General features: G+C 37.0%; 3 protein-coding genes across 3 annotated transcripts; 2 read left to right on the forward strand and 1 right to left on the reverse strand.

Annotated features, from left to right (window-relative positions):
• Positions 1–17352: 17352 nt before the first annotated feature.
• On the forward strand, positions 17353–22304 carry LOC140804396 (uncharacterized). The gene is made up of 12 exons (XM_073160399.1): positions 17353–17469; positions 18123–18213; positions 18409–18498; positions 18614–18672; positions 19166–19252; positions 19393–19494; positions 19665–20119; positions 20287–20368; positions 20715–20768; positions 21138–21203; positions 21727–21773; positions 21980–22304. The coding sequence occupies exons 1-12, from the start codon at positions 17353–17355 to the stop codon at positions 22302–22304; spliced, it is 1575 nt and encodes a 524-aa protein (XP_073016500.1).
• A 5868-nt stretch (positions 22305–28172) lies between these two features.
• On the reverse strand, positions 28173–30409 carry LOC140804403 (uncharacterized). Its single transcript, XM_073160412.1, has 3 exons — positions 29637–30409; positions 29468–29577; positions 28173–29365 (listed from the first exon to the last, which is right to left on the reverse strand). The coding sequence occupies exons 1-3, from the start codon at positions 30407–30409 to the stop codon at positions 28173–28175; spliced, it is 2076 nt and encodes a 691-aa protein (XP_073016513.1).
• A 6799-nt stretch (positions 30410–37208) lies between these two features.
• Positions 37209–56194, forward strand: LOC140804411 (uncharacterized). The gene is made up of 16 exons (XM_073160424.1): positions 37209–37325; positions 37979–38069; positions 38272–38380; positions 38478–38562; positions 39259–39360; positions 39531–39731; positions 43180–43191; positions 43365–43541; positions 43609–43662; positions 43797–43952; positions 44032–44097; positions 44621–44667; positions 44875–44983; positions 45046–45135; positions 45227–45576; positions 56062–56194. The coding sequence occupies exons 1-16, from the start codon at positions 37209–37211 to the stop codon at positions 56192–56194; spliced, it is 1899 nt and encodes a 632-aa protein (XP_073016525.1).
• The last annotated feature ends 15895 nt before the right edge of the window (positions 56195–72089 follow it).

Consider the following 72089-nt stretch of genomic DNA (forward strand, 5'->3'; position numbering starts at 1 on the left):
TTATTTAAGCTACTTGAGGTGAGTAGGAAATAAATTCATTTAAGTTCCAATAATTAAGGGATTAATTCACTAAATAAATTAAAAGATTAGTGAGGCTTTTAAGGGTTATAAATTTACTAGTTAGAAAATAATTCCCCTCCATTTATTAGTGAATTTTTCGGCCACTCCTTAGTAGAATAAGCAATTATATGCCAACTCACCTTTGACCCATTCTTTGTCATTTTTTTAGCATGATAACCTTTTTAATTATTGATCAACCTTAATTAGTTTATTAATAAGCAATATCCTAGTCTAATTATCATGGATAATATCGGCCATGCTCCCCCCAAAAATACTTGATCAAACCAATTCAAAATTTGAATGAGAAGTAGACTTGGTCTTGATTTTTCCTATATTTTGCACCCATTCTCCTCACCCTCTTAACCACCATTCCCCCTTCCTTAGTCTCGAAATTCAGAGTGATTTTGGAGAGAAAAATCGTGGCTAGCACTAGAGGAAACTAGAGAGAAAAATCGAGAGCTAGTAAGGTAGGAAAGGAAGCGCTCCACCTCCTCCGCGCCGGATCGTCTCGTTCTTTCGTTTTATTTCAAAACGAAACCAGGCATGCATATATTTTTCCTTGACTCTTCAATCAAGTCATACTATCATTATTTTTATGTTTCATGATCATCCTTTCATGTAAAAAACGAAATTTTCAACGAGAACAAGAAATAATTTCTGCACCGATTTCGTTTCTATTATGCTTAACGTTGGGTATGCTTCTTTTCGATTTCAGGGATGGCTCGTTCTAGGGGCTCGAGGCTGCATGTAGACAGGTACTATGACATGTTAGGATCATGAAAGAATGTTGGTTCCAGCCCCATACTCACTGGAATTCAGAAATGACATCACTTTCCCAGCGAGTGTCATATTGAGTTCGAAAAATTCAGTTTGTTGTCAAAGGGAGAAGTTCGGATCATGGCTGCCCAAAAAGCCTATAGCCATGGTTAGATCACTTCTCTATCATGTCTAAGATGTGAATAAGTCGCCCTTTTTGGTGGCTTGGTCCATGGTGAATCGGTTTTCAAATAAAACAACAAGAACAAGCCTAGCACACTTTCGGCCCTCCTCTTTTTCAACGTATGGTTCGGTTTTGGTGGAATGGTGTGGATCTTGGTTGGCCTATGGCCCTTAGCCAAATTTCATACCATACCCAAGATGTCTAGATCGTGCCATGGTAAATAAAATGGCCACTGGAATGACACGAGATAGCAAACAAAGCAAAACACCCAACACGCATGCAAAGGTGCTCTCGGGTGAACTCTTTTCGATTGTTGCTGGAATATTTCGGATTGTGGCTGGCCTAGGGCCATTAGCCATGGTCCAAATCATTCCCTAGGATGTTGTTATGAGGTTCTGGTCGGTGGTTCGAGCCCCAATGGCCATTAGCCTCAAAAACGACACAAGCAAACCAAGCGCAGCTGCTGGAAATTTCTGGACAGCAACTTGCTGCGGCGGTTCAGTGGCTCGTTCGAGTGCTTGGTCGGCTTTAAGCCTATGGCTTTGTACTGGACAGTGCCTCATTGAGTTAGGAAGGTCATGTTTTTGACCGTTCGTTATTCGGTTCATTTTTGAGGTCGTACGAGAATTTACGGTGCGATGTGCCAAATTGACTCTCGAAAGAGCGTTTCTTGTTTTGGCCTCCATTTCACCTAGATTTCGACCCTCATCATTTTAGGAGCATAAATTCATAATTTTAAGCGTATTTTAATCATGACTATATGTTGGTTCAGTGTTGGTTCGGGTTGGTTCGGAGTCATGATTAAATACGAAGTCGTTAGACGTAATTGTCGCATTTTCAAACTTAATTGCATAGTTTGGTCAAGTAAAAGCTATTGCATATTTTTCATGACATATTTAGGTTGCAGCAAGCCTGGGAACGATCCAATCCAGTTGGTAAAATAGTACTGATATTTCATTATGTCATTTAATTATATTACGTGCATAAAAATAGAAAATACTTATTTTTGAGATTTATGCGATATTGCTTGTGGTCAATTCACTATCATGGGAGCATTATTTTACCCGGTCGCCAGTGACCGATCAGTTCAGTTTGGTACCACCCGGTCGCCAGTGACCGATCAGTTCAGTTTGGTACCCCCGGTAGCCAGTTACCGGTCAGTTCAGTTCAGTGCAGAGGCCACTTGCGTAGACCATAATCTCAACAGAAAATTATTACAAATTATTTTAGTACAGGGCTCCAAGGAGCAAACATTTTTCACTATGATTTTTCAGTTCAAGTTATGCACGTATTATAATTGCTCATGATAAGTTATTTTCACAGTATGCCTCATGACATGATATTTTATCCCATACAAATTTTACTAGTATTTACTCGTTACCTACGATATATGCATGTTGAGTCTTTAGACTCACTAGACTTGATTGTTGTAGGTACTGATGAGGTCAGGGCCGAGGGCGGGGACCAGTGAGCCAGCTTGGGTCGGCAGTAGTGGCACCCGAGGACCTGATTTACATCATTTGCCATTTTATGCAAACATTTTTATCAGTTTTTGAATACTTTAACTTGTTATTTTGGCAAACAATATTTTCTTCCGCTGCTATATTTTTAAACATTAAACTTTATTTATCGGTCTATTTTATGAATGAGGCAACTAAAGTTCTTTAAAAAGAAAAATTTTAATTTTTTGCAAATTTTCAAGCAAGGATTTTCTAGGCCTTCACTGTTGGTATCAGAGCATATGTTCTTGTAAAGGGTTACACTACTACTGACCACGAGAAGCTCACGAAGCCTCGTCTTCGGTCTGTAAGTTTTACATTTCAGCATTTTATTTATAGCATGAATTATTTCAACAGCATGTTTCCATGAAATGTTTTACGTTCAGATCCTTTCATTATTTCAGTATTTATTTAAAATAAGTTATGGAATTATGCATGTTAGTTACGTATGGGTTATATATGGAACAGTATGCCCCCTAGACGCCAGGTTGGACGCCCGAGAGGTGGTGGCGAGCACCGTCGTGAGGACGGTGATGATCAAAGACAAGAGAGGCAGGGACCTCCACCCCCTCCTCCACCTCCACCTCCACCTCCACCTGACATGAACGCCCAGATGCTAGCTGGGATGACACAGTTCTTCGCACAGTTTGCGGGGACAATGCCGTTGCCGCTGCCGCAGCCAGGCCGACAGGGCCCGAGGCTGTCTATGAGAGATTTATGAAGATGCATCCAAAGGAATTTTCTGGGACGTCTGACCCCATGATGGCCGAGGGATGGATCAAATCCCTCGAGATTATCTTTGAGTTTATGGAACTTGGAGATGCAGAAAGAGTCCGATGTGCCACCTATCTGTTCAATGGAGATGCTCGCTTATGGTGGGAGGGAGCATCGGTAGCCCTGAACATGGCTACGCTAAGTTGGGAGCACTTCACGGAGGTTTTCTATTCCAAATATTTTGCTGAGGAAGTTCGCACCAGGTTGACCACTAAGTTCATGAGTCTGAGACAGGGGGATCTAACTGTTACGGAGTTCATTCGTAGGTTCGAGAGGGGTTGTCACTTTGTGCCCCTGATCGCGAATGATGCTATAACCAAGTTGATGCATTTCCTGGTGGGTCTACGGCCGATCTTGCGCCGGGATGTTAGGGTGTCTGACCCTGCTACTTATGAGATCGCTGTCTCCAAAGCCCTAGCCGCAGAGCAGGATCAGCGTGATATCAAAAGGGATCGCCAGGGCAAGCGCCCAGCCCAGGTACCCCACCGCCCTCCTCCTCATCAGCATCAGCAGCAGAACAAGAGGCCTTTTCACGGGCCGCCTAGAAACAGAGGCCAGCAGCAGTGGGGACGCCCAGCCCCGAGGAATTTTGAGCACCCAGTCTATCCCAGGTGCTCACGCCGCCATCCTGGAGCATGTATGTCTGGCTCAGGAAAGTGTTTTAAGTGTGGCAGTCCAGACCACATGTTGCTGCAGTGCCCTCAGAAGAATCTGCCTACTCAAGGCAGAGTTTTTTCTCTCCATGCCATGGAAACAAACCCGGAGACTATGTTGTTGACATGTACTTTTAAGCTTTAAGTTATTATTTTAATTTCCGTGTTTTGGGAATCGGGATTAAGATTTTTGAACTTAGAACAGCGATAGGATTGCATGCTCTACTCAGTATTATTTTGGGGATTTAAGTTAGAAGAACTCTGGCCTTTGCGTGTCTATAAGTTTAGTTCTTGTAGCTATTGGGTTCATCTTAGAGTTCTGATCTTTCAGGGAGAATTTTTATATCTGGTTCCGCTACCAAGGCTTTGATAGATTCAGGGGCCACTCACTCGTTTATTTCGGAGGTCTTTGCGAAGTTTCTCAAGATCAAGACCATTGGGCTAGACATAGCCTTTTCAGTAGTGTTGCCGTCAGGCGAGGAGTTGGCAGCTACCAATGTTATCCGAGATATAGATCTTGAGCTGCACGGTAATCTTGTTTATGCGGATCTGATCGTGCTACCGCTGCCAGAATTTGACATCATCCTAGGGATGAACTGGCTATTGAGGGACAGAGTGTTGATAGACTTCCAGCGGAGATCTGTTCTAGTCCGACCGCCTGGGATGGAGCAGTTCTTATTTGAGCCGGACAGGTACTTTCCTTTACCGCCCATTATTCCTTATGTTCAGGCTAGGAAGCTCATGCATAGAGGGTGTCGGGCGTTTCTAGCAAGCTTTTTATCTGTCCCTGAGGCACCCAGCCAGTCAGCCTCAGATGTTCCGATTGTCAGAGATTTCTTAGACATTTTTCCCGAAGACGTCTACGGTATGCCACCCGAGAGAGAGGTGGAGTTTTCCATTGAGCTTATGCCGGGTACGACTCCGATATCCAAAGCGTCGTACCGACTAGCACCGACAGAGATGGCAGAGCTTAAGAAGCAGATTCAGGAACTACTCGACAAGGAGTTCATTCGCCCGAGTTTTTCACCTTGGGGCGCGCCAGTCTTATTTGTTAAGAAGAAGAATGAATCTATGAGGCTTTGCATTGACTACCGGGAGTTGAACAGGGTTACAGTGAAGAACAAATACCCACTTCCGAGGATTGAGGATCTGTTTGACCAGTTGCAGGGAGCTTCGATTTTCTCCAAGATAGATCTGCGTTCCGGTTATCACCAGTTGAGGGTGAGAGATGCTGATGTTTCCAAGACTGCTTTCAGGACTCGTTATGGTCACTACGAGTTCCTTGTGATGCCATTCGATCTGACGAATACGCCAGCGATCTTCATGGATCTCATGAATCGCGTATTTTAGCCGTATCTCGATCAGTTTGTGATAGTGTTCATAGACGACATTCTCGTCTACTCCAAGAATCAGGAGGATCACAGCAGGCATCTGACCACGGTGTTGCAGACCTTGCAGAAGCATAAGTTGTTCGCGAAGTTCAGCAAATGCGAATTCTGGTTAGAGAAGGTGGCATTCTTAGGCCACATTGTTTCTAGCAGTGGTATTGAGGTCGACCCAGCAAAAGTTGCAGCAGTCATAGATTGGGTTGTGCCGCAAAATGCATTAGAGATCCGCAGTTTTCTTGGGCTAGCAGGATACTATCTGAAATTTATTAAGGGATTCTCCTCCATTGCCGTTCCACTCACATCATTGACCAAGAAGAATGTGAAATTTGTATGGAGCGAGGAGTGTCAGAAGAGCTTCGATACTTTGAAGCAAGCTCTTACCTCAGCACCAGTTTTGGCCATGCCGTCAGGGCCCGGCGAGTTTGTCCTTTATACCGATGCTTCGAAGCTCGGTTTAGGTGCAGTTTTGATGCAGCATGGGAAAGTGATAGTTAACGGTTCTCGACAGTTTAAAATCCACGAGAAGAATTACCCTACCCATGATCTAGAGTTGGCTGCCGTAGTTTTTGCCTTGAAGATTTGGAGACATTATTTATATGGAGAGAAGTGACAGATCTTTACCGACCACAAGAGCCTCAAGTATTTCTTTACGCAGAAGGAGCTGAACATGCGTCAGAGGCGTTGGTTGGAGCTTCTGAAAGACCATGACTGTGACATTAGCTACCACCCGGGTAAAGCTAATGTAGTTGCAGATGCATTGAGCAGAAAAGTCGCAGTGATGGCTCATTTGACGATTCAGAGACCTCTTCAGCTTGAGATGCAGAGGTTTGATCTTGAGACATATCCTCAAGGTAGAGTTCTTCGTCTATTTACCTTGACCATTCAGTCTTCCCTTCTGGACCGTATTCGCAGTGGTCAGTCAGCAGATGAGCAATTGGCACAGTGGAAGAAGAGAGATGAAGCCAAGGGCAGTGTCTTGTATTCAGTCAGCGACGGTATAGTGCGATACAGAGACAGGATGTGGGTTCCTAGCAGTGATACTATCCGAGAAGATATTCTATCAGAGGTCCACATGTCCCCGTACTCCATTCACCCTGGGAGTATGAAGATGTACAAAGATCTGCAGTTGTTGTATTGGTGGCCAGGGATGAAGAAGGATATCAGACGATTTGTATCTGAGTGTTTGACTTGCCAGTTAGTGAAGGTGGAGCATCAGAGACCAGCAGGTTTGCTTAAGCCTCTTCCTATTCTCGAGTGGAAGTGGGAGAATGTTACCATGGACTTTGTGACCGGATTGCCGAAGACAGTCAGAGGATCAAATGCCATCTGGGTGATTGTAGATCATCTTACCAAATCAGCGCACTTCTTGCCTATTAAGACTAATTTCACCATGGTTCAGTATGCAGAGTTATATATCCGGGAGATAGTCCGACTTCATGGTATTCAAGTTTCTATCGTATCGGACAGAGATCCCAAATTCACTTCCTTTTTTTGGAAGAGTTTGCATTCGACTATGGGTACGAAGTCACTGTTTAGCACAGCTTTCCACCCACAGACAGATGGTCAGTCAGAGCGAGTCATTCAGATCTTAGAGGATCTTCTCCGTGCTTGCGTCATTGATTTCTCAGGGAGTCGGGAGACGAACTTGCCATTAGTAGAGTTCACATATAACAACAGCTTCCAGTCGTCTATTGGTATGGCACCGTATGAAGCACTGTATAGCCGTAAGTGTAGATCGCTTGTTCATTGGGATGAAGTAGGAGAGAGAGCAGAATTGGGTCCAGAGATTATTCAGCAGGCTACCGATGTGGTAGTCAAGATCCGCGATAGGATAATGACTGCTCAGAGTCGACAGAAAAGCTATGCAAATCAGAGAAGGAGAGACCTAGAGTTTGCTGTTGGCGACCATGTCTTTGTGAAGATAGCACCTATGAAAGGTGTTATGCGATTTAGGATGAAAGGGAAGCTCAGTCCGAGATTCATTGGACCCTTTGAAATCCTTGACAGAGTTGGGACGCTAGCTTATCGTGTTGCTCGTTCGCCGAATCTGGCCGGAGTACACAATGTGTTCCATGTCTCCATGCTGAGAAAGTACATGGCGAATCCTTCGCATGTGCTGAACTTTGAGCCATTGCAGCTTACTCCGAACCTGTCTTATGAGGAGAGACCAGTGCAGATCTTAGACAGACAGGAGAAGAAACTTTGGAACGAGTTGGTTAAGCGAGTCAAAGTCAAATGGCTCAACCATTCAGAGGAGGAAGCTACGTGGGAGTCTGAGCCAGAGACGAGGAGTCGGTACCCCGAGTTATTCGGTGAGTTCTAATTTCGAGGACGAAATTTCTTTTAAGGGGGGAGACTTGTAGAACCCGTAATTAGACAACGTATAAGCCATGCATAATTCTAGTATTTTAAATTAAATTGACTTCATTGCATGAGTATTTAAATGCTTTCTTCGAAGTTAATTATTTTATTTCAGTAGTTTAAATTTTATTCTTTCAGTTATTTCAGTAAGGCCGGACTGGAGTTGGAGTTTAGAGATAAAATTTAAGATTCAGAAAATATTTCCAGGATTTATTTTAGCTAGAAAGTAAGTTAATTTAAGTTATTTAGGAGGTTTGAGGATTTATTTAAGCTACTTGAGGTGAGTAGGAAATAAATTCATTTAAGTTCCAATAATTAAGGGATTAATTCACTAAATCAATTAAAAGATTAGTGAGCCTTTTAAGGGTTATAAATTTACTAGATAGAAAATAATTCCCCTCCATTTATTAGTGATTTTTCAGCCACTCCTTAGTAGAATAAGCAATTATATGCCAACTGACCTTTGACCCATTCTTTGTCATTTTTTTTAGCATGATAACCTTTTTAATTATTGATAAACCTTAATTATTTTATTAATAAGCAATATCCTAGTCTAATTATCATGGATAATATCGGCCATGGTCCCCCCAAAAAGACTTGATCAAACCAATTCAAAATTTGAATGAGAGGTAGACTTGGTCTTGATTTTTCCTATATTTTGCACCCATTCTCCTCACCCTCTTAACCACCATTCCCCCTCCCTTAGTCTCAAAAATCAGAGTGATTTTGGAGAGAAAAATCGTGGCTAGCACTAGAGGAAACTAGAGAGAAAAATCGAGAGCTAGTAAGGTAGGAAAGGAAGCGCTCCACTTCCTCCGCGCCAGATCGTCTCGTTCTTTCGTTTTATTTCAAAACGAAACCAGGCATGCATATATTTTTCCTTGACTCTTCAATCAAGTCGTACTATCATTATTTTTATGTTTCATGATCATCCTTTCATGTAAAAACCAAAATTTTCAACGAGAACAAGAAATAATTTCTACACCGATTTCGTTTCTATTATGCTTCACGTTGGGTATGCTTCTTTTCGATTTCAGGGATGGCTCGTTCCAGGGGCTCGAGGCTGCATGTAGACAGGTACTAGGACATGTTAGGATAATGAAATAACGTTGGTTCCAGCCCCATACTCACTGGAATTCAGAAATGACATCACTTTCCCCGCGAGTGTCATATTGAGTTCGAAAATTTCAGCTTGTTGTCAAAGGGAGAAGTTCTGATCATCGCTGCCCAAAAGGCCTATAGCCATGGTTAGATCACTTCCCTAGAATTTCTAAGACGTGACTAAGTCGCCCTTTTTGGTGGCTTGGTCCATGGTGAATCGCTTTTCAAATAAAACAACAAGAACAAGCCTAGCACACTTTCGGCCCTCCCATTTTTCAACGTATGGTTCGGTTTTGGTGGAATGGTGTGGATCTTGGTTGACCTATGGCCCTTAGCCATGGTTCATACCATACCCCAAGATGTCTAGATCATGCAATGGTCAATAAAATGGTCACAGGAACGACACGAGACAGCAAACAAAGCAAAACACCCCACACGCATGCAAAGGTGCACTCGGGTGAACTCTTTTCGATTGTTGCTGGAATATTTCGAATTGTGGCTGGCCTAGGGCCCTTAGCCATGGTTCAAATCATTCCCTAGGATGTTGTTATGAGGTTTTGGTCGGTGTTTCGAGCCCCATAGGGCATTAGCCACGCAAATGACACAAGCAAACCAAGTGCAGCTGCTGGAAATTTCTGGACAGCAACTTGCTGCGGCGGTTCAGTGGCTCGTTCGAGTTCATGGTCGGCTTTTAGTCTATGGCCTTGGACTGGACAGTGCCTCATCAAGTTAGGAAGGTCATGTTTTTGACCGTTTGTGATTCGATTCATTTTTTAGGTCGTACGAGAATTTACGGTGCGATGTGCCAAATTTACTCTCGAAAGAGCGTTTCTTGTTTTGGCCTCCATTTCACCTAGATTTCGACCCTCACCATTTTAGGAGCATAAATTCATAATTTTAAGCGTATTTTAATCATGACTATACGTTGGTTCAGTGTTGGTTCGGGTTGGTTCGGAGTCATGATTAAATACGAAGTCGTTATATGTAATTGTCGCATTTTAAAACCTAATTGCATAGTTTGGTCAAGTAAAAGCTATTGCATATTTTTCATGACATATTTAGGTTGCAGCGAGCCTGGGAACGATCCAATCCAGTTGGTAAAATAGTACAGAATATTTCATTATGCCATTTAATTATATTACGTGCATAAAAATAGAAAATACTTATTTTTGAGATTTATGTGATATAGCTTGTGGTAAATTCACTATCATGGGAGCATTATTTTATCTGGTCGCCAGTGACCGATCAGTTCAGTTTGGTATCACTCGATCGCCAGTGACCGATCAGTTCAGTTTGGTACCCGCGGTCGCCAGTTACCAGTCAGTTCAGTTCAGTGCAGAGGCCACTTGCGTAGATCATAATCTCAACAGAAAAATTATTACAAATTATTTCAGTACAGGGCTCCAAGGAGCAAACATTTTTCACTATGATTTTTCAGTTCAAGTTATGCACGTATTATAATTGCTCATGATAAGTTATTTTCACAGTATGCCTCATGACATGATATTTTATCCCATGCAAATTTTACTAGTATTTACTCGTTACCTACGATATATGCATGTTGAGTCTTTAGACTCACTAGACTTGATTGTTGTAGGTACTGATGAGGTCAGGGCTGAGGGCGGGGACCAGTGAGCCAGCTTGGGTCGGCAGTAGTGGCACCCGAGGACCTCATTTACAGCACTTGCCATTTTATGCAAACATTTTTATCAGTTGTTGAATACTTTAAATTGTTATTTAGGCAAACAATATTTTCTTCCGCTGCTATATTTTTAAACATTAAACTTTATTTATCGGTCTATTTTATCAATGAGGCAATTTAAGTTCTTTAAAAAGAAAAATTTTAATTTTTTGCAAATTTTCAAGCAAGGATTTTCTAGGCCTTCACAGTCCTCTATCTCCGTCAGCAGGTATGTGTTTCCAATATTTCCTTCTGCGGTGCTTCTGTGAAAATCCACTGATATGTCCTATACATAATAACTACCATGGAAGGATGTTTATTCTATTAATTGGTAGGTAAAATATGGTTGGATATTTGAATTTCCTAGTATTTTGTATTTGTTAGAGTAGGTGTCCAGCGAGCCAACTTGTGGCTTGGGTTTTATTGGCTCTAATGTAAAATGATCTTTATTTTAATAACATTTTACGGTTTTGTACAATTATGACATTTACTTTATCTGTTTACCCATGTAAGCTGCATAGATAAAGTCCTTTGGTGCTTGTGTGCAAGTGACTTAAGTAAAAATGCTTCTAGAAAACTTTGAAAGAAAATGCTATATTGCTTGAAAACTAGGTAGTTTACAATAAGAGTTTCACCCTATTTATATTAATCCTATTTATACTAGTATCTTTCTACAATGAAAGCGATACGTATCAACTCTCTAGGAGGTTCTAAGATCTACATATTCTAGTTAATTCCATTCTATACTATTCTAAATGAATATTCAATGCACAAAAGATTTCACAGAAAACTCTTAATTGTTGAAATATGGAGAATGTTTTAGAAGTGCTTGAACCTCTACAGAGCACCTATTTAGAAGTTTTTGGAATGCACAAGAAGGTTCCGGTTCGTGATATTCCGCAACATCAATGAGTTCTAATAAAAATCTATTTATGAAATATTGGTTGATCACTTTGCAAATAAAAATGCTAAAAATTCATTTTTTTTATAGTTAATTGTAATAGAATGTCATTATTGTAAAGCTTAGTTTATGTGTTTAGTTAAAAAAATTATCTTTATAGTATTGATTTTATATTGAAAATTGTGACATTGAAACAAAAAATATTGATCTTACATTGAAAATTGTTAAGTTGAACCAAAAATTTACTAACATTAAAAAGAATGCTGCTATGATGTCGAAAAAGTTAATATATTCAGCGTCGCATCAGCAATTTAACCAAAATAACCGAACACTGATAGTTAGTGTACAATGACCAAAATTTAACCTGTTAATAAACTAAAATTGAAAATAAACAATATTGGCTGATTAAAAAAGTTATTTTCCATAAATTTAAACACCAACACCTACTTAGAGATGACAATTTTTCCCACGGATTTGGAGACCCACGGGGAAAACTCGAAACGGGGATCGAAGCGGGGAATCCTTGTACCCACGCAGTGTTGCCCCATTAATATTTTTGAAATGGGAACCGAACCCGAAAAAATGAAGATCGTGACAGGTATAGGGGTAGGGATGTAATTCGAAGACTAGGATGGAGATAACAAACCCAACTCCACCCCATTGTCATCCCTCCACCTACTACACACTTTGTCACACAAAACCCCTTGTGACACCTCTACTGCCACGTGTTGTGATTTGTGACTATATACTTTAATGTTTTTAGGAATCTATCAAAAGGAATCAACTTTTTCACAAAACCCCTTGTGACACCTCCACTGCCACGTTTGTGTTTGTGACTGTATAATTTAATGTTTATCCGAATCTATCAAAGAATCAACTTTTTCATCTTTAAACGACTTTTTCACATATTCCAACTGATTCATTCGTGTAAGCACAAAAAATCTCCACACGCGTGCAAAAGTATCCCAATGATTTAACTTTATCTTTACACTTAAACTAGCCGACATACACATGGTCTTTATTTAATATAATATATAAATAATTTAGCTCATAAATCATATGTATACTATATACTGATAATATATATTTTTTTCCAAATATTTAGTTTTTTTATGATTTTTTTCAAAAAAAATATTTTTAAGACTTGATTCATTAATGATTTGCAACATTATTAGTTCAGGAAAAGGTAGACAAAAATTTGACAAAAGTTGAAATCATTCATGAATCCACGGAATGAACTCTTCATATCAATATATGATGGGGTAAAAGTAAAAAAAAAAACATTTGTTTTATACTTTTGTATGACAAGTCTTACACCTTAATTTCGTCGGAAAAAAAACTATTATCCAATTTTGATTAAAAAATAAGGTATACATTGGTCACTCTATTTCGAGACATATATGTGATGTTATAGGTCACGTTTCATTGATATGTGCATAGAGATATTCAATCATACAGATGTGTGATCATATGATGAGTCACTGGACAACCTTCCATCGGACTTTCCAATTGGTTATTATTTATCGAGTAGATTAGTCTGCAGTTAAGGTTTTATATCATTAGTATTTTGATCCGAGACAACATAGATGATCTACGTACTAGTGCTAGATTTTGACTCATTTATCGACTCCACGAGGGTCATCAGATGGCGAGGTTCAGTATGGTATCGACATACATAGGAGCAAATGCATTGTGGTTGATGATATGTATAAGCTAGAAACCGTATATAGGATCTGCTCGGATGGTATATTTTGTCGATTAATTTTCCGAAGACAGAATTATATATTCATTAATAGGTTGTGTGAAGGCCACAAAAATTTATAAATACTACAGCCCAAGAACTCGAAATTTTGGGCACATCCAATAAGTTTGAACCCATTCAATGACTTGATGACAACCTATAATGACAAATCTCAAAAATTAAGCCATGTCTGTATTCATATTGTAAAACCCAATTGATGGCTACATTATAGCGTTAAATAAGCTGCTTAAAAGCCTTAAAACGTTCACTAAGGCATCCGCTCAACTTCTCTATTCCCAACTATAAGTAAGATCCAAACTATAAGTAAGAGATCAAACCAAGATAAAAGAACACCGAAAACCTCACAAAAATTCATGAAGAAAAACTGCCAAATTCGAGGCTTTTAGCAGCTGATTTCGTGGCATTATTCTATCCATTTTCGAGTAAAATTTCTAGTAGCAACCAAATACTATATTTGAACTACAATCTAGCAACTCATATTCACGTTTGGAATCAAGAAAGACCAAAGTAATTGGGCTTATGTATTTAAAAAGTATATACACGTATGATATTCTATACACGTATGATATTCTATGTTCCATTTTTGAACAATTTCGTTTGAGCATGATTTATTCGTTTATGTCTTGTCTAAGCTTTATATGTTCCAAACATTGATATAATTCAATAAAAATTTGGAAAGTTATTATAAGATATGACCGCTATATGGTAGGATTATAAATGTTATATGACCTCTATATGATGAGATTATAATCATTGTATGGCCTCGTCACTTGAGTATTAACATATAGGGGACATATATTAGTAAAATCGTGGAAATTTGATGAAATTTCAATGCTTCATGTTCATGATATGATTATGATACGTTATGTCTTCCGTTAAGAAATGTTACGTTTAGAAAAAATATATGTATTTGTTATATATATCCGAACAATCCCCACTTGCTGAGTGTTTCCCAATTAGGTCACCATCACCTCTCTCCCTATACAATACCAACAAACAAGTTGATGGACAAATCATGAGACGTCTGGAGCTGGTGAAGAAGCCAATTTCCAAGAAAGATTATTTTCATATTTCAATTGTCATTTTACGTTTTAAGTTTTACTCTTCTGCTCTATTTGATTTCTTTCATGTTGTAAAGACAATGACGGATTATTTTATAAACTGGTTTGGTTATATATTGTATTACGAGCATGTTATTTTAAAATTATTTGATTGTTAAAAAACGAATGTGTCTGTACACCTAGGTCTCAGGACATGACATTTAAATGATATTAGAGCCAGCATGATCATAATTTTACTGAGATCCTAATATACAAAACGTGATAAGATGTCAAATTTTGCCAAAGGACCAGTGCATTCATATCCTTGACAATTATTTTCGAGGTAGTAAATTAACCATCAATCAACGACCTAAAATCTAATTTATAGGCGCAATCAGAGTCTCATCAGATTTGACATCCTCTATTTTGGGTAACAAGCTTACTTTTTGGTCTATTTATGCTCATCAATGATGCATTTAAGGGATAGAATCGTGACTAAAAACTTTTCTTCCTCACATATAAGTAACCCTCCCATTTTGCACAAAGAAGATCACACCGATTTAAGCATAAATTCTCTAAAATCTCGAGCATGTTGCAACCATTTTCGAACATAATTTTGACAAAGTTTGAGCAAGAAATGGCGACCCAATCTAAGACCATGAGTAACCTCGAACTCGAGATTTAGCAACTTAGAGGGACCTTCACTAGTTTTTTTAGAAGTTACTATTCTAATAAAAAAATTTACCCGCTTATGTGTTGTTTGATTGTGGTGACACACATTCAAGAAAAACCGTCGCTATAATAGCGACGGTATTTCATAAACTGTCGGTAATATTGCGACTGTTTGATAAACCCGTCGTTATTTTGTAGCGACGGTTTTAGGAAACCGTCTCTTAATTTGACAAGCGACGGTTTTATTAAAAACTGTCGCTATTATAGCGACGGTTTAAGGAAAACCATCGCTATAATAGCGACGGTTTTAATAAAACAGTCGCCGATCTAGATCGGCGACGGTTTTTACCAAAACTGTCGCTATTATCGCGACAGTTTTGGTTGAAACGTTGCTATATAGCGAAAATGTTAGTACAAAATTAAAAAATCGAAACTTCGAAAAATTGATAGAGTTTAACTACTACTAGAGATAGACGAAAAATCGTTTAAGATCTTCCAGCGTTACGTGGAGCTGCATATCTTCGCGCAAATCAGGTTTTAATTTTTTTTTCCCCGAAAATTTACTACATAATTTTAATTTTTGCGTAGTATTTTTTTTTATGCATTTTATGGTTACAAACCGTCGCTTCTTAAACGGCGGTTTTTTTTAAAAAATCGCCGTTTAATATAGCGACGGCTTTTTCAATTCCGTCGCTTAATATGGCGACGACTTTTTCAATACCATCGCGAACCTTTGGATGTTCAATTTTAAATTTTAATTTTGTTCAAATAAAATATTTTGAATTTTTATAATCATAATTTAAATTTTCAAAAATAGCTATTATAAATAGATAAATATAAGTTTTCAATAGTTCAACTTTTAGAAATAGCTACAATATCATCAATCATCACACTTTAAAGAAAGAAAGAAAGACATTTATCTTGTGAGGCCCGGGGCCGAAGAGGGCGGGGGGTGATCACCGGTGCCATCAGTTGCACGGACATTGAGCGGCTCCTAGCAGGCTTCTAGGTGGAGGAAACATGAATTAACCGATCCCACACGGGAATGAGAGGGATTCTGAGACTGTTCAATGTAATGGACTGTACAGTTGAAGAGGGCATAAAAGATTTGATTGGTACTACTCATATCACGAAGGTGCATCTTCTTTTCGGTAGCTCATCACATAAGAACTCCAAAGTTAAGCGTGCTTGACTTGAGGCAATTTTGGGATGGGTGACCTCCTGAGAAGTTTCCTAGGGTGCGTGTGAGTGAGGACATAAGCACGCTGGAAAGACTCGTCTTGGTACAGTGAGGACAGTCGTCAAATCTGGGGCGTTACAGTTGGTATCAGAGCCGACCTCTCCTACTACGGTGTGGTTCGGGGACGAACCATGCGGAAGCTGGTGGGCATGTGAAACTCGGGGCCGAAGAGGGCGGGGGGTGATCGCCGGTGCCATCAGTTGCACGGACAATGAGCGGCTCCTGGCAGGCTTCTAGGTGGAGGGAACATGTATGAACCGATCCCACACGGGAACGAGAGGGATTCTGAGACTGTTCAATGTAATGGACTGTACAGTTGAAGAGGCCTTAAAATATTTGATTGGTACTATTCATATCACAAAGGTGCATCTTCTTTTCGGTAGCTCATCACATAAGAACTCCAAAGTTAAGCGTGCTTGACTTGGGGCAATTTTGAGATGGATGACCTCCTGGGAAGTTTCCTAGGGTGCGTGTAAGTGAGGACATAAGCACGCTGGAAAGACTCATCTTGGTACAGTGAGGACAGTCGTCAAATCTGGGGCGTTACATATCTTTTATGTTTATCCAACTTGGGTATTTGGTAAGAGTAAATTCACTCGCATCCAAGATTTCTTGCTCGAGGTTTTTAACCTTTTCCAAAAACATCATGAAGATCAATAAATACTTGTGAAGATTGAACGGGATAATGGTCAATTTTTTTTTAGCTTTATAAAATGTGCCACCAATACCAATCATCAAACTTTCATAATATCAATTATATGACATAAAATAAAATAATATTTATATAATTAAAAATATTATATATTTATAAAATTGGTTCGGTTAGGATTTTTAACCAAAACTTTGAACAAAACCAATTTTTTTGATATGATTAATTTTAAAACCAATATAAATCGATCGACTAAAAACCAAACCAACTATTTGATTTAGCTTTGGTTTCTACTCACCCCTAAATTGGGTAATGCATGAGATTGACTAATGTTTCAACTTCATTTCTTCAATGCTTGTTGCTTCCTCAATATCCATTGTTTTTGCCCTTTAAGCGAGAAATCCCTAAATCCACATAAAAATAAATATTTTTTATTTTTTCTAATAATATAAAATAGAAGATTTTTTTAGTCTTCTAGTCTAGTCTAGCAAATACAAATATATGTAGGTTATATGGTGTAATTCGATTTGGACTATTCGAGCTGTTTCACAAATTAGGTCGAAGCATCGAATCCGCTTCGCTCCAAAATAATAAAAAGCCGATCTGCTTTCTGTTTCAATTCTCTTCAACAATGTCTTCCCGCTTCCAAGCAGCGGTGCTCGTATCAGCGCCTTGTTATCCGAACGCTATTGCTTGGTCCGAAGAGAATCTGGTGGCGGTCGCTTCTGGTAGCCTCGTTACGATCCTGGTAATTGTTAACTTTTCAAAGTTTGCTGATTTTAGTATTGAATTGCTTTGATGCAATTTTACTGGTACAATGTATATCATTTGAGTCTCAACATTGAAATTGCTCAAGTTCAGAAGTATCCTGGCATTCAATCTGTTCTAGCTGAATTTTTAGTTGATCAAGAATTTTGGGCTGTCAAGTGATTCTGTTAGTGTGAGGATTATGCAGATGACATTATTAACCATGCACTGACATGAACAAGAATCAATGACCACTGATTCTGAGTCCAGTATTCTGTGATCCACCTGATGGGATCTGATCCCATGACTTAGGAAAGACAACTACTAAATCAATTGATTGCATATAATGTAATAATATTTCTGACTAGCTTGCTTATTTTTTAGCCGAAGATTTTTGCATTGTTATTGAATTTTAAACGCCAAATTTATGCTTACATTTTAATCTACCTGATCTTCATAACTGTTCTGGAAGCTGTTTTATGTTGGAGTTCAATACAGGGTCTAAATTGAATTTGATAGAGAATCTTATAGTAGTTGGTCTATATAATTCATATTACCTTACTTTTTATTTGTTATTCCAAATTATGATTTAATTTTATACTGTTTGATTTAGCCTTCGAATCACTGGTATATGCTTGTTGTTCACTTGGTTAGAATCCTGCTAAACCTTCTGGAGCTGGATGTCGAGGTGTAATTTCTGTTCTCCCAAGCAAGCCTTTTTCCATTGGTGTCATAAATGCTGGAGGTACGTAGAATCATATTAAAAAATGAATTTCATAGTTTTGAATGAGCTCATTGTATGTATGTATGTATGTACACAATTTGGATGCCATTTGGATTTCTGGGTTTGTGGTTTTACAGTGCAAATGAAAATTAATTTTTAGTTGAGGTTTCAAGTACTTTTTATTTTCTCAGTTCACTGCATTTGATTTTGTCACAGGGATAGATTTTCTCTCTGAGTGCTTGTTGCCAATGCATGTGTCGCAGGATACACGGCCATGTGTTAGGTCTATTTCCTGGTCTCCTGCAGGTCTTGCTAGCAATGCTGGGTACTGATACCATTACCCCTGATCGAAGTTTTGTTTGAGTATGCAACGCAAGTTGCCTCCCTGAATTATCTCTACATTTTGCTATGAATCGTGCAGTTGTTTGCTTGCTGTTTGCACCACTGGGGGACGCGTCAAATTTTACCGCTTTCCCTTCAGTGATTTTTCGGCTGAATGAATTGAGGTATTAATTATTTTATAAATGAAGCTTTCAGGAAGTAGTGGTGGCAGGACCAGAATTATGGTTCGAGCTTGATGTCTCTTCACTCTAATAATCTTCCCTAACCAAAAAAAATGGTTAAAATTTTAGCAATGGAATTGTTACAATTCTTGTGTCTATAGATGCTCTTAATTATGTTCTTACTGTTGGTTCTGTGTTGGCTATGAGCCCATGAGTTGATTCATATTTGTGCTAATGTGTAAATTTGTTGTGTTAGTACTGGAGGCTTTGTTTATGTTTGGAGAGGCAATACCTAATCAACATTTCTTTCAAAAAGAATTTCATAGCCCTTCAAGTTTGTTGTATTTACGGTTTTGTTGCTTATGCATAATAAATGTCATGAATTTGGAATCTAGTTTGTTATCCGTGATTCCTAAATTTAATATTTGTTTTTCACACATTTGCTAAAGTTATAATCTGAAATTTTCTAGGTTATGTACATATCAGAGATGATGTATAATTATCTTTCCAAGATCAATTTCGGAGAGTCTCAAATTATATCTTCAGAAAGTGTAGATGTGAGTTGGTTATATCATTCGACTTTTTGCTTAGTAGCGTTTCTTGCATACCCCCATATACCTTTCTAGATGAAATATTCTTGATGACAACAATTAATGATATGAATTCCAACTATTCTTGGGGTTTTTTCTTTATACAGGTGATAGGGAGTCGAGATAATGCAGAATCTGAATGCCCTAATGAGCCACCTGTATCTAGTTTAAGAAAGGAAAGAAAACGAAGGAGACAGAATGAAACTAATGTACTGCACACTGCATTCACTATCTGATTTAGTTTTATTATTTTATTCCATGACATGAACCTCCATACTTACTAAATCAGCTTCAATGTAGCTACATGATCTGCTTTCAATTTGAAAAGTTGTGCATTTGATATATGCCATTACATTAAATGTGTAGCTATTTTTATTAGGTTGCTGCAAAAAAACTTGACAATGTAAAAGAAAACAATACATGGGAAATTATTCCCATATCTGTTTCTGAAGGGACACCTCTGAAGATCAAAGAATGCAATGTTCAACTAATAACGGCACAAAAATATGCTTCTCGCAATGCAATGCTGTCACCCTTTATTGTGGCTTGGTCACCGATTCTGAGGACATCTGAAGATTGGGTTTCTATTCCTCATAACTCCTCGGGCTGCTGCTCTATTCTTGCTACTGGATTGAAATGTGGTCTGATTTCATTCTGGAGAATTGATACACCAGAGAGTTATTCCATTATTACCCCAGAACTCCCATGTAAAGCATCAAATGGTGGCTTTCTCAAGGCACATGATACATTCATCACATCTATTTTTTGGGCTTTATATGGCTCTGAAATTTCAAAACCTCAACTTCTTTTAGCGACGAGAAGTTCTAATGGGAGGTGAGTAACTAATTAACCTTTTTCTGTTTTCGAAGCCAAAATTCTAGCACATTTGCTTGACATGGGTTAGAACTACTGAATTATACACACACATACATATAAGGTTTACCTTTTATTTGATTATAACATTTAATTTTGTGACTTTCCTCTTTTTTTTTTGTTTATAGAGTGAAGATTTGGCAGGTGAATATTAAGGAACTGCTGAAGTCATCTGAAACTGTTCATGCTTCATTTTCTTTGCTGAGGGAGGTCAGCATATCCTGCTAAAAGTCTGCTACTTATCCTTTCAAAATTTAGACCAGCTACTTTGATTATATCTTATTTTGGAACTTGTGATTGCTCGTGTAATTAGGTTATTACTGTTGATTCAACACCTGTCTCCATACTTTCATTTACTGCCCCGTGCAAACACCACTAAATTTTTTCCTGGCTATTGGTAAAGGAAACAGATCATTTGAAGTGTGGACCATGAATATGACCAGCCATGAATTTGAAATAATTGGCTGTTATAGTGCGCATGACCACATTGTAAGTTCTCAACACCTTTTTTGGCATATGGAATAGCATATGATTTATCTTGTAAAATAACAATCAGGTCACTGGTTTAGCTTGGGCTTTTGATGGACTCTGCTTGTACAGCTGCAGCCAGGTAATAAATATTGAAGGAAGTGTTTTGTTGATATCAATATGAATTTTAGTATTAAGGGAGTGTTAGTTCAACAGATATTAAAAATTAAAAAATGCATGTTAATTGCTTTTGTTATCAAGTAATGCCTCAAGCAGAAAGCCTTGAGGTTGAAAAGCTTGGTAGCCCTCCAGAGTATTTGATCAGTTCATTGATTACAGGACAACTCTATGAAAGCGTGGAATTTAGTTGGGAAAGCACTAAGGGAAATACACATTCCTTCAAATACTCCTGGTTTGAATAGCTCCCCAGATGTATGCATTAATTTTTCATGTTTACTTCTGTTTTAAATTTGCATATTTGTTTCCAATAGACTCTAGATTTTCTCTGCAGGTTCCATATGTATATGATTCTTGCTTTGGTCTGGCAGTATCTCATGGGAGCTTGGCAATTGCTGTGGTATCATATTCCATCCGTCAATTCTCTTATAGTTGGAATGTCCATGAACTTATCCTGAGTATCGTACTAGTTTTTCTCTCTTATCAAATTTTAAGTCAAAATAAAAAACTCACTCGATGTAGCGATTCAAGATTTGAAGAAAAAACTGAATTCTATTCATAGCATTTTGAGAAAACTCTTAGATAACATACCATCCAAAAAATTGATTTTTTACTTCTCTCATATTATGTTTCAGATGAGATTGGTCAATATCTTGCTTCTTGCCCTTCACAAAAATAAAGAAAATTTACTGAAAATAAAAATAAAGAGGAAAATAGAAAGATCGAAATTTCATCTCTCCGGAACAGTAGTCATATAATAATACCTAGGAAAAGGAGCTTAGTTGACTGAAATGACTCTAAGCAATGGAATCTCTTGATCCTTTTCTTGCACTTGGTCACCTTTTACCTTATGCTGAATAGATGTCATTGATACCCCTGTACTTAAATATAGTTCTAAGAAGTTTGGTGTCTGTTATTTGCAGGCTCGAAGATTTGATTCTGATTTATTAAATCCCATGTACCAGGAAAGGTGAACTTTAAAAATTATATTTTCTGGTAACAAATTATTAAATAGCAACTGCCATGTGGATAGATGCTTGCAACAAACAAACCCCACAATTCTTTAAAAGAAAATTTTGATGATTTAGTCAAAAGCTGAATGGAAGCAATAAGAACTAACCGTTCAAACAGTTACCTATGTTTGATTGACCAATAAATGTTATTGTAATTTTACAGAACTCAGAAAGCTGCTATCGAGTTCCTTTGGATTGGAGGGCAGCAATTGGACACTTCCTCCAATATATGTTTTGATATTGATTTCAGATCATTTCCTGGTTTCCCTGAGGTAGAATTAATTTGGTGGGAAAAAAAACATATTTTGGTCTCTGAGTATGTGTGGGAGTTTCAGTGGGCTTCTGAACATTTGGGATATTGTGGCAGCCCTCGTGTCTTTCAAACAGTCGATACCAAACTATGTAGAGTATATTCTGCAGAAATGGTTGACATCTTATTTTGGATCCAATTTTGGCATTTGTACTACGTTCTTGTCTACGGCATTTAAAATTTTGCCCACTTTTTCAACCCGTAAGTTGCACCTCATCAATGTAATCATCAGACATGTTGTGCTTAATAATGATGAGGTGAGCGAGAGTAGAAAACAACAAGACTTGGAAAGATTCAGTAGTGCCATAGAGGAATAGACAAATGTATGGAAGGAGTTGCAGTTGTGCTGTGAAAATGAACTACGGAGAAGACTTGTTGGTTTATATTTTTCTGCCACTTTAGATCTTCTGTCAGATGTGCCAACAAATTTTTGCGATGTTGACTGTTGGCGTCCTGATGAATGGCCACAACTGGAGCACTATATCTCACTTCATGAGAAAATTGTCGAGGATGATTTAAAAATGCTAAAAAATCAATTTTTTATAGTTAATTGTAATAGAATGTCATTATTGTAAAGCTTAGTTTATGTGTTTAGTTAAGAAAATTATCTTTATCTTATTGATTTTATATTGAAAATTGTGACATTGAAACAAAAAATATTGATCTTACATTGAAAATTGTTAAGTTGAACCAAAAATTTACTAACATTAAAAAGAATGCTGCTATTATGTCGAAAAAGTTAATATATTCAGCGTCGCATCAGCAATTTAACCAAAATAATCGAACACTGGTAGTTAGTGTACAATGACCAAAATTTAACCTGTTAATAAACTAAAATTCAAAATAAACAATATTGGCTGATTAAAAAAGTTATTTTCCATAAATTTAAACACCAACGCCTACTTAGAGATGACAATTTTTCCCACGGATTTGGAGACCCACGGGGAAAACTCGAAACGGGGATCGGGGCGGGGAATCCCTGTACCCACGCCGTGTTGCCCCATTAATATTATTGAAATGGGAACCGAACCCGAACTCGAAAAAACGAAGATCGTGACAGGTATAGGGGTAGGGGTGTAATTCGAAGACTAGGATGGAGATAACAAACCCAAATCCACCCCATTGTCATCCCTCCACTGTAAAGGCCCGTATTTCGTATTCATAATTTTTGCGGAATTATTAAAATTTTCTAAATAAATAAATAACTTGCCTCATTTATAAAATAAACATGTAAATAATTTAAACTTTTAAAATAACAGCGGAAGTCAACATTGTATTTCAAACAACAATTTAAAAATAATCCAACATATTAAAATCGAATTTGAACGATAAAAGGTGCATAAACTAAAACATTAGGTCCTCGGGTTTACTACTGTTGCCCCAAGATAACTCACTGGTCTCTGCCCGCAGTCTCGACCTCATCAATACCTACAACAATCAAGTCTAGTGAGTCTAAAGACTCAACATGTATATATCGTGAATAACAAATAAATATATCATAAAATCGCATGCAACGTAAAAATATGGTATCGTAAAGCACATGGTGAAGATCGTGTCATGAATAATTATAACTACGTGCATATCTGAAAATCATACGTAAAAGCTTTGCTCAATAGAGCTCTGTCATATCATATCATAATTTTCTGGTAGATATAATGTTTCTAAGCAAGTTGCCCATAACATAACGTGAGCGCCTGATCAGACTAAACCACAGTATACTGGGCGGTAGAGATCACCACAGCCCTTGGACTAGATGTTCGTACCCATACGTAATCATAAACCGGTCGTAAGTCACCGGGTGGAGAGGTACTCGGTTGCGCCTACCGACTTCCAAACCCATAAGCATAAGATGGCCACAAGACATATCGCATATATCTCAAAAATAAACATTTTATATTTTTATGCACGTAATATAATTAAAACCTTATTTTTACCGGATGAGTTGGATCGCTCTCAGGCTTGCTGCAACCTAATTCTAATATGTGACACATGCAAATATTCACATCTTGACCAAAACATAACAATAGAACCAAAAACGAGACGATTAGGATCAACAACTTGATTTTTAATCATGGCTTCGTATTAACCCGAACAACCATTAAACTGTTGGGACATCGTATTCTCGCACCCAAGACGCAGCGGAAGTTTAAAAATTTTTGCTTGGGCGTCGTGTGTTCAAAAAATCCATAGGGTGTTTAGAATAATACCTTTGCATTCTTAACGCTGGACTCCAAACTATTCCGGTTTTTAAGCGGAGATAGCCTTTTTTTAATCCCTACGAACGGCTCTTCAAATTTGATCGCCTAATTAGGTCCACGATCAAAGATTGTTTTCCTCGTTTGATTTGCACTAGAAAATCAAACGATTTGTGCATTGAGACTGCAACTTACGAATTTCCAAAATCCGGATATGAATCGGGAGGTAGTGGAAGAAAATCACATGGCCCAAATTTTCCCAAATCCTACATTGAAAAATATGGCTGAGAGTTTGGTCTATCAAGGATGGGAAGATCTTGATAATTGATTCTTAATCAAATATTATGGATTCTTATTCCATAAATAAGCAAATCCAATTTGCTTTTGACCAAATTTTCTTTCCAAAACTCCATGAGGTGGACGTGACTTTCTTGTCAAGGAAGGGAGAGATTTTTCTTTATTTTGTGTGCCAAAACTTTCATTAACAATTAATGAACCCTAATAGTGTATTTATAGAGTAAGACTCCTAATCTAATTAGGAGTCCCTCTCCGACAAGGACTCTATCAATTTCATTATATTTAAATTCTCATATTATTAATATATAATTTATTTATTAACTTTTAATAATACATTATATAATAATATCACATACACATATTTTATATCACCATATAAAATATAAACATGTATATGTATATTAAATTAAATAACCATCATTTAATTTATAAACTAACTACTTAGTTAATTTAATTCTAGACTCCTCTAGAATATTTATGGGAATTTATTCATGTTAGTAGTCACCACTATTAGCACAATCATTTAATTAGTAAATTCCAAATTCACTAAAAAAAATGATTCCGAACTCATTATAACAACGATCGACGATCCGAAAGCGCTGATGTACCAAGGCTACAAATCTTGTTCATATAATGAAAATCGAAAATTTCGAAGGTCAAAATTTTCATTTACCAAATTTGGAACTTACCATATATGGCAGTTACCATATTTGGCAGCTGCCAGTTTTAGTGAACTCCTTCACAAAACAGGCAGTTCCACTCTCCTTCCTTATTTAGCAATCATGCTAACTTCCACATCTTCCATCCTATGAAAACAGCTCATAAACTCCTTTATAAGCTTCTTGTTTGATCCCCATCAAACTATAGTCGCCAAATTCCAACTCCTTGAAATTTGACTATCTCAACGGGAACACATAATCTGATACTTGTGTGACCCTCAATGGTTCAGGGATACAGCTAGCCGTGGGTTCACATCTCCATGTAATTCAGAATAACAATTATTCATATTCGGGTTTACCCTAGTTAACCCCATTCTTTTCATCAACTCCTTGATCAAGAATGTCAGAAATCATTTCTGATTGCATCCATCGGATCATGGTAAGAGCGTCTAGTAGCATCGCCCCATGATCCCCTAGGTATCACTGATAGTACCTGCAAGAACCTTTAGTCATGGTTAACGTACAGTACGGTCCCTTCAACACATATATCCCGATCGAATCTGCAACCATTGGTGAATCGAGAGTTGCACATGAATTCGATAACGATGCGATTTATCTTTGAGTATTAATAGTGGCATGGTATGTGCAACTAGGAAAACTCCTTTCTCTAAAGCACATTTCTTGCTCTGGCCAGAGACTCCTTGTACTATTAACTCATCAGAACACATATGATCTCTTCCCTCGTAGGCGAACGGTGAATCCCCGACTACAATGCATTTGCTCCTACGTATTTCGAAACTACACCCAACCTCGCCACCAGATGACCCTCGATGGAGTCGGTAAACGGATCAAAGTGCATGCTAGTACGTATAGCCTCTACATTGTCTCGGGTCAAAGGACTAATGGTGTACAACCATAACTGTGGACTATTCCACTCGATAAGTGGGAACCACTTGGATAGTCCGAGGGAGGGTTGTTCAGTGCATCATCATATGATCACCCATCTGTGTGAATGGACATCTCCATGTCCTTGCCAATGAAACATGGCGTTTACACCACAGATTCTAGTCTCAAGCTCGAGCGACCTTTATCCTTGTTTTTGGCAGCTGATTCGACTAGGAACCTGTTTAGAATATACGGTACACTTCCTAATGAGTTTCATAATCTTACTTTGAGTCGCAGACCTCATGGTGCCTATTGTATATTCAAGGACTTTATCTATGCAGCTTGCATGGGTATACAGATAAAGTATAATGCCATAATCGAATGAAATCGTAAAATATTATTAAAATAAAGATTGTTTACATTAGAGTCAATAAAGCCCAAGCCACAAGTTGGCTTTCCGGGCACCTACTCTAACATAAACCGACGTTTAACCATGATTAAAAATACCCCTAATATACTGAAAAACATGCATAAGAATTGCAAAACACGAAAATAGGTGAACGGAATCCAAAAACATAAAACACTCTTTCGAGAGTCATTTTGGCACCTTTCACCGTAAATTCTCGTATGACCTTTAAACTCGACCAAATCACAAACGGCCAAAAACATGACCTTCCTAACTCATTGAGGTACTGTCCAGTCCAAGGCCATGGGCTAAAAGCCAACCAAGAACCCAAACATGACCTCTGAAACGAAACGGAACTTGCTGTCAAAAAAACAAAAATTGCCGTAGTAGCTGCTGTGCGTATTTGGTGTACAAATCTGAAACAAATGGCCGTTGGCTTGAACCACCGACCAACGAATCTTACCAACATCCTAAGGCATGGCTTGGACCATGTTTAAGGGCTAAAAGCCAACCACAATCCAAGCAAACACCTAAGACAATTACAGTACCAAACCGAGAATGCAACTTTCTGTGTAGTGTGATGTATTGACATGGTTTACTGTCTTGGGTCGTTCCAATGGCCATTTGATTGACCATGGCTCGATCTAGAAATGATATAGTGTTGTGTGAACCATGGATATGGGCTAGAGGCCAGCCACAGCCCATCCCAACACCTCAAAACCGAAGTCACTCACACAAAAATCAGATTTTGAAAAACTGAAGAGCACTTGTCATGTTTCTGTAAAAATCTGAGGGATCCATGAAGCAATCTTTGAAAAGATGATTTAGTCACATCCTATACATGATAAGTAAGGGTTCTAACCATGGCTATTGTCCCTAGGACAGCCAAGATTCGAACACACCCTTTACCATCCAATGACAGAAAACGTGTACAAAATCTGTACCCATGGAATTGTTGCTGTCATCTCTCGGTTTATGCGTGTATGGGCTTGAACCATTGAACTAAAAACACCCTAACACATTCTAATTCATGCCTCGTAGCAGCCATGTGAGCCTGGAACCGAGCAACATCCTGAAATCAATAAAACTCAGCAAACCCGTGAGCCACAAAGATGAAGCCAAAAAAAATCTGTACCGAAACTTGTGTGTAGTTGCTGTCAAAATTTCGTTTTTACCTCATGAACCCTGAACATATAATGCTTAAAAATATTTATAGAACTTGATTGAAGAGCAAAGAAACAACATATACATGCCTGGAATTTGTTTTGACAAAAACAAATCAATACGACGAACACGAGCGGCGGAGTCGGTGTTGGATTTCCTTTCTTATTTCTGTGCTGTTTTCACGATTTCAAAAACTGGTTCTTTCTGATATTTCGAATGTAAGGGTGGGGGAAGGCTAGGTAGGGAAGGTAATGATATAAGAGGTGTTAAATAAGTCTTGAATTGCATTTAGTTGAGAGTTACAAGCAGGGGCGGATCTAGGATTTTTACTCTGTGGGGGCAGCTTCAAAATACAGACAAAATATTAAAAGAAGAAAGACAAAAATTCCATCAGTCATTTTCAACTAAACATAAATAGTACGTTTTTAACAAGAAAATTCCTAACTAAAAGGAATTCGACGTTCCTTAAAATTTTCAAAGTCTTCAATAATAGTATCTATACAAATATTTTTAGCAATTTCTCTTTCAATAAATATCATCAATACATCCGAGAGAAAATAATCCTCCATTTTGCTTCGAAGCCTAGTTTTGACGATATTCATAGCTGAGAATGACCGTTCTGTAGTAGCGGTAGAAACTGAAAGAGTCAACACAAGCACGATCACTCTAAAAACAAGGTCATATGTAGCAGTTTTTTTATTCTTCACCAACCATTGACACAACTCGGAAATGGTTGAAAGACTTTTGTAGTGTGACCCTTTGACTACATTATGCTCATAGTGCTTCAACTGCATCTCTAACCGTTCTTTTTCTTCACTAGTAAAATCTTGTGGATAAAACTTTTCAAACAGTTTGCATATATCCATATATCTCAATGAATCACTTGCATTTTGAGGATTTAAAGCAGAACTAAGCATGAGTAACTCCATCGCATCTTCACAAAAACGAACATTAATTTCTTGCAGTTGTGAATCTATAGTGGCATAAAAAAAGTTTAGCCTGTAATGATGCACAATGGTGAAATTGCCTTGATGAAGACGGGCTCGACCTCGCCTATCAACATACTGAGAACTAAAATCAGGAACATCAATATTACGAGCCACACAAAAAGACTTCACTTTTTCAAGCAAATCATCCCATTTTTCATCCCTTAGCTCTTGAATTAATGTTTTTGTAGATGAAACTAGCTCCATTGCATTCAAAATATCTCGAGACTTACTTTGCAATGTCTGACAAAGCACATCTGTGATCTCCATAATCTCATTCATTAGATGCAATATGAATACAAAATCAAATGAATTCAATTCATCATAAACAGACGTTGCTTCTGCTCTTTGGGAAGGAAGTCCATCTTCCATAACTTTGAGCAATACAGTACATGCTGCACTAAACATCTTGATCAAGTTCGATAATGATCTAAAATGAGAACTCCAACGCGTATCAGCTGCTCGTTGTAAATTACATATCTGATTAAGTCCGCGCCCTGTCTCGAGTTCATTAATAGAAATCAAATAAGCAATGTCATCTGCGTGAGCTTCTTTCAATTCATCATTACGCTTGCACGAAGCACCAACCATATTAACTATGAAAGTTAATTTATCAAAAAACTGATGAATGGGAGTTACATTTTTTGCTGCCGCAACAAGAGCCAACTACAATAGATGGGCAAAGCAATGAACATAATAAGCACTCTTACAATATTTCAGAATCAAAGCTTGCAATCCATTGAACTCACCTCTCATATTGCTAGCATCATCGTAACCTTGACCTCTAATATTTTGGACATCCAAATTGTAATGACTCAAATAAGAATTATAGCATTCTTTAATTTCAAAGCTGTCGTATCTGACACATGAACAAGCCCAAAAAAACGTTCTTGTATGCATCCATTTTTGTCCACGAACCTCAACACTATAGACATTTGTTCTCTTTTTGACTCATCACGGGCTTCATCGATGACTATGCAATACTTGCTGTCTGCAATTTCTTCACGAATTAAATTTTTCACTCTCACTAAGAACATGTGAAGTATTTGCTTTTGAATATCATCACATGTATACTTGTCATTTTTCGGAGCTTTATGTATTGCATCTGAAAGCTCATCGTTATACAAGGCCACCACATCGAGAAATTCAAGAAAGTTTCCACGATTAGATGAATTAGAGCTCTCATCATGACCTTTGAAAGGAACTCCCTGAAGTGCAAGCAACCGAACTACATGTATACCAACTTTCAATCGAAGGCGATTCCTTGCAACTGCTTCTGAGCTAATTTTGTTGAAAAATATTGGTATATGTTGAGGTTGGTTCATTAAATCCTCACATGCTTTTTCAGCCATATGATGAGGTGAAGATACATTATCTTTCCCAATATGACATTGGAAAGAACATGTTTTTCCACTTCGAGCCTTCTTCCAATTATCAAATCCAACAACAGTAAATGCAGTTTGCTTAAGACATCCTGATGGCTTGTTAAAGATAAAGCAAGGAAAACAGAAAGCTTTATCTTTTACTGAAGAATACTCCAACCAAGTAAAAAGCTCATACCAGGATGATTGAAACCTGCGGGGATGAAGATTGTTTTTATTTAGTGGATATTCCGAAAGTATAGGATGATATGCTTTCAGATTTAGATAAGCCCGACGAATTTCTTCTTGCTCGTGGGAGAGTATTCCCATATTTGTCGACGTAATCCTGGATCACGCTATAAGAAGTTAAGATCAACCCCTGCACTTTCAACCTTTCTTAACTTTTGAGAATGAACCTCTGGTGAAGGATTATCATCTGATGGTATAGATGAGGCTGTAGAAATGGGAGGATCTAGTTGATTAGATCTCTTCCTCTGAAAGAATTTATCAATTGTAACAGATTTTCTCATTTATGAATAAAATCTCATTTTGTGTTCATGAATAAATTATATTTCATGAACACAAAAGCTTAACATTCCCAAATTCACTTGTTAATTGTTATCCTTTCTAAAATATTTGCCAACATATACATCAAGTTTCGAAAATAATACAACAAATCAAAAAATTAATTGTGCTTACCTTAAAACAGTAGAAATTAGAGGAAAATAGGAGATGAGTAAATTTTCTTCATAAACCTTACTTCTATGTGATAAAGAAGACGGCGCTCTACTGAGTCTCTTTTTTTTTCATCAGTTTTAATGATATATAAGCTTTTACAAAGAGATTCTCAATTCATTGATGGGCCTAATCCATTTCTTTAGTATTTTAATTTAAAGCCCACTAAACATTTGATTAGTATTAAGATTAGGGGGGCCAACATAATTAATATAAACTAAAAAATTTTAAAGCCCACTAAACAATTACTATAAACTAAAAAAATTAAAAATTTAGGGGGGACCGTGGCCCACATAGGCCCTTACATGAATCCGCCTCTGGTTACAAGTGAGAATTTGAATGGGAATTGAATTGTTTCTTCACCTTGCTGTAGCTGCTATTATTCTTTTATTCCAGCTACTAACTCACGAATCTAAGCTGCTATTTCTGATATTTTTCAAGGGTGAGAGTGTGGGTTTGCTAGACAATGAAGGTGAGTGTTAAAAGGTGTCATTATATGCATTAAGGTAGGAGTTACAAGTGTAGGCTTTGAATGCAATTTGAAATGATTCTCATTCCTCTTGCTAGCCGATACATTTTCTCCTTCTTGTTGTCTATTCACGTTTATTTGCTAGCAATATGGGCTGAGGAGCTTCAAGAAGAATTATGGTGCATGTATTACCCATAACTATGGAGGTTAAAAGTGAGAAATGATTACACTATGAAAACCATTTAGTGGTGACTTGAATGGTGTTTATTACATTTTTTTTTTGAATTGTCTTGACCGAGAATCATTACTGATTTGCATGGTATATTTTTATTTAAACTTTGCATTTTAATTGTTTAAGATTTTAAATACCCATTATACATTTTAGTGAATTTACACCTTAATTTAAAATGAACTCTTGCATGGCATTGCATGGTTTACAATTAAAGTATTTAAATGCTATATTTAATTTCATGAATATATTATACTTAGATTAATTCATCCTCCATTTGTTTACATATTTTAATTTAAGCTTTAATTAAATATTGAACCTAATAGAATTTATTTACTAACTTGACTCCAATTAATTTAATAAATCCTAAAACATTATTTTTCTATAAATTAAATTATTCCTTAACTTAATTTAAAATTAGGAATATTTTTCTTATTATTAATCTTATTTCTAATCTCCAAACTCCGGTCCGACCTCGCGTATTTATCCTGAAAAGATAAAACTAAACATCTATTTTTTTAAAATAAATAATCATTATTTAAAATTATTTAAAACGACTTAAACACTTCATATATTTAATTAAAAATTCATTCTTAATTTCAATAGTAACAATTATGCATGGCTTATACGTAATTTGATTTTCGGGTTCTACTACACACTTTGTCACACAAAACCCCTTGTGACACCTCTACTGCCACGTGTTGTGATTTGTGACTATGTACTTTAATGTTTTTACGAATCTATCAAAAGGAATCAACTTTTTCACAAAACCCCTTGTGACAACTCCACTGCCACGTTTTGTGTTTGTGACTGTATAATTTAATGTTTATCCGAATCTATCAAAGAATCAACTTTTTCATCTTTAAATGACTTTTTCACATTTCCCAACTGATTCATTCGTGTAAGCACACAAAATCTCCACACGCGTGCAAAATTATCTCAATGATTTAACTTTATCTTTACACTTAAACTAGCCGACATACACATGGTGTTTATTTAATATAATATATAAATAATTTAGCTCATAAATCATATGTATACTATATACTGATAATATATTTTTTTTCCAAATATTTACTTGCTTTATGATTTTTTTCTAAAAAAATATTTTTAAGACTTGATTCATTAATGATTTGCAACATTATTAGTTCAGGAAAAGGTAGACAAAAATTTGACAAAAGTTGAAATCATTCATAAATCCACGGAATGAAATCTTCATATCAATATATGATGGGGTAAAAGTAAAAAAAAACATTTGTTTTGTACTTTTGTATGACAAGTCTTACACCTTAATTTCGTCGGAAAAAAAAAACGATTATCCAATTTTGATTAAAAAATAAGGTATACATTGGTCACTCTATTTCGAGACATATATGTGATGTTATAGGTCACGTTTCATTGGTATGTGCATAGAGATATTCAATCATACAGAGGTGTGATCATATGATGAGTCACTGGACAACCTTCCATCCGACTTTCCAATTTGTTATTATTTATCGAGTAGATTAGTTTGCAGTTAAGGTTTTATATCATTAGTATTTTGATCCGAGACAACATAGATGATCTACGTACTAGTGCTAGACTTTGACTCATTTATCGACTCCACGAGGGTCATCAGATGGCGAGGTTCAGTATGGTATCGACATACATAGGAGCAGATGCAATGTGGTTGATGATATGTATAAGCTAAAAACCGTTTATAGGATCTGCTCGGATGGTATATTTTGTCGATTAATTTTCCGAAGACTGAATTATATATTCATTAATAGGTTGTGTGAAGGCCACAAAAATTTATAAATACTACAGCCCAAGAACTCGAAATTTTGGGCACATCCAATAAGTTTGAACCCATTCAATGACTTGATGACAACCTATAATGACAAATCTCAAAAATTAAGCCATGTCCATATTCATATTGTAACACCCAATTGATGGCTACATTATAGCATTAAATAAGCTGCTTAAAAGCCTTAAAACGTTCACTAAGGCATCCGCTCAACTTCTCTCTTCCCAACTATAAGTAAGATCCAAACTATAAGTAAGAGATCAAACAAAGATAAAAGAACACCGAAAAACCTCACAAAAATTCAAGAAGAAAAACTGCCAAATTCGAGGCTTTCAGCAGCAGATTTCGTGGCATTATTCTGTCCATTTTCGAGTAAAATTTCTAGTAGCAACCAAATGCTATATTTGAACTACAATCTAGAAACTCATATTCACGTTTGGAATCAAGAAAGACCAAAGTAATCGGGCTTATGTATTAAAAAAGTATAATCACGTATGATATTCTATACACGTATGATATTCTATGTTCCAGTTTTGAACAATTTCGTTTGAGCATGATTTATTCGTTTATGTCTTGTCTAAGCTTTATATGTTCCAAACATTGATATAATTCAATAAAAATTTGGAAAGCTATTATAAGATATGACCGCTATATGGTAGGATTATAACTGTTATATGACCTCTATATGATGAGATTATAATCATTGTATGGCCTCGTCACTTGAGTATTAACCTATAGGGGACATATATTAGTAAAATCGTGGAAATTAGATGAAATTTCAATGCTTCATGTTCAGGATATGATGACGATACGTTATGTCTTCCGTTAAGAAATGTTACGTTTAGAAAAAATATATGTATTTGTTATATATATCCGAACAATCCCCACTTGCTGAGTGTTTCCCAATTAAATCACCCTTACCTCTCTCCCTATACAATACCAACAAACAAGTTGATGGACAAATCATGAGACGTCTGGAGCTGGTGAAGAAGCCACTTCCAAGAAAGATTATTTTCATATTTCAATTGTCATTTTACGTTTTAAGTTTTAATATTCTGTACTATTTGATTTCTTTCATGTTGTAAAGACAATGACGGATTATTTTATAAACTGGTTTGGTTATATATTGTATTACGAGCATGTTATTTTAAAATTATGTGATTGTTAAAAAACGAATGTGTCTGTACACCTAGGTCTCAGGACATGACATTTAAATGATATTAGAGCCAGCATGATCATAATCTGACTGAGATCCTAATATACAAAACGTGATAAGATGTCAAATTTTGCCAAAGGACCAGTGCATTCATATCCTTGACAATTATTTTCGAGGTAGTATATTAACCATCAATCAACGACCTAAAATCTAATTTATAGGCGTAATCAGAGTCTCATCAGATTTGACATCCTCTATTTTTGGTAACAATCTTACTTTTTGGTTTATTTATGCTCATCAATGATGCATTTAAGGGATAGAATCGTGACTAAAAACTTTTCTTCCTCACATATAAGTAACCCTCCCATTTTGCACAAAGAAGATCACACCGATTTAAGCATAAATTTTCTAAAATCTCGAGCATGTTGCAACCATTTTCGAACATAATTTTGACAAAGTTTGAGCAAGAAATGGCGACCCAATATAAGACCATGAGTAACCTCGAACTCGAGATTTAGCAACTTAGAGGGACCTTCACTAGTTTTTTTTAGAAGTTACTATTCTAATAAAAAAAATTTACCTGCTTATATGTGTTGTTTGATTGTGGTGACACACATTCTTTTATATCTAAGAGGTTCACTAAGAAATTAGGGGTTAAACCTAAAATGCTTGTTAAACCTTTTAGGATAGCAACACCTACTAGTAAGGCTATCGAAACCTTCGAGTTACATCGAGACTATAAAATCAGTAACAATATGAATACGTTCAATGCCGACCCGATTCAACTCTCAATGGTGGATTTTTACATCATTCTGAGAATGGATTGTTTATCCAAGACTCATGCAATGGTAAATTTTTGGGGTTAGAATGTCAAATTCAAAACCAAGAAGAAATCATATACCATACGCCTCGGTCTCGGGGCGTGACATGTTGGTTTTATAATGAAAGTTCAAGGAAGAAAGAAGAAAGCTATGTTTTCATTTTCTAAATAAAAAACTAGTACATCGATTAGTGAGTAGTATTCTCCAACTAGAATAGCGACAGTTCAAGAAACACTGTCGCTATAATAGCGAAGTTTTTTCATAAACTGTCGCTAATATTGCGACTGTTTGATAAACCTGTCGTTATTTTGTGCGACGGGTTTTTTACCCGTCGCATTATCCGACGGTCTTGTATTCTACCCGTCGTTATTTTGTAGCGACGGTTGTATTAAAAACTATAGCTATTATAGCGACGGTTTAAGGAAAACCATCGCTATAATAGCGACGGTTTTCATAAAACAGTCGCCGATCTAGATCGGCGACGGTTTTTGCAAAACTGTCGCCATAGTAGCGACGGTTATGCAACAACCGTCGCCGATCTAGATCGGCGATGGTTTTTACCAAAACTGTCGCTATAATCGCGACGTTTTGGTTGAACCGTTGCTATATAGCGACGGTTTTATTAAAAACCGTCGCTATAATTCTATATATACCGAGGTTCGCAGACATTTTTCGTCTATCTCTAGTAGTAGTTAAAATCTATCAATTTTTCGAAGTTTCGATTTTTTAATTTTGTACTAACATTTTTTCGTATTTATTTCGTAGATTTGCTCGTTGGTACGATCTTCCAGCATTACGTGGAGCTGCATTTCTTCGCGCAAATCAGGTTTTAATTTTTTTTCCCCGAAAATTTACTACATAATTTTAATTTTTGCGTAGTAGTTTTTTTTATGCATTTTATGGTTACAAACCGTCGCTTCTTAAACAGCGGTTTTTTTTAAAAAATTGTCGTTTAATATAGCGACGGCTTTTTCAATTCCCTCGCTTAATATAGCGACGGCTTTTTCAATACCGTCGTGAACCTTTGGATGTTCAATTTTAAATTTTAATTTTGTTCAAATAAAATATTTTGACTTTTTATAATCATAATTTAAATTTCAAAGCTAGCTATTATAAATAGATAAATATATGTTTTCAATAGTTCAACTTTTAGAAATAGCTTCAATATCATCCATTATCACACTTTAAAGAAAGAAAGACATTTATCTTTTATGTTTATCTAACTTGGGTATTTGGTAAGAGTAAATTCACTCGCATCCAAGATTTCTTGCTCGAGGTGTTTAACCTTTTCCAAAAGCATCATGAAGATCAATAAATACTTGTGAAGATTGAACGGGATAATGGTCAATTTTTTTATAGCTTTATAAAATGTGCCACCAATACCAATCATCAAACTTTCATAATATCAATTATATGACAAAAAATAAAATAATATGTATATAATTAAAAATATTATATATTTATAAAATTGGTTCGGTTAGGACTTTTCACCAAAACTTTGAATAAAACCAATTTTATCGATATGATTAGTTTTAAAACAAATATAAATCGATCGACTAAAAACCAAACCAACTATTTGATTTGGCTTTGGTTTCTACTCACCCCTAAATTGGGTAATGCATGAGATTGACTAATGTTTCAACTTCATTTCTTCAATGCTTGTTGCTTCCTCAATATCCATTGTTTTTGCCCTCAAAGCGAGAAATCCCTAAATCCACATAAAAATAAATATTTTTATTTTTTTAATAATATAAAATAGAAGATTTTTTTAGTCTTCTAGTCTAGTCTAGGAAATACAAATACATGTAGGTTATATGATGTAATTTGATTTGGACTATTCGAGATGTTTCACAAATTAGGTCGAAGCATCGAATCCGCTTCACTCCAAAATAATAAAACGCCGCTCTGCATTCTGTTTCAATTCTCTTCAACAATGTCTTCCCGCTTCCAAGCAGCGGTGCTCGTATCAGCGCCTTGTTATTCGAACGCTGTTGCTTGGTCCGAAGAGAATCTGGTGGCGGTCGCTTCTGGTAGCCTCGTTACGATCCTGGTAATTGTTAACTTTTCAAAGTTTGATGATTTTAGTATTGAATTGCTTTGATGCAATTTTGCTGATTCGATGTATAGCATTTGAGTCTCAACATTGAAATTTCTCAACTTCAGAAGTACCTTGGCATTCAATCTGTTCTAGCTGAGTTTTTAGTTGATCAAGAATTTTGGGCTGTCAAGTGATTCTGTTAGTGTGAGGATTATGCAGATGACATTATTAACCATGTACTGACATGAACAAGAATCAATGACCACTGATTCTGAGTCCAGTATTCTGTGATCCACCTGATGGGATCTGATCCCATGACTTAGGAAAGACAACTACTAAATCAATTGATTGCATATAATGTAATAATATTTCTGAATAGCATGCTTATTTTTTAGCAGAAGATTTTTGCATTGTTATTGAATTTTAAACGCCAAATTTATGCTTACATTTTAATCTACCTGATCTTCATAACTGGTCTGGAAGCTATTTTATGTTGGAGTTCAATATAGGGTCTGATTTGAATTTGATAGAGAATCTTATAGTAGTTGGTCTATATAATTCATATTACCTTACTTTTTATTTGTTTTTTAAAATTAGGATTTAATTTTATACTTTTTGATTTAGCCTTCGAATCACTAGTATATGCTTGTTGTTAACTTGGTTAGAATCCTGCTAAACCATCTGGAGCTGGATGTCGAGGTGTAATTTCTGTTCTCCCAAGCAAGCCTTTTTCCATTGGTTTCATAAATGCTGGAGGTACGTAGAATCATATTAAAAAATGAATTTCATAGTTTCGAATGAGCTCATTGTATGTATGTATGTACACAATTTGGATGTCATTTGGATTTCTGGGTTTGTGGTTTTACAGTGCAAATGAAAATTAATTTTGAGTTTAGGTTTCAAGTACTTTTTATTTTCTCAGGTCACTGCATTTGATTTTGTTTTCATTGTGTCACAGGGATAGATTTTCTCTCTGGGTGCTTGTTGCCAATGCATGTGTCGCGGGATACACGGCCATGTGTTAGGTCAATTTCCTGGTCTCCTGCAGGTCTTGCTAGCAATGCTGGGTACTGATACCATTACCCCTGATCGAAGTTTTTGTTTGAGTATGTAACGCAAGTTGCCTCCCTGAATTAATTCTACATTTTGCTATGAATCGTGCAGTTGTTTGCTTGCTGTTTGCACCACTGGGGGACGCGTCAAACTTTACCGCTTTCCCTTCTGTGATTTTTCAGCTGAATGGATTGAGGTATTAAGTATTTTATAAATGAAGCTTTCAGGAAGTAGTGGTGGCAGGACCAGAATTATGGTTCGAGCTTGCTGTCTCTTCAATTTAATAATCTTCCTGAACCAAAAAAAATGGTGAAAATTTTAGCAATGGAATTGTTTCAATTCTTTTGTCTATAGATGCTCTTAATTATGTTCTTACTGTTGGTTCTGTGTTGGCTATGAGCCCATGAGTAGATTCATATTTGTGCTAATGTGTAAATTTGTTGTGTTAGTACTGGAGGGTTTGTTTATGTTTGGAGAGGCAATACCTAATCAACATTTCATTCAAAAAGAATTTCATAGCCCTTCAAGTTTGTTGTATTTACGGTTTTGTTGCTTATGCATAATAAATGTCATGAATTTGGAATCTAGTATGTTATCTATGATTCCTAAATTTAATGTTTGTTTTTCACACATTTGCTAAAGTTATAATCTGAAATTTTCTAGGTTATGGACATATCAGAGATGATGTATAATTATCTTTCCAAGATAAATTTCGGATAGACTCAAATTATATCTTCAGAAAGTTTAGATGTGAGTTGGTTCTATCTTTCAACATTTTGCTGATTAGCGTTTCTTGCATATCCCCATATACTTTTCTAGATGAAATATTCTTGATGACATAACAATTAATGATATGAATTCCAACTATTCTTGGGGTTTTTTCTTTATACAGGTGATAGGGAGTCGAGATAATGCAGAATCTGAATGCCCTAATGAGCCACCTGTATCTAGTTTAAGAAAGGAAAGAAAACGAAGGAGACAGAATGAAACTAATGTACTGCTAACTGCATTCACTATCTGATTTAGTTTTATCATTTTATTCCATGACATGAACGTCCATACTTACTAAATTAGCTTCAATGCAACTACATGATCTGCTTTCAATTTGAAAAGTTGTGCATTTGATATATGCCATTACATTGAATGTGTTGCTATTTTTATTAGGTTGCCGCAAAAAAACTTGACAATGTAAAAGAAAAAAATACATGGGAAATTATTCCCATATCTGTTTCTGAAGGGACACCTCTGAAGATCAAAGAATGCAATGTTCAACTAATAACGGCACAACAATATGCTTCTCGCAATGCAATGCTGACACCCCTTATTGTGGCTTGGTCACCGATTATGAGGACATCTGAAGATTGGGTTTCTATTCCTCATAACTTGTAGAACCCGTAAATCATTCTACGTATAAGCCATGCATAATTCTAGATTTTTAAATTTAATTGACTTCATTGCATGATTATTTTAAATGCATTTATTTGAAGTTAATTATTTTATTATTTCAGTTCAGTAGTTGATTTTTAGCATTTCAGTTATTTCAGTGAGGCCGGACCGGAGTTGGAGTTTTGAGATAGAATTTAAGATTCGAGAAATATTTCTAGGAGTTTATTTAACTAACAAGTAAGTTCATTTAAGTTAGAAAGGGAGGTTTGAGGATTTAATTTAATTATTTGAGGTGATTAAGAATTAATCCCATTTAAGTCGCATAATTAAGAGGTTAGCTCACTAAATTAATTAAAGGATTAGTGAGGCTTTTAAGAGTTATTAATTTAGTCAATAAACAACACTCCCCATTCATTTTTAGAAGCAAAATTTCGGCCCCCTTAAGATGATAGCCTATCATTTGTCAACTCATCAACCTTTTGACCCATTCTTTGTTAAGCTAGCATGTAAACCTTTTAATTATTGAGCAACCTTAATTAATTAACTAATAAACATTATCCTAATCTAGATGGGCTTGTAATCCATCGGTCATCCCCCCCAAGAAGACTTGTCAAACAACCATCATATTCAAATTTAATGAGGTGGGCTTGGTCTTGAGTTGAGATCCTATATTTGTGGATCTTGCCCCTCACCTTTCCAACCATCATTCCCCTCCCCCATGACTGAAATTCAGTGAGTTGAGAGTACAAATTTCGTGAGTCTTAGCTAGAGAAGAAGGCAAGAAAAATAGAGAGCAAGGAAAGGAAGCCACTCCGTCTCCTCCGCGCCGTATCGTTTCATTCTTTCGTTTTTCATTCAAACGAATCCAAGGCATGTATATACTTTTTCTAAACCTCTATCAAGTCATATTAGCAAGTATTTTTCAGTACATGATCAGATTTCATCATGCTAAAAACCGAAATTTTCAGTAGACACGTAACAAAAATTCTGCACAGATTTTTCTATCGACTTCCATGCTTCACGATTGGTATGTTTTGTTTCGCTTTCAGGGATGGATCGTTCCAGGGGCTCAAAGCTGATTATGGACATGTACTAGGACATGTTAGGGACATGTTAGAACGTTGGTTTCAGTCCCATGCTTGCTGTATGAACCGAATTGACAGCAAGTCCCCTAGGTGCAGAAAATGTGTTTCAAAATTTCAGTTTTTATGTCAAGGGGTTGGATCTGATCTTGGCTGCCCTAAGGGCTCTTAGCCATGGTTGGATCACTCCCCTAGCATGTCTAAGACCTGACTAAGGCGCCCTTTGGGGGCTTGGTCCATGGCTCATCGGTTTTTAAATAAACAACAAGAACAACCTCTGCCCTCTCGGTTTTCCTTCTTTTGACAGAAACATGTATTTCGAATTGTGGGGTTTGATGTGAATCTTGGTTGGCCTAGGGTCCTTAGGCACGGTTTACACCTTGCCCCTAGATGTCTAGATCGTGCCATGGTCAATGAAATGGCCACTGGAATGACACGAGACAACAAGCGAAGCAAATCACACCACACGCGCATCAAATGTACTCTCGGTGGATCTTCTCGGTTGGTTGCTGGAATGGTGCGAATTATGACTGGCCGAAAGCCCTTAGCCATGGTTCAAATCATTCCTTAGGATGTTGGTAAGGGTCTCTGGTCGGTGGTTCACACCCCAATGGCCGAAAGACACGAAACCAACACAAGACGCACGGGTGCGCAGCTGCTGGAAATTTACAGCAAGTTTCTGTGTCGTTTAGAAGGCTCGTCCGAGTTCTCGGTTGGCTTTTAGCTCATGGCCTTAGACTGGACAGTGCCTAATCAAGTTAGGAAGGTCATGTTTTTGGCCGTTCGTCATTCGGATCATTTTTGAAGTCGTACGATAATTTACGGTGCGATGTGCCAAATTGACTCTCGAAAGAGCGTTTCTTGTTTTGGCCTCCATTCCACATAGATTTCGACCATAATAATTTTAGGAGCATTATTTCATTATTTTCAGCGTATTTTAATCATGACTATACGTCGGTTCAGTGTTGGTTCGGAGTCATGATTAAATATGAAGTCATTAGGCGTCATAGTCGCATCTTTTGAACTAAATTGCATAGTTGGTCAAGTTTAAGCTATTGCATATTTTTCGTGGCACAGTTAGGTTGCAGCGAGCCTGGGGGACGATCCGATCCAATCCAGTTGATAAAATAATACAGATTTTTCATTATGCCATTTAATTATATTACGTTCATGAAAAACATAAAATGATTATTTTTGAGATTTATGCGATATGGTTTGTGGTTCATTCACTATGTGGGAGTATTATTTTATACGGTCGCCAGTGACCGCTCAGTTCAGTTTGGTACCACCCGGTCGCCAGTGACCGGCCAGCTCAGTTAAGTTTCAGACTCCCCGGTAGTCAGTTACCGATCAGTTCAGCTTAGTGCAGTGGCCACAGGCGTAAAACATATTCTCAACAGAAAATTTTACCAGTTATTTCAGTACAGGGCTCCAAGGAGCAAATATTTTTACTGTGATTATCAGTCCAGTTATGCACGTATTATAATTGTTCAGTACAGATTATTTTCAGTATGAGTACAGATTATTTTCAGTATACCTCATGACATGATATTTTATCCCATGCATATTTTACTTCAGATTTTACTCGTTACCTGCGATATATGCATGCTGAGTCTTTAGGCTCACTAGACTTGATTGTTGTAGGTACTGATGAGGCCAGGGCCGAGGACGGGGACCAGTGAGCCAGCTTGGGTCGGCAGTAGTGGCACCCGAGGACCTCAGCGCAACAGTTTTTATTTTTCCGCTAACAATTTTATCAGTCATTGGACAAATTTTAAATTGTTATTGTTGGCAACTTTATTTTTCTTCCGTTGCAATAATTGGAAACATTGAACTTGATTCACCAGTGATTTTATGAATGAGGCCGTTTAAGTTCTTTTAAAAAGAAATTTTTTTAATTTTCCGCAAATTTTCAAAGTAAGGATTTTCAGGGCTTCACATAACTCCTCGGGCTGCTGCTCTATTCTTGCTACTGGATTGAAATGTGGTCTAATTTCATTCTGGAGAATTGATGCACCAGAGAGTTATTCCATTATTACCCCTGAACTCCCATGTAAAACATCAAATGGTGGCTTTCTCAAGGCACATGATACATGCATCACATCTATTTGCTGGGCTTTATATGGCTCTGAAATTTCAAAACCTCAACTTCTTTTAGCGACGGGAAGTTCTAATGGGAGGTGAGTAAATAATTAACCTTTTTCTGTTTACGAAGCCAAAAGTCTAGCACATTTGCTTGACATGGGTTAGAACTACTGAATTATACACACACATACATATAAGGTTTACCTTTTATTTGATTATAACATTTAATTTTGTGACTTTACTCTTCTTTTTGTTTATAGAGTGAAGATTTGGTAGGTGAATATTAAGGAACTGCTGAAGTCATCTTGAACTATTCATGCTTCATTTTCTTTGCTGAGGGAGGTCAGCATATCCTGCTAAAAGTCTGCTACTTATCCTTTCAAAATTTAGACCAGCTACTTTGATTATATCTTATTTTGGAACTTGTGATTGCTCGTGTAATTAGATTATTACTGTTGATTCAGCACCTGTCTCCATACTTTCATTTACTGCCCCCCTGCAAACACCACTAAATTTGTTCCTGGCTATTGGTAAAGGATCCGGATCATTTGAAGTGTGGACCATGAATATGACCAGCCATGAATTTGAAATAATTGGCTGTTATAGTGCGCATGACCACATTGTAAGTTCTCAACACCTTTCTTGGCATATGGAATGGCATATGATTTATCTTGTAAAATAACAATCAGGTCACTGGTTTAGCTTGGGCTTTTGATGGACTCTGCTTATACAGATGCAGCCAGGTAATAAATATTGAAGGAAGTGTCTTATTGATATAAATATGAATTTTAGTATTAAGGGAGTGTTAGTTCAACAGATATTAAAAGTTAAAAAATCCATGTTAATTGCTTTTGTTATCAAGTAATGCCTCAAGCAGAAAGCCTTGAGGTTGAAAAGCTTGGTAGCCGTCCAGATTATTCGATCAGTTCATGTATTACAGGACAACTCTATGAAAGCGTGGAATTTAGTTGGGAAAGCACTAAGGGAAATAAACATTCCTTCAAATACTCCTGGTTTGAATAGCTCCCCGGATGTATGCATTAATTTTTCATGTTTACTTCTATTTTAAATTTGCATATTTGTTTCCAATAGACTCTATATTTTCTCTGCAGGTTCCATATGTATATGATTCTTGCTTTGGTCAGGCAGTATCTCATGGGAGCTTGGCAATTGCCGTGGTATCATATTCCATCCGTCCATTCTCTTATAGTTGGAATGTCCATGAACTTATCCTAAATATTATACTAGTTTTTCTCTCTTATCAAATTTTAAGTCAAAATAATAAACTCACTCGATGTAGCGATTCAAGATTTGAAGAAAGAACTGAATTCTATTCATAGCATTTTGAGAAAACTCTTAGATAACATACCATCCAAAAAATTGATTTTTTACTTCTCTCATATTATGTTTCAGATGAAATTGGTCAATATCTTGTTTCTTGCCCTTTACAAAAATAGAGAAAATTTACTGAAAAAAAAAAAAAAGAGGAAAATAGAAAGATCGAAATTTCATCACTCCGAAACAGTAGTCATATAATAATACCTAGGAAAAGGAGCTTAGTTGACTAAAATAACTCTAAGCAATAGAATCTCTTGATCCTTTTCTTGCACTTGGTCACCTTTTACCTTATGCTGAATAGATGTCATTGATACCCCTGTACTTAAATCTAGTTCTAAGAAGTTTGGTGTCTGTTATTTGCAGGCTCGAAGATTTGATTCTGATTTATTAAATCCCATGTACCAGGAAAGGTGAACTTTTAAAATTATATTTTCTAGTAACTAATTATAAAATAGCAACTGCCATGTGGATAGATGCTTTCGACAAACAAGCACCCACATTTCTTTAAAAGAAAATTTTGATGATTTAGTCAAAAGCTGAATGGAAGCAATAAGAACTAACCGTTCAAACAGTTACCTATGTTTGATTAACCAATAAATGTTATTGTAATTTTACAGAACTCAGAAAGCTGCTATCGAGTTCCTTTGGATTGGAGGGCAGCAATTAGACACTTCCTCCAATATATGTTTTGATATTGATTTCGGATCATTTCCTGGTTTCCCTGAGGTATAATTAATTTGGTGGGAAAAAAACATATTATGGTCTTTGAGTCTGTGTGGGAGTTTCAGTGGGCTTCTGAACATTTGGGATATTGTGGCAGCCCTAGTGTCTTTCAAACAGTCGATACCAAACTATGTAGAGCATATTCTGCAAAAATGGTTGACATCTTATTTTGGATCCAATTTTGGCATTTGTACTACGTTCTTGTCTACGGCATTTAAAATTTTGCCCACTCTTTCAACCCGTAAGTTGCACCTCATCAATGTAATCATCAGGCATGTTGTGCTTAAAAATGATGAGGTGAGCGAGAGTAGAAAACACCAAGACTTGGAAAGATTCAGTAGTGCCATAGAGGAACAGACAAATGTATGGAAGGAGTTGCAGTTGTGCTGTGAAAATGATCTACGGAGAAGACTTGTTGGTTTATATTTTTCTGCCATTTTAGATCTTTTGTCAGACGTGCCAACAAATTTTTGTGATGTTGGCTGTTGGCGTACTGATGAATGGCCACAACTGGAGCACAATATCTCACTTCATGAGAAAATTGTCGAGGATGATTTAAAATTTCTTGTTGCCAAAGTTGGTAAAATCAAGAAGAGGTAATTCATGATGTTCTTATCTTTGTTGAACTTCTTTTGGTTCATTCATGCACACATACATAGAATAGCATCTTAAGATACTGTATCAATCTATTAGTTGAAGGCTGGTTTCATTCTTGCTTTATTAACAGAAGAGAGAGTTTTGAATATGAAGAACATTGCAGTTTTGTTCAGCAATTGTGCCATTTGAATCAATAGAATACGCCATTTGTTCGGGAGTGAAGAATGGCAATGGAGTTGATCAAACCCATAAGCTACACCGGTGTTCTGTATCTATGCAACTTTGCCCTGCTAAATATTCCTTGTTTTGCATGTGTTGTCAAAGACGAGCTTCAAAGTTGGCACCTCTAATTTTTTTCACGATGCCTTTATACCCTTCCAATTTTAAAGCCTGAATATTTTGTCCCTTATGTGGGATACTTCTACAAAGATTACAGGCTGAATATTTACTCTCCTCATCTCCAGTATAACGAAATTCCTCTTTAAAAATGTCAATGAAAAGTCCGCCCTCTCGACTGAAATCCTCAGTCAGCAGCCCCTTACAATCTATGATTTATGACAGGCCTCTATCTCTGTCAGCAGGTCTGTGTTTCCAATTTTTCCTTCTGCGGTGCTTCTGTGAAAATCCACTGATATGTCCTATACATAATAACTACCATGGAAGGATGTTTATTCTATTAATTGGTAGGAAAAATATGGTTGGATATTTGAATTTCCTAGTATTTTGTATTTGTTATAGTAGGTGTCCAGCGAGCCAACTTGTGGCTTGGGTTTTTATTGGCTCTAATGTAAAACGATCTTTATTTTAATAATATTTTAGGTTTTGTACAATTATGACATTTACTTCATCTGTTTACCCATGTAAGCTGCATAGATAAAGTCCTTTGGTGTTTGTGTGCAAGTGACTTAAGTAAAAATTCTTCTAGAAAACTTTGAAAGAAAATGCTATATTGCTTGAAAACTTGGTAGTTTACAATAAGAGCTTCACCCTATTTATATTAATCTAATTTATACTTGTAGCTTTCTACAATGAAAGCGATACATATCAACTCTCTAGGAGGTTCTAAGATCTACACTATTCTAGTTAATTCCATTCTATACTATTCTAAATGATTATTCTATCCACAAAAGATTTCACAGAAAACTCTTAATTGATGAAATATGGAGAATGTTTTAGAAGTGCTTGAACCTCTACAGAGCACCTATTTAGAAGTTTTTGGAATGCACAAGAAGGTTCTGGTTCGTGATATTCCGCAACATCAATGAGTTCTAATAAAAATCTATTTATGAAATAATGGTTGATCACTTTGCAAATAAAAATGCTAAGAAATCAATTTTTTATAGTTAATTGTAATAGAATGTCATTATTGTAAAGCTTAGTTTATGTGTTTAGTTAAGAAAATTATCTTTATAGTATTGATTTTATATTGAAAATTGTGACATTAAACAAAAAATATCGATCTTACATTGAAAATTGTTAAGTTGAACCAAAAATTTACTAACATTAAAAAGAATGCTGCTATGATGTCGAAAAAGTTAATATATTCAGCGTCGCATCAGCAATTTAACCAAAATAGCCGAACACTGATAGTTAGTGTACAATGACCAAAATTTAACCTGTTAATAAACTAAAATTCAAAATAAACAATATTGGCTGATTAAAAAAGTTATTTTCCATAAATTTAAACACCAACACCTACTTAGAGATGACAATTTTTCCCACGGATTTGGAGACCCACGGGGAAAACTCGAAACAGGGATCGGGGCGGGAAATCCCTGTACCCACGCCGTGTTGCCCCATTAATATTTTTGAAATGGGAACCGAACCCGAACCCGAAAAAACGAAGATCGTGACAGGTATAGGGGTAGGGATGTAATTCGAAGACTAGGATGGAGATAACAAACCCAACTCCACCCCATTGTCATCCCTCCACCTACTACACACTTTGTCACACAAAACCCCTTGTGACACCTTTACTGCCACGTGTTGTGATTTGTGACTATATACTTTAATGTTTTTACGAATCTATCAAAAGGAATCAACTTTTTCACAAAACCCCTTGTGACACCTCCACTGCCACGTTTTGTGTTTGTGACTGTATAATTTAATGTTTATCCGAATCTATCAAAGAATCAACTTTTTCATCTTTAAACGAATTTTTCACATATTCCAACTGATTCATTCGTGTAAGCACACAAAATCTCCACACGCGTACAAAAATATCCCAATGATTTAACTTTATCTTTACACTTAAACTAGCCGACATACACATGGTGTTTATTTAATATAATATATAAATAATTTAGCTCATAAATCATATGTATACTATATACTGATAATATATTTTTTTCCAAATATTTAGTTTCTTTATGATTTTTTTCTAAAAAAATATTTTTAAGACTTGATTCATTAATGATTTGCAATATTATTAGTTCAGGAAAAGGTAGACAAAAATTTGACAAAAGTTGAAATCATTCATGAATCCACGGAATGAAATCTTCATATCAATATATGATGGGGTAAAAGTCAAAAAAAAAAAACATTTGTTTTGTACTTTTGTATGACAAGTCTTACACCTTAATTTCGTCGGAAAAAAAAATGATTATCCAATTTTGATTAAAAAAATAAGGTATACATTGGTCACTTTATTTCGAGACATATATGTGATGTTATAGGTAACGTTTCATTGGTATGTGCATAGATATATTCAATCATACAGCTGTGTGATCATATGATTAGTCACTGGACAACCTTCCATCCGACTTTCCAATTGGTTATTATTTATCGAGTAGATTAGTATGCAGTTAAGGTTTTATATCATTAGTATTTTGATCCGAGACAACATAGATGATATACGTACTAGTGCTAGACTTTGACTCATTTATCGACTCCACGAGGGTCATCAGATGGCGAGGTTCAGTATGGTATCGACATACATCGGAGCAGATGCATTGTGGTTGATGATATGTATAAGCTAGAAACCGTATATAGGATCTGCTCGGATGGTATATTTTGTCGATTAATTTTCCGAAGACTGAATTATATATTCATTAATAGGTTGTGTGAAGGCCACAAAAATTTATAAATACTATAGCCCAAGAACTCAAAATTTTGGGCACATCCAATAAGTTTGAACCCATTCAATGACTTGATGACAACCTATAATGACAAATCTAAAAAATTATTCCATGTCCGTATTCATATTGTAACACCCTATTGATGGCTACATTATAGCATTAAATAAGCTGCTTAAAAGCCTTAAAACGTTCGCTAAGGCATCCGCTAAACTTCTCTCTTCCCAACTATAAGTAAGATCCAAACTATAAGTAAGAGATCAAACCAAGATAAAAGAACACCGAAAACCTCACAAAAATTCAAGAAGAAAAACTGCCAAATTCGAGGCTTTCAGCAGCAGATTTCGTGACATTATTCTGTCCATTTTCGAGTAAAATTTCTAGTAGCAGCCAAATACTATATTTGAACTACAATCTAGCAACTCATATTAACGTTTGGAATCAAGAAAGACCAAAGTAATCGGGCTTATGTATTAAAAAAGTATATACACGTATGATATTCTATACACGTATGATATTCTATGTTCCATTTTTGAACATTTTCGTTTGAGCATGATTTATTCGTTTATGTCTTGTCTAAGCTTTATATGTTCCGAACATTGATATAATTCAATAAAAATTTGGAAAGCTATTATAAGATATGACCGCTATATGGTATGATTATAACTGTTATATGACCTCTATATGATGAGATTATAATCATTGTATGGTCTCGTCACTTGAGTATTAACATATAGGGGACATGTATTAGTAAAATCGTGGAAATTAGATGAAATTTCAATGCTTCATGTCCATGATATGATTATGATACGTTATGTCTTCCGTTAAGAAATTTTACGTTTAGAAAAAATATAAGTATTTGTTATATATATCCGAACAATCCCCACTTGCTGAGTGTTTCCCAATTAAGTCACCCTTACCTCTCTCCCTATACAATACCAACAAACAAGTTGATGGACAAATTATGAGACTTCTGGAGCTGGTGAAGAAGCCACTTTCTAAGAAAGATTATTTTCATATTTCAATTGTCAATTTACGTTTTAAATTTTACACTTCTGCACTCTTTGATTTCTTTCATGTTGTAAAGACAATGACGGATTATTTTATAAACTGGTTTGGTTATATATTGTATTACGAGCATGTTATTTTAAAATTATGTGATTGTTCAAAAACGAATGTGTCTGTACACCTAGGTCTCAGGACATGACATTTAAATGATATTAGAGCCAGCATGATCATAATCTGACTGAGATCCTAACATTCAAAACGTGATAAGATGTCGAATTTTGCCAAAGGACCAGTGCATTCATATCCTTGACAATTATTTTTGAGGTAGTATATTAACCATCAATCAACGACCTAAAATCTAATTTATAGGCGTAATCAGAGTCTCATCAAATTTGACATTCTCTATTTTTGGTTACAAGCTTACTTTTTGGTCTATTTATGCTCATCAATGATGCATTTAAGGGATAGAATCGTGATTAAAAACTTTTCTTCCTCACACATAAGTAACCCTCCCATTTTGCACAAAGAAGATCACACCGATTTAAGAATAAATTCTCTAAAATCTCGAGCATGTTTCAACGATTTTCGAACATAATTTTGACAAAGTTTGAGTAAGAAATGGCGACCCAATCTAAGACCATGAGTAACCTCGAACTCGAGATTTAGCAACTTAGAGGGACCTTCAGTAGTTTTTTTTAGAAGTTACTATTCTAATAAAAAAATTTACCTGCTTATGTGTTGTTTGATTGTGGTGACACATTCTTTTATATCTAAGAGGTTCACTAAGAAATTAGGGGTTAAACCTAAAATGCTTGTTAAACCTTTTAGGATAGCAACACCTACTAGTAAGGCTATCGAAACCATCGAGTTACATCGAGGCTATAAAATCAGTAACAATATGCATACGTTCAATGCCGACTCGATTCAATGGTGGATTTTGACATCATTCTGAGAATGGATTGTTTAGCCAAGACTCATGCAATGGTAAATTGTTGGGGTGAGAATGTCAAATTACAAACCGAGAAGAAATCATATACCATACGCCTCGGTCTCGGGGCGTGACATGTTGGTTTTATAATGAAAGTTCAAGGAAGAAAGAAGAAAGCTATGTTTTCATTTTCTAAATCAAAAACTAGTACATCGATTAGTGAGTAGTATTCTCCAACTAATTCCGAGATCTTAAACCATGAAGACCAACATCCTGCTAGGTATCAAAGAAATTTTCTAAAATTGCAAAAAGAAAATAAGAAGAAAGAAACTAAGATAACATGCTAAGATGGAAATTTGACAATTTAGAAGACTAACATAAAAAATACACAAATAAATTGGATCATAATTACGATTTCCTAATTAATATTATATATTTGATATGGGTTGTCAATACAAAAAAACGGAATTAAAACCGTCGCTATGATAGCAACGGTTTTAATAAAACCGTCGCTTATCAAATTAAGTGACGGTTAAATTAAAACAGTCGCTAGAATAGCGACGGTTCAAGAAAAACCGTCGCTATAATAGCGACGGTTTTTCATAAACTGTCGCTAATATTGCGACTGTTTGATAAACCCGTCGTTATTTTGTGCGACGGGTTTTTTTATCCGTCGCATTATGCGACGGTCTTGTATTCTACCCGTCGTTATTTTGTAGCGACGGTTTTAGGAAACTGTCTCTTAATTTGACAAGCGACGGTTTTATTAAAAACTGTAGCTATTATAGCGACGGTTTAAGGAAAACCATCGCTATAATATCGACGGTTTTAATAAAACAATCGCCGATCTAGATCGGCGACGGTTTTGCAAAAATCGTCGCCATAGTAGCGACGGTTATGCAACAACCGTCGCCGATCTATTATAGCGACGGTTTAAAGAAAACCTTCGCTATAATAGCCACGGTTTTAATAAAACAGTCGCCGATGCCATAGTAGCGACGGTTATGCAACAACCGTCGCCGTTCTAGATCGGCGACGGTTTTTACCAAAATTGTCGCTATTATCGCGACGGTTTTGGTTGAACCGTTGCTATATAGCGATCGTTTTTTTAAAAACCGTCGCTATAATTATATATATACCGAGGTTCGTAGACATTTTTCGTCTATCTATAGTAGTAGTTAAACTCTATCAATTTTTCGAAGTTTCGATTTTTTAATTTTGTACTAACATTTTTTCGTATTTATTTCGTAGATTTGCTCGTCGGTACGATCTTCCAGCGTTACGTGGAGCTGCATTTCTTCGCGCAAATCAGGTTTTAATTTTTTTTTCCCCGAAAATTTACTACATAATTTTAATTTTGCATAGTAGTTTTTTTTATGCATTTTATGGTTACAAACCGTCGCTTCTTAAACAGCGGTTTTTTTTAAAAAATCACCGTTTAATATAGCGAAGGCTTTTTCAATTCCGTCGCTTAATATAGCGACGGCTTTTTCAATACCGTCGCGAACCTTTGGATGTTCAATTTTAAATTTTAATTTTGTTCAAATAAAATATTTTGACTTTTTATAATCATAATTTAAATTTTCAAAACTAGCTATTATAAATAGATAAATATAAGTTTTCAATAGTTCAACTTTTATAAATAGCTTCTATATCATCATTTATCACACATTAAAGAAAGAAATACATTTATCTTTTATGTTTATCCAACTTGGGTATTTGGCAAGAGTAAATTCACTCGCATCCAAGATTTCTTGCTCGAGGTGTTTAACCTTTTCCAAAAGCATCATGAAGATCAATAAATACTTGTGAAGATTGAACGGGATAATGGTCAATTTTTTTTTAGCTTTATAAAATGTGCCACCAATACCAATCATCAAACTTTCATAATATCAATTATATGACAAAAAATAAAATAATACGTATATAATTAAAAATATTATATATTTATAAAATTGGTTTGGTTAGGACTTTTCACCAAAACTTTGAAAAAAACCAATTTTTTCGATATGATTAATTTTAAAACTAATATAAATCGATCGACTAAAAACCAAACCAATTATTTGATTTGGCTTTGGTTTCTACTCACCCCTAAATTGGGTAATGCATGAGATTGACTAATGTTTCAATTTCATTTCCTCAATATCCATTGTTTTTGCCCTCTAAGCGAGAAATCCCTAAATCCACATAAAAATAAATATTTTTATTTTTTTTAATAATATAAAATAGAAGATTGTTTTTAGTCTTCTTGTAGAACCCGTAATTAGACTACGTATAAGCCATGCGTAATTCTAGTATTTTAAATTAAATTGACTTCATTGCATAGTATTTAAATTCTTTCTTAGAAGTTAATTATTTTATTTCAGTAGTTTAAATTTTATTCTTTCAGTTATTTCAGTAAGGCCGGACTGGAGTTGGAGTTTAGAGATAAAATTTAAGATTCAGAAAATATTTCCAGAATTTAATTTAGCTAGCTAGTAAGTTAATTTAAGTTAATAAGGAGGTTTAGGGAATTATTTAAGTTACTTGAGGTGAGTAGGAAATAAATTCATTTAAGTTCCAATAAGTAAGGGTTAAGTCACTAAATTATTTAAAGGATAGGTAAGGCTTTTAAAGGGTATAAATTTACTAGGTAATCAACATTTCCCCTCAATTCTATTCCAAGATTTCGGCCACCCCTTTAGTGCTAGAACATTCCTTGCCAACTCACCACCTTTGACCCTTTCTTTTCATTTAATTAGTAGGATAATTCTTTTATTTTTGGGAGCACCATTTAATTAATAATCAACCTTATTCTAACCTAGACTAGCTTGTAAATAATCGGCCACCTCACCCCAACAAATCATTTGATATCAAACCAAAAGTCAAAATTTCAAAAGGTGGAGACTTGGTCTTGATTTGTTCTCTATATCTTGCAACCATTTCCCTCACTCTCTTAACCATCTTTTCCCCTCCCCCATCACCGAATTAGAGAGTATTTCAGAGTGTAAAAAAAACGTGAGAATTCAGTGGGAGATAGGAGAGAAAAATCGAGTAAGAGGAAGGGTAGAAAAGATAGTGCTCCACCTCCTCCGCGTCGTATCGTCTTATTCATTCGTTTTTCGTTCAAAACGAAACCAGGCATGCATATGTTCTTCCTTGACCCTTCAATCAAGTCATATTATCATTTATTTTCATTATATGATTATCATTTCTATGGAAAAAACCGAAATCTACCAAGAATTTTCAGAAAACAAAACCTACAGATTTCGGCCTTCATGATGCAGTTTCACGGGTTCTCTTGTTTTGTTGTTTCAGGTGGATGGTTCGACTCCAGGCTCACTAAGCTACATCTAGACATGTACTAGGATGCATTAAGACCATGTTGGTCCATTCAAACCAGCCCCATGCATGATAAAATTCGGATTTGACAGCAACTCTTCAATCTTGGCCATTTGAGTTTCGAAAAATGCTGTTGTGCTGTCAAAGGGAATGGATCTGATCATGGCTGTCCTAGGGGCCTATAGCCATGGTTAGATCACTTCCCTAGCATGTATAAGACGTGACTAAGTTGCCCTTTTCGTGGCTTGGTCCATGGTGAATCTGTTTTCACAAAAATACTCAAGAACAGCCCAGCACCTTTCGGCCCTCCCCATTTTACAGCATGTGTATTTCGAAAATGGTGGAATGGTGTGGATCTTGGTTGGCCTATGGCCCTTAGCCATGGTTCATACGCTACCACTGGATGTCTAGATCGTGCCATGGTTAATAAAATGGCCACTGGAACGACATGAGATAGCAAACAAAGCAAAACACCACACGCGCATGCAAAGGTGCTCTCGGGTGAATCTTTTGAGTTGTTGCTGGAATGGTGCGAATTGTGGTTGACCTAGGGCCCTTAGCCATGGTTCAAATCATTCCTTGGGATTTTGGTAAGAGTCTTTGGTCGGTGGTTCAAGCCCCAATGGCCGGTAGTTTTGAAAACGACACAAGATATGCGATTGCACAGCTGCTGTAATTTGACAGCAAGTGGTGCCGTTGTTCTCAGGCGTGTTTCGAGTGCTCGGTTGGCTTTTTAGCCTATAGCCTTGGACTGGACAATGCCTCAACAAGTTAGGAAGGTCATGCTTTTGGCCGTTTGTGATTTGGATCATTTTTGAGGTCGTACGAGAATTTACGGTGCGATGTGCCAAATTGACACTAGAAAAAGCGTTTCATGTTTTGGCCTCCATTCACCTAGAGTTCGACCCTCACCATTTTAGGAGCATTAATTCATCATTTTAAGCGTTTTTTAATCATGACTATACGTTGGTTCAATGTTGGTTCGGATTGGTTCGGAGTCATGATTAAATACGTAGTCGTTAGGCGCAATTGTCTCAGTTATCGGATTTAATTGCATAGTTTGCCCAAGAAAATCTATTGCAAATTTTTCATAGCATATTTAGGTTGCAGCCAGCCTGGGAGCGATCCAATCCATGTGGTAAAATAATACAGGATATTTCATTATGCCATTTAATTATATTACGTGCATAAAAATAGAAAATACTTATTTTTGAGATTTATGCGATATTGCTTGTGGTCAATTCACTATCATGGGAGCATTATTTTACCCGGTCGCCAGTGACCGATCAGTTCAGTTTGGTACCAACCGGTTGCCAGTGACCGGTCAGTTCAGTGCAGTGTAGAGGCCACTTGCGTAGACCATAATCTCAACAGAAAAAAAATTATTACAAATTATTTCAGTACAAGACTCCAAGGAGCAAACATTTTCACTATGATTTTCAGTTCATTTATGCACGTATTATAATTGCTCATGATAAGTTATTTTCACAGTATACCTCATGACATGATATTTTATCCCATGGAAAAAAAAAATTTACTATATTATTTACTCGTTACCTACGATATATGCATGTTGAGTCTTTAGACTCACTAGACTTGATTGTTGTAGGTATTGATGAGGCTGGGGCCGAGGGCGGGGACCAGTGAGCCAGCTTGGGTCGGCAGTAGTGGCACCCGAGGAACTCATTTACAACACTTGCCATTTTATGCAAACATTTTTATCAGTTGTTGGATATTCTTAAATTGTTATTTTGCAAACAAATATTTACTTCCGCTACTATTTTGAACATCAAACCTAATTTATCGATCTATTTTATGAATGAGGCAAATTTACCTACTTTAAAAGAAAATTTTAAATTTTTCCGGAAATTTTCAAGCAAGGATTTTCGGGCTGTTAAAGATGGTATCAGAGCCTATGTTCTTGTAAAGGGTTACACTACTACTGACCAAGAGAAGCTCACGAAATCACGTCTTCGGTCTGTAAGTTTTACATTTCAGCATTTTATTTACAGCATGAATTATTTCAACAGCATGATTCCATGCAATGTTTTACGTTCAGATCCTTTCATTATTTCAGTAATGATTTAAAATAAGTTATGGAATTATGGATGTTAGTTACGTATGGGTTATGTATGGAACAATATGCCCCCTAGACGCCAGGTTGGACGCCTGAGAGGTGGCGAGGAGCGCCGTCATGAGGACGCTGAGGATCGTAGGCGGGAGGAAGACTTACCTCCACCCCCTCCGCTTGATATGAATGCCCAGATGCTAGCTGGGATGACATAGTTCTTCGCTGAGTTTGCGGGGAACCATGCCGCGGTGGCAGCTAGGCCGACAGGGCCCAAGGCTGTCTATGAGAGATTTATGAAGATGCATCCAAAGGAGTTTTCTGGGACGTCTGACCCCATGATTGCCGAGGGATGGATCAAATCCCTCGAGGTCACCTTCGAGTTTATGGAGCTGGGAGATGCAGACAGTGTACGCTGTGCTACATACTTGCTCGGAGGAGATGCCCGCTTATGGTGGGAGGGAGCATCGGTAGCCCTGAACGTGGCTACGCTGAGTTGGGAGCTCTTCACGGAGGTGTTCTATTCCAAATATTTTGCTGAGGAAGTTCGCACCAGGTTGACCACTGAGTTCATGAGTCTGAGACAGAGGGATCTAACTGTTACGGAGTTCATCCGTAGCTTCGAGAGGGGTGGTCCCTTTGTGCCCCTGATCGCGAATGATGCTAAAGCCAAGTTGATGCATTTCCTGGTGGGTCTACGGCCGATCTTGCGTCGGGATGTTAGGATGTCTGACCCTGCTACTTATGAGATCGTTGTCTCCAAAGCTCTAGCCGCAGAGCAGGATCTGCGGGATATTGAGAGGGATCGCCAGGGTAAGCGCCCAGTCCAGGTACCACACCGCCCTCCTCCTCATCAGCATCAGCAACAGAACAAGAGACCTTTTAACGGGCCGCCTAGAAACAGAGGCCAGCAGCAGCAGCGGGGACGCCCAGCCCCGAAGACTTATGAGCACCCATTCTGTCCTAGGTGCTCACGCCGCCATCCTGGAGCATGTATGTCTGGCTCAGGAAAGTGTTTTAAGTGTGGCAGTCCAGACCACATGTTGCATCTGCCTACCCAAGGCAGAGTTTTTGCTCTCCATGCCACGGAAACAAACCCAAAGACTATGTTGTTGACAGGTACTTTTAAGCTTTAAGTTATTATATGAATTTTCGTGTTTTGGGAATCGAGATTAAGATTTGAGCTTAGAACCGCGATAGGATTGCATGTTCTACTCAGTATTATTTTGGGGATTTAAGTTAGAAGAACTTTGACCTTTGCATGTCTATAAGTTTAGTTCTTGTAGCTATTGGGTTCAACTTAGAGTTCCGATCTTTCAGGTAGAATTTTTATATCTGGTTCCGCTACCAAGGCCTTGATAGATTCAGGGGCCACTCACTCGTTTATTTCGGAGGTCTTCGCGAACTTTCTCAAGATCAAGACCATTGGGCTAGACATAGCCTTTTCAGTAGTGTTGCCGTCAGGCGAGGAGATGGCAGCTACCAATATTATCCGAGATATAGATCTTGAGCTGCACGGTAATCTTGTTTATGCGGATCTGATCGTGCTACCGATGCCAGAATTTGACATCATCCTGGGGATGGACAGGCTATTGAGGAACAGAGTGTTGATAGACTTCCAGCGGAGATCTGTTCTAGTCCGACCGCCTGGGATGGAGCAGTTCTTATTTGAGCCGGACAGGTACTTTCCTTTACCGCGCATTATTCCTTATGTTCAGGATAGGAAGCTCATGCATAGAGGGTGTCGGGAGTTTCTAGCAACCTTTTTATCTGTCCCTGAGGAACCCAGCTAGTCAGCCTCAGATGTTCCAATTGTAAGAGATTTCTTAGACGTTTTTCCCGAAGACGTCTCTGGTATGCCACCCGAGAGAGAGGTGGAGTTTTCCATTGAGCTTATGTCAGGTACGACTCCGATATCCAAAGCACCATACCGACTGGCACCGACAGAGATGGCAGAGCTTAAGAAGCAAATTCAGGATCTACTCGACAAGGAGTTCATTCGCCCGAGTTTTTCACCTTGGGGCGCGCCAGTCTTGTTTGTTAAGAAGAATGATGGCTCGATGAGGCTTTGTATTGACTACCGAGAGTTGAACAGGGTTACAGTGAAGAACAAATACCCATTTCCGAGGATTGAGGATCTATTTGACCAGTTGCAGGGAGCTTCGATTTTCTCAAAGATTGATATGTGTTCTGGTTATCACCAGTTAAGGGTGAGAGATGCTGATGTCTCCAAGACTGCTTTTAGGACTCGTTATGGCCACTATGAGTTCCTTGTGATGCCGTTCAGTCTGACGAATGCGCCAGCGATCTTCATGGATCTCATGAATCGCGTATTTCAGCCGTATCTTGACCAGTTTGTGATAGTATTCATAGACGAAATTCTCGTCTACTCCAAGTGTCAAGAGGATCACAGCAGACATTTAACCACAGTATTGCAGACCTTGCAGAAGCATCAGTTGTTCACGAAGTTCAGCAAATGCGAATTTTGGTTAGAGAAGGTGGCTTTCTTAGGCCACATTGTTTCTAGCAGTGGTATTGAGGTAGACCCAGCAAAAGTTGCAGCAGTCAGAGATTGGGTTGTGCCACAGAATGCATCTAAGATCCGCAGTTTTCTTGGGCTAGCAGGATATTACAGGAAGTTCATTCAGGGATTCTCCTCCATTGCCGTTCCACTCACCTCGTTGACCAAGAAGAATGTGAAATTTGTATGGAGCGAGGAGTGTCAGAAGAGCTTCGATACTTTGAAGCAAGCTCTTATCTCAGCACCAGTTTTGGCCATGCCGTCAGGGCCCGGGGAGTTTGTCCTGTATACCGATGCTTTGAAGCTCGGTTTAGGTGCAGTTTTGATGCAGCATGGGAGAGTGATAGCGTATGCTTCTCGACAGCTGAAAATTCACGAGAAGAACTACCCCACCCACGACCTAGAGTTGGCCGCAGTAGTTTTTGCCTTGAAGATTTGGAGGCATTAATTGTATGGAGAGAAGTGCCAGATCTTTACCGACCACAAGAGCCTCAAGTATTTCTTTACGCAGAAGGAGCTGAACATGTGTCAGAGGCGTTGGTTGGAGCTTGTGAAAGACTATGACTGTGATATTAGCTACCACCTGGGTAAAGCTAATGTAGTTGCGGATGCATTGAGCAGAAAAGTCTCAGTGATGGCTCATTTGACGATTCGGAGACCTCTTCAGCTTTAGATGCAGAGGTTTGATCTAGAGTCATATCCTCAAGGTATAGTTCCCCGTCTATCTACCTTGACGATTCAGTCCTCTCTTATGGACCGTATTCGCAGTGGTCAGGCAGCAGATGAGAAGTTGGCCAAGTGGAAGCAGAGAGATGAAGCCAATGGCAGTGTCTTGTATTCAGCCAACGACGGTATAGTGCGATACCGAGACATGATGTGGGTTCCTAAGAGTGATACTATCCGAGCAGATATTCTATCAGAGGCCCACATGTCCCCGTACTCCATTCACCCTGGGAGTACGAAGATGTAAAAAGATCTGCAGCTATTGTATTGGTGGCTTGGGATGAAGAATGATATCAGACGATATGTATCTGAGTGTCTGACTTGCCAGTAAGTGAAGGCGGAGAATCAGAGAGCAGCAGGTTTGCTCAAGCCTCTTCCCATTCCCGAGTGGAAGTGGGAGAATGTTACCATGGACTTTGTGGCTGGATTGCCGAAGCAGTCAGAGGATCAAATGCCATCTGGGTGATTGTAGATCGTCATACCAAATCAGCGCACTTCTTGCCCATTAAGACGACTTTCACCATGATTCAGTATGCAGAGTTGTATATCCGAGAGATAGTCCGACTTCATGGTATTCCAGTTTCTATCGTATCTGACTGAGATCCCAGATTCAATTCCTCTTTTTGGAAGAGTTTGCATTCGACCATGGGTACGAAGTTGCTGTTTAGCACAGCTTTCCATTCGCAGACAGATGGACTGTCAGAGCGAATTATTCAGATTTCGGAGGATCTTCTTCGTGCTTGCGTCATTGATTTCTCAGGGAGTTGGGAGTTGAACTTGCCATTGGTGGAGTTCACCTATAACAACAGCTTCCAGTCGTCTATAGGTATGGCTCCGTATGAAGCACTGTATGGCCGTAAGTGTAGATCTCATGTTCATTGGGATGAAGTAGTAGAGGGAGCAGAATTGGGTCCAGAGATTATTCTGCAGGCTGCCGATGTAGTAGTCAAGATCCGCGATAGGATGAGGACTGCTCAGAGTCGACAGAAAAGCTATGCAGATCAGAGAAGGAGAGACCTAGAGTTTGCTGTTGGCGACCATGTCTTTGTGAAGATAGCACCTATGAAAGGTGTTATGCGATTTGGGAAGAAAGGGAAGCTCAGTCCGAGATTCATTGGACCCTTTGAGATCTTTGACAGAGTTGGAACGCTAGCTTATCGTGTTGCTCTTCCACCGAATCTGGCCGGAGTACACAATGTGTTCCACGTCTCCATGTTGAGAAAGTACATGGCGAATCCTTCGCATGTGCTGAACTTTGAGCCTTTGCAGCTTACTCCGAACCTGTCTAATGAGGAGAGACCAGTGCAGATCCTAGACCGGCAGGAGAAAAAACTTCGGAACAAGTTGGTTAAGCGAGTCAAAGTCAAATGGCTCAACCATTCAGAGGAGGAAGCTACGTGGGAGTCTGAGCCAGAGATGAGGAGTCAGTACCCCGAGTTATTCGGTGAGTTCTAATTTCGAGGACGAAATTTCTTTTAAGGGGGGGAGAGTTGTAGAACCCGTAATTAGACTACGTATAAGCCATGCATAATTCTAGTATTTCAAATTAAATTGACTTCATTGCATGAGTATTTAAATGCTTTCTTAGAAGTTAATTATTTTATTTCAGTAGTTTAAATTTTATTCTTTCAGTTATTTCAGTAATGCCGGACTGGAGTTGGAGTTTAGAGATAAAATTTAAGATTCAGAAAATATTTCCAGAATTTAATTTAGCTAGCTAGTAAGTTAATTTAAGTTAATAAGGAGGTTTAGGGAATTATTTAAGTTCCTTGAGGTGAGTAGGAAATTAATTCATTTAAGTTCCAATAAGTAAGGGTTAAGTCACTAAATTATTTAAAGGATAGGTAAGGCTTTTAAAGGGTATAAATTTACTAGGTAATCAACATTTCCCCTCAATTCTATTCCAAGATTTCGGCCACCCCTTTAGTGCTAGAACATTCCTTGCCAACTCACCACCTTTGACCCTTTCTTTGCATTTAATTAGTAGGATAATTCTTTTATTTTTGGGAGCACCATTTAATTAATAATCAACCATATTCTAACCTAGACTAGCTTGTAAATAATCGGCTACCTCACCCCAACAAACACCAACAAATCATTTGATATCAAACCAAAATTCAAAATTTCAAAAGGTGGAGACTTGGTCTTGATTTGTTCCCTATATCTTGTAACCATTTCCCTCACTCGCTTAACCACCCTTTCCCCTCCCCCATCACCGAATTAGAGAGTATTTCAGAGTCTAAAAAAAAAAACGTGAGAATTCAGTGGGAGATAGGAGAGAAAAATCGAGTAAGAAGAAGGGTAGAAAAGATAGTGCTCCACCTCCTCCACGCCGTATCGTCTTATTTATTCGTTTTTCGTTCAAAACGAAACCAGACATGCATATGTTCTTCCTTGACTCTTCAATGAAGTCCTATTATCATTTATTTTCATTACATGATCATCATTTCTTTGGCAAAAACCGAAATCTACCAAGAATTTTCAGAAAACAAAACCTACAGATTTCGGCCTTCATGATGCAGTTTCACGGGTTCTCTTGTTTTGTTGTTTCAGGTGGATGGTTCGACTCCAGGCTCACTAGGCTACATCTAGAAATGTACTAGGATGCATTAAGACCATGTTGGTCCATTCAAACCAGCCCCATGCATGATAAAATTCGAATTTGACAGCAACTCTTCAATCTTGGTAATTTGAGTTTCGAAAAATGTTGTTGTGCTGTCAAAGGGAATGGATCTGATCATGGCTGTCCTAGGGGCCTATAGCCATGGTTAGATCACTTCCCTAGCATGTCTAAGACGTGACTAAGTTGCCCTTTTGGTGGTTTGGTCCATGGTGAATCGGTTTTCACAAAAATACTCAAGAACAGCCCAGCACCTTTCGGCCCTCCACATTTTACAGCATGTGTATTTCGAAAATGGTGGAATGGTGTGGATCTTGGTTGGCCTATGGCCCTTAGCCATGGTTCATACCATACCACATGATGTCTAGATCGTGCCATGGTCAATAAAATGGCCACTGGAACGACACGAGACAGCAAACAAAGCAAAACACCCCACACGCATGCAAAGGTGCTCTCGGGTGAATCTTTCGAGTTGTTGCTGGAATGGTGCGAATTGTGGCTGGCCTAGGGCCCTTAGCCATGGTTCAAATAATTCCTTGGGATGTTGATAAGAGTCTCTGGTCGGTGGTTCAAGCCCCAATGGCCGGTAGTTTCGAAAACGACACAAGATATGCGATTGCACAGCTGCTGTAATTTGACAGCAAGTGGTGCCACTGTTCTCAGGCGTGTTTCGAGTGCTCGGTTTGCTTTTTAGCCTATAGCATTGGACTGCACAATGCCTCATCGAGTTAGGAAGGTCATGCTTTTGGCCGTTCATGATTCGGATCATTTTTGAGGTCGTACGAGAATTTACGGTGCAATGTGCCAAATTGACTCTCGAAAGAGCGTTTCATGTTTTGGACAAAATTCACCTAGATTTCGACCCTCACCATTTTAGGAGCATTAATTCATCATTTTAAGCGTAATTTAATCATGACTATACGGTTGTTCAGTGTTGGTTCGGGTTGGTTCGGAGTCATGATTAAATACGTAGTCGTTAGGCGCAATTGTCTCAGTTATCGGATTTAATTGCATAGTTTGCCCAAGAAAATCTATTGAAAATTTTTCATAGCATATTTAGGTTGCAGTGAGCCTGGGAGCGATCCAATCCATGTGGTAAAATAATACAAGATATTTCATTATGCCATTTAATTATATTACGTGCATAAAAATAGAAAATACTTATTTTTGAGATTTATGCGATATTGCTTGTGGTCAATTCACTATCATGGGAGCATTATTTTACCCGGTCGCCAGTGACCGATCAGTTCAGTTTGGTACCACCCGATCGCCAGTGACCGGTCAGTTCAATTTGGTACCCCCCGGTAGCCAGTTACCGGTCAGTTCAGTTCAGTGCAGAGGCTACTTACGTAGACCATAATTTCAACAGAAAAAAAAATTATTATAAATTATTTCAGTACAGGGCTCCGAGGAGCAAACATTTTCACTATGATTTTCAGTTCAGTTATGCACGTATTATAATTGCTCATGATAAGTTATTTTCACAGTATGACTCATGACATGATATTTTATCCCATGCAAAAAAAAAAATTTACTATATTATTTACTCGTTACCTACGATATATGCATGTTGAGATTTTAGACTCACTAGACTTGATTGTTGTAGGTACTGATGAGGCTGGGGCCGAGGGCGGGGACCAGTGAGCCAGCTTGGTTCGGCAGTAGTGGCACCCGAGGACCTCATTTACAGCACTTGCCATGTTATGCAAACATTTTTATCAGTTGTTGGATATTCTTAAATTGTTATGTTGCAAACAAATATTTACTTCCGCTGCTATTTTAAACATCAAACTTTATTTATCAATCTATTTTAGGAATGAGGCAAATTTACCTACTTTAAAAGAAAATTTTAAATTTTTCCGCAAATTTTCAAGCATGGATTTTCGGGCTGTTAGACTTCTAGTCTAGTCTAGGAAATAAAAATATATGTAGGTTATATGGTGTAATTCGATTTGGACTATTCGAGCTGTTTCACAAATTAGGTCGAAGCATCGAATCCGCTTCACTCCAAAATAATAAAACGCCGCTCTGCTTTTTGTTTCAATTCTCTTCAACAATGTCTTCCCGATTCCAAGCAGCGGTGCTCGTATCAGCGCCTTGTTATCCGAACGCTGTTGCTTGGTCCGAAGAGAATCTGGTGGCAGTCGCTTCTGGTAGCCTCGTTACGATCCTGGTAATTGTTAACTTTTCAAAGTTTGCTGATTTTAGTATTGAATTGCTTTGTTGCAATTTTACTGATACGATGTATAGCATTTTAGTCTCAACATTGAAATTGCTCAAGTTCAGAAGTATCCTGGCATTCAATCTGTTCTAGCTGAGTTTTTAGTTGATCAAGAATTTTGGGCTGTCAAGTGATTCTGTTAGTGTGAGGATTATGCAGATGACATTATTAACCATGCACTGACATGAACAAGAATCAATGACCACTGATTCTGAGTCCAGTATTCTGTGATCCACCTGATGGGATCTGATCCCATGACTTAGGAAAGACAACTACTAAATCAATTGATTGCATATAATGTAATAATATTTCTGAATAGCATGCTTATTTTTTAGCCGGAGATTTTTGCATTGTTATTGAGTTTTAAACGCCAAATTTATGCTTACATTTTAATCTACCTGATCTTCATAACTGGTCTTGAAGCTGTTTTATGTTGGAGTTCAATACATGGTCTGGTTTGAATTTGATAGAGAATCTTATAGTAGTTGGTCTATATAATTCATATTACCTTACTTTTTATTTGTTTTTTCCAATTAGGATTTAATTTTATACTGTTTGATTTAGCCTTCGAATCACTGGTATATTCTTGTTGTTCACTTGGTTAGAATCCTGCTAAACCTTCTGGAGCTGGATGTTGAGGTGTAATTTCAGTTCTCCCAAGCAAGCCTTTTTCCATTGGTGTCATAAATGCTGGAGGTACGTAGAATCATATTAAAAAATGAATTTCATAGTTTTGAATGAGCTCATTGTATGTATGTATGTACACAATTTGGATGCCATTTGGATTTCTGGGTTTGTGGTTTTACAGTGCAAATGAAAATTAATTTTGAGTTGAGGTTTCAAGTACCTTTTATTTTCTCAGGTCACTGCATTTGATTTTGTTTTCATTTTGTCACAGGGATAGATTTTCTCTCTGGGTGCTTGTTGCCAATGCATGTCTCGCGGGATACACGGCCATGTGTTAGGTCAATTTCCTGGTCTCCTGCAGGTCTTGCTAGCAATGCTGGGTACTGATACCATTACCCCTGATCGAAGTTTTTGTTTGAGTATGCAACGCAAGTTGCCTCCCAGAATTAATTCTACATTTTGCTATGAATCGAGCAGTTGTTTGCTTGCTATTTGCACCACTGGGGGACGCGTCAAACTTTACCGCTTTCCCTTCTGTGATTTTTCGGCTGAATGGATTGAGGTAATAAGTATTTTATAAATGAAGCTTTCAGGGAGTAGTGGTGGCAGGACCAGAATTATGGTTCGAGCTTGCTGTCTCTTCACTTTAATAATCTTCATGAACCAAAAAAAATGGTGAAAATTTTAGCAATGGAATTGTTTCCATTCTTGTGTCTATAGATGCTCTTAATTATGTTCTTACTGTTGGTTCTGTGTTGGCTATGAGCCCATGAGTAGATTCATATTTGTGCTAATGAATAAATTTGTTGTGTTAGTACTGGAGGCTTTGTTTATGTTTGGAGAGGCAATACCTAATCAACATTTCTTTCAAAAAGAATTTCATAGTATTTACGGTTTTGTTGCTTATGCATAATAAATGTCATGAATTTGGAATCTAGTATGTTATCTGTGATTCCTAAATTTAATGTTTGTTTTTCACACATTTCCTAATGTTATAATCTGAAATTTTCTAGGTTATGGACATATCAAAGATGATGTATAATTATCTTTCCAAGATCAATTTCGGAGAGTCTCAAATTATATCTTCAGAAAGTTTAGATGTGAGTTGGTTCTATCTTTCAACTTTTTGCTGATTAGCGTTTCTTGCATATCCCCATATACTTTTCTAGATGAAATATTCTTGATGACATAACAATTAATGATATGAATTCCAACTATTCTTGGGGTTTTTTCTTTATACAGGTGATAGGGAGTCGAGATAATGCAGAATCTGAATGCCCTAACGAGCCACCTGTATCTAGTTTAAGAAAGGAAAGAAAATGAAGGAGACAGAATGAAACTAATGTACTGCACACTACATTCATTATCTGATTTAGTTTTATCATTTTATTCCATGACATGAACCTCCATACTTACTAAATCAGCTTCAATGCAGCTACATGATCTGCTTTCAAGTTGAAAATTTGTCCATTTGATATATGTCATTACATTGAATGTGTTGTTATTTTTATTAGGTTGCTGCAAAAAAACTTGACAAAAAGAAAACAATACATGGGAAATTATTCCCATATCTGTTTCTGAAGGGACACCTCTGAAGATCAAAGAATGCAATGTTCAACTAATAACGGCACAACAATAAGCTTCTCGCAATGCAAGCTGACACCCCTTATTGTGGTTTGGTCACTGATTCTGAGGACATCTGAAGATTGGGTTTCTATTCCTCATAACTCCTCGGGCTGCTGCTCTATTCTTGCTACTGGATTGAAATGTAGACTAATTTCATTCTGGAGAATTGATGCACCAGAGAGTTATTCCATTATTACCCCTGAACTCCCATGTAAAGCATCAAATGGTGGCTTTCTCAAGGCACATGATACATGCATCACATCTATTTGCTGGGCTTTATATGGCTCTGAAATTTCTAAACCTCAACTTTTTTTAGCGACGGGAAGTTCTAATGGGAGGTGAGTAACTAATTAACCTTTTTCTGTTTTCGAAGCCAAAAGTCTAGCTTATTTGCTTGACATGGGTTAGAACTACTGAATTATACACACACATACAAATAAGGATTAACTTTTATTTGATTATAACATTTAATTTTGTGACTTTCCTCTTCTTTTTGTTTTATAGAGTGAAGATTTGGCAGGTGAATATTAAGGAACTGCTGAAGTCATCTGAAACTGTTCATGCTTCATTTTCTCTGCTGAGGGAGGTCAGCATATCCTGCTAAAAGTCTGCTACTTATCCTTTCAAAATTTAGACCAGCTACTTTGATTATATCTTATTTTGGAACTTGTGATTGCTCGTGTAATTAGGTTATTACTGTTGATTCAGCACCTGTCTCCATACTTTCATTTACTGCCCCGTGCAAACACCACTTAATTTGTTCCTGACTATTAGTAAAGGATCCAGATCATTTGAAGTGTGGACCATGAATATGACCAGCCATGAATTTGAAATAATTGGCTGTTATAGTGCGCATGACCACATTGTAAGTTCTCAACACCTTTTTTGGCATATGATTTATCTTGTAAAATAACAATCAGGTCACTGGTTTAGCTTGGGCTTTTGATGGACTCTGCTTGTACAGCTGCAGCCAGGTAATAAATATTGAAGGAAGTTTTTTATTGATATAAATATGAATTTTAGTATTAAGGGAGTGTTAGTTCAACAGATATTAAAAATTAAAAAATCCATGTTAATTGCTTTTGTTATCAAGTAATGCCTCAAGCAGAAAGCCTTGAGGTTGAAAAGCTTGGTAGCCCTCCAGATTATTTGATCAGTTCATGTATTACCGGACAACTCTATGAAAGCGTGGAATTTAGTTGGGAAAGCACTAAGGGAAATACAAATTCCTTCAAATACTCCTGGTTTGAATAGCTCCCCGGATGTATGCATTAATTTTTCATGTTTACTTCTGTTTTAAATTTGCATATTTGTTTCCAATAGAATCTAGATTTTCTCTGCAGGTTCCATATGTATATGATTCTTGCTTTGGTCTGGCAGTATCTCATGGGAGCTTGGCAATTGCTGTGGTATCATATTCCATCCGTCCATTCTTTTATAGTTGGAATGTCCATGAACTTATCCTGAATATTGTACTAGTTTTTCTCTCTTATCAAATTTTAAGTCAAAATAATAAACTCACTCGATGTAGCGATTCAAGATTTGAAGAAAAAATTGAATTCTATTCATAGCATTTTGAGAAAACTATTAGATAACATACCATCCAAAAAAATGATTTTTTACTTCTCTCATATCATGTTTTAGATGAGATTGGTCAATATCTTGCTTCTTGCCCTTTACAAAAATAAAGAAAATTTACTGAAAATTAAAATAAAGAGGAAAATAGAAAGATCGAAATTTCATCTCTCCGGAACAATAGTCATATAATAATACCTAGGAAAAGGAGCTTAGTTGACTGAAATGACTCTAAGCAATGGAATCTCTTGATCCTTTTCTTGTACTTGGTCACCTTTTACCTTATGCTGAATAGATGTCATTGATACCCCTGTACTTAAATCTAGTTCTAAGAAGTTTGGTGTCTGTTATTTGCAGGCTCGAAGATTTGATTCTGATTTATTAAATCCCATGTACCAGGAAAGGTGAACTTTTAAAATTATATTTTCTGGTAACAAATTATGAAATAGCAACTGCCATGTGGATAGATTCTTGCAACAAACAAGCACCCACATTTCTTTAAAAGAAAATTTTGATGATTTAGTCAAAAGCTGAATGGAAGCAATAAGAACTAACCATTCAAATAGTTACCTATGTTTGATTGACCAATAAATGTTATTGTAATTTTACAGAATTCAGAAAGCTGCTATCGAGTTCCTTTGGATTGGAGGGCAGCAATTGGACACTTCCTCCAATATATGTTTTGATATTGATTTCGGATCATTTCCTAGTTTCCCTGAGGTAGAATTAATTTGGTGGGAAAAAAACATATTATGGTCTCTGAGTATGTGTGGGAGTTTCAGTGGGCTTCTGAACATTTGGGATATTGTGGCAGCCCTCGTGTCTTTCAAACAGTCGATACCAAACTATGTAGAGCATATTCTACAGAAATGGTTGACATCTTATTTTGGATCCAATTTTGGCATTTGTACTACGTTCTTGTCTACGACATTTAAAATTTTGCCCACTCTTTCAAACCGTAAGTTTCACCTCATCAATGTAATCATCAGGCATGTTGTGCTTAAAAATGATGAGGTGAGCGAGAGTATAAAACACCAAGACTTGGAAAGATTCAATAGTGCCATAGAGGAACATACAAATGTATGGAAGGAGTTGCAGTTGTGCTGTGAAAATGAACTACGGAGAAGACTTGTTGGTTTATATTTTTCTGCCATTTTAGATCTTCTGTCAGATGTGCCAACAAAGTTTTGCGATGTTTGTTGTTGGCGTCCTGATGAATGGCCACAACTGGAGCACTATATCTCACTTCATGAGAAAATTGTCGAGGATGATTTAAAATTTCTTGCTGCCAAAGTTGGTAAAATTAAGAAGAGGTAATTCATGATGTTCTTATCTTTGTTGAACTTCTTTTGGTTCATTCATGCACACATACATAGAATAGCATCTTAAGATACTGTATCAATCTATTAGCTGAAGGCTGGTTCCATTCTTGCTTTATTAACAGGATAGAGAGTTTTGAATATGAAGAACATTGCAGTTTTGTTCAGCAATTGTGCCATTTGAATAAATAGAATACGCCATTTGTTCGGGAGTGAGGAATGGCAATGGAGTTGATCAAACCCATAAGCTACACCGATGTTCTGTATCTATGCAACTTTGCCCTACTAAATATTCCTGGTTTTGCATGTGTTGTCAAAGACGAGCTTCAAAGTTGGCACCTCTAATTTTTTTCACGATGCCTTTATACCCTTCCAATTTTAAATCTTTTTTCGAATCTTCAGCCTTCAAGAAATCTTTCTCACCATGTTGTCCCTTATGTGGGATACTTCTACAAAGATTACAGCCTGAATATTTACTCTCCCCATCTCCAGTATAACGAAATTCCTCTTTAAAAATTGTCAATGAAAAGTCCGCCCTCTCGACTGAAATCATCAGTCAGCAGCCCCTTACAATCTATGATTTATGACAGGCCTTGTAGAACCCGTAATTCGACAACGTATAAGCCATGCATAATTCTAGTATTTTAAATTAAATTGACTTCATTGCTTGAGTATTTAAATGATTTCTTCGAAGTAAATTATTTTATTTCAGTAGTTTAAATTTTATTCTTTCAGTTATTGCATGAACAATTTCGTTTGAGCATGATTTATTCGTTTATGTCTTGTCTAAGCTTTATATGTTCCAAACATTGATATAATTCAATAAAAATTTGGAAAGCTATTATAAGATATGACCGCTATATGGTAGGATTATAATTGTTATATGACCTCTATATGATGAGATTATAATCATTGTATGGCCTCGTCACTTGAGTATTAACATATAGGGGACATATATTAGTAAAATCGAGGAAATTATTCATGTTCAGGATATGATTATGATACGTTATGTCTTCCGTTAAGAAATGTTACGTTTAGAAAAAATATATGTATTTGTTATATATATCCGAACAATCCCCACTTGCTGAGTGTTTCCCAATTAAGTCACCCTTACCTCTCTCCCTATACAATACCAACAAACAAGTTGATGGAAAAAACATGAGACGTCTGGAGCTGGTGAAGAAGCCACCTTCCAAGAAAGATTATTTTCATATTTCAATTGTCAATTTACGTTTTAAGTTTTACTCTTCTGCACTATTTGATTTCTTTCATGTTGTAAAGACAATGACATATTATTTTATAAACTGGTTTGGTTATATATTGTATTACGAGCATGTTATTTTAAAATTATGTGATTGTTAAAAAACGAATGTGTCTGTACACCTAGTTCTCAAGACATGACATTTAAATGATATTAGAGCCAGCATGATCATAATCTGACTGAGATCCTAATGTACAAAACGTGATAAGATGTCAAATTTTTCCAAAGGACCAGTGCATTCATATCCTTGACAATTATTTTCGAGGTAGTATATTAACCATCAATCAACGACCTAAAATCTAAGTAACCCTCCCATTTTGCACAAAGAAGATCACACCGATTTAAGCATAAATTCTCTAAAATCTCGAGCATGTTGCAACCATTTTCGAACATAATTTTGACAAAGTTTGAGCAAGAAATGGCGACCCAATGTAAGACCATGAGTAACCTCGAACTCGAGATTTAGCAACTTAGAGGGACCTTCACTGGGTTTTTTTAGAAGTTACTATTCTAATAAAAAAATTTACCTGCTTATGTGTTGTTTGATTGTGGTGACATACATTCTTTTATATCTAAGAGGTCCACTAAGAAATTAGGGGTTAAACCTAAAATGCTTGTTAAACCTTTTAGGATAGCAACACCTACTAGTAAGGCTATCGAAACCTTCGAGTTACATCGAGACTATAAAATCAGTAACAATATGCATACGTTCAATGCCGACTCGATTCAACTCTCAATGGTGGATTTTGACATCATTCTGAGAATGGATTGTTTAGCCAAGACTCATGCAATGGTAAATTGTTGGGGTTAGAATGTCAAATTCCAAACCGAGAAGAAATCATATACCATACGCCTCGGTCTCGGGGCGTGACATGTTTGTTTTATAATGAAAGTTCAAGGAATAAAGAAGAAAGCTATGTTTTCATTTCTAAATCAAAAACTAGTACATCGATTAGTGAGTAGTATTCTCCAACTAATTCCGAGATCTTAAACCATGATGACCAACATCCAGCTAGGTATCAAAGAAATTTTCTTTGGAACCCACGATAATATTTTTTTTATCGGATCAGTCAGCTCAGGATCAAAAAATATTTTTGTTGTGTCTCTAAGTTTTAATGTGACAATGTACACATCATCGTCATGTAACGTTGCGTCAACACTTCATTAACACCGTCTGAGAAAAAAACTAACATTGCAAAAAGAAAATAAGAAGAAAGAAACTAAGATAACATGCTTAGATGGAAATTTGACAATTTAGAAGACTAAAATAAAAAATAGACAAATAAATAGGATCATAATTACAATTTCCTAATTAATATTATATATTTGATATGGGTTGTCACTACAAAAAAACGGAAAGCATAGCGACGGTTTTATTAAAACCGTCGCTATTATAGCGATAGTTTTTCTTGAACCTTCGCTATATAGCGACGGTTTTATCAAATTAAGCGATGGTTAAATTAAAACCGTCGCTAGAATAGCGAGGGTTCAAGAAAAACCGTCGCTATAATAGCGACGGTTTTTCATAAATTGTCGCTAATATTGCGACTGTTTGATAAACCCGTCGTTATTTTGTGCGACGGGTTTTTTACCCGTCGCATTTTGCGCAGTCTTATATTC

This window comes from Primulina eburnea, chromosome 1 (genome assembly GCF_022965805.1).
Source record: "Primulina eburnea isolate SZY01 chromosome 1, ASM2296580v1, whole genome shotgun sequence".
In the NCBI taxonomy this organism is placed as follows: domain Eukaryota; kingdom Viridiplantae; phylum Streptophyta; class Magnoliopsida; order Lamiales; family Gesneriaceae; genus Primulina; species Primulina eburnea.

Coding starts and splice junctions, on each gene's coding strand:
- LOC140804403 (XM_073160412.1), bottom strand. CDS start 30,409: ATGGGAATACTCTCCCACGAGCAAGAAGAAATTCGTCGGGCTTATCTA. Junction 29,578..29,636: donor CAAATGTCTATAGTGTTGAG/GTTCGTGGACAA, acceptor TTCATGTGTCAG/ATACGACAGCTTTGAAATTA. Junction 29,366..29,467: donor TGATGCTAGCAATATGAGAG/GTGAGTTCAATG, acceptor TTGTTGCGGCAG/CAAAAAATGTAACTCCCATT.
- LOC140804396 (XM_073160399.1), top strand. CDS start 17,353: ATGTCTTCCCGCTTCCAAGCAGCGGTGCTCGTATCAGCGCCTTGTTAT. Junction 20,120..20,286: donor ACGAGAAGTTCTAATGGGAG/GTGAGTAACTAA, acceptor TTTTGTTTATAG/AGTGAAGATTTGGCAGGTGA. Junction 20,369..20,714: donor CATTTTCTTTGCTGAGGGAG/GTCAGCATATCC, acceptor AATAACAATCAG/GTCACTGGTTTAGCTTGGGC.
- LOC140804411 (XM_073160424.1), top strand. CDS start 37,209: ATGTCTTCCCGCTTCCAAGCAGCGGTGCTCGTATCAGCGCCTTGTTAT. Junction 38,381..38,477: donor GGTCTTGCTAGCAATGCTGG/GTACTGATACCA, acceptor TGAATCGTGCAG/TTGTTTGCTTGCTGTTTGCA. Junction 39,361..39,530: donor GGAGACAGAATGAAACTAAT/GTACTGCTAACT, acceptor TATTTTTATTAG/GTTGCCGCAAAAAAACTTGA.